Genomic DNA, 72,089 nt, shown 5'->3' on the forward strand with positions numbered 1-72,089 from the left:
CATCTATAAGTGGACAACCACAAGAGCATCCATCACAAGATGCATCTACTAAGGTTGATTTCACAATTACAAAGACTTGAACTACCGAGGAGAAACCTAACAAGAAGATAGGATAGAAAGATACCACTATTCCTATAGCCCAAAGTCAAGGTACACCTCCTCTAATCACAATAATTGATCAAGGTAGAACCAAAGAGGACAAAGAAGAGGAGAAGACCCCTAATGGGAAAGAACAAGAGGCAATAAAAGCATTGGTCAATTTGCCTACTATAGGGACTCCTACTAAGAAGCCAAGCATTGATGTAGTACCATTGCAAATATCAACACTAGGCTCAAGTTCTACTAAGGTAGCGAGGGTACTTCACTATGGAGACCTTGCACTTGATGAGGAGATAGTCATACCAAGCTATGACTATAAAACAATGAACATAGCATAGATCAATGGAGTCTAAGAGGCACTAGAGAAGAAGAAAAAGTAAGAGATACTCAAGAATGAGTATAGGCAAAGGAAAGTACTAATTGAAATCAAAGACATATTTCTTTATGCATTCAACTTACTAGTACCTAATGAGACAAAGCCTATCATGGAGCAACTATCCAACATAGTGGACTAGGTACAAAATGAAGATCTAGATACCAATGTCAAATTACTCGAATGGTCTAAGAAGAAATTTCAAATGAAGGTAAATGAGAAAATATCTAGTGAGATAACACTATCATAGGTGGAACTAGCTAAAAAGGTTGAAAAGGTGAAAGTATTACTTGAGAATATATTTTCATTGTAATCCAAATTGTGTGGTTCCTCATACTTCACACAAGAAACAAGCCAGAGGATATTGAACTTGGAGAGGAACCTCAAAGTATCAAGCACATAGCTACCAAAGAATCCAACTCAAAGTGAGAAGCATTTTGCCACAACACTTCAAACTAAAAAGGAATTAGCTATACTCATAGAAAATGAGGCTAATACTAAGGCCAAATTAATACAGATCTAGTTTGCAATAACCCCACACATGGAAGCTTTGCATAAAGAGATGACCTATGCAAAAAATGTTTTGAAGAAATAAACCAATCTTTCTACATTGGAAGGCCTCATACACCTTTTAGCAAAGACATCCATTTGGCATAAAGCACTAGAAATTGCATTAGACAACTGGGATGCTACTCTGAAGATTATTATGGAGGTAAATAAATCTTTTTTGGCTAAATATTCAATTCATTCATAGAACCCTTTGACATAAGTCTCAAAAAGGAGGAGATATAAAACAAATTGAGGGGGATATTTAATAAATTGAATTGGAGTATTGGAGTTTAATAAATTTGGGAAGAAAATAATCCAAAGGGGGAGATAATAAAATTTTGAGCTAAAGCCAAATAGAATACAAAAACTACAAGGGAAGATGTGTGAAAGTGGGAGTAAAATCAGATTAGACATAGAGCCGACACAAAGTAGAAACATAGTAGATCAAAGAAAGGAATGAAAAGGTAGAGATAAAGAGTATCAACATGAGACAAAACCAACATAAGGGATTTTGGATATAGAAATGGAACATCAGCTCAGGGGGAGTTACAAGTTTTTGAGGTATATAGTCTTCTACAAAATTTTGAATAGGTTTTTGAAGTTTTGTACATATGTTGAACAAGTTGTATATTATACTCATAAGAGATCAGATTCATAATGTTTAGTTAAGTGTGTTTGACACTTATGTGAAAGGGGGAGATTTTTGATCTTAAATTGGTTTTGAAAATTGAGTGTTAATACACTTAAGTAAATTCTAATGTTGATGCCAAGTATAATATAGATGCTGAGCTATAGTATGTGCCGAGCTAGAAATTCAACAAGTGTCAAGTGAACTTCAAGTGCCAAGCAAGTTTCAAGTGTTGAGTGACAAGTAATGTTGAGTCACTATAGGTGTCAAGAAAATTATAGGTGTTGAGTGAGATAGAGATAGGAGGCGAGTAAGACATGAATTCCTATATGTGCCAAGCATCACTAAATAGCAAGTGTCAAGTAACACAGAATCAACATATGAGTTTGTGCCTTCACAGACTCAGATGTAAACCATTTTTGAGCCAAATCAAGAGGAATCTCAAAGGATCTAAAAGATAAGATTGAATCTTTTACATTTCCTATGTAATCAACATGCAGCCAATCAAAAAATGGAAAAAGCATGCAACCAAAAGGAAAAGTGTAAAGATTTGAGTGGGAAAAGATGGATGGATATTGATCGTAGATTCATACCTAACCCTAAGTCTTGAAAGCCTTTAAAAGGAGGCTAATAGCACATAATTCATGCATGTGAGTTGAATGGAAGAGTAAGAGATCATGTGAAATGCATGAGAAAATGCTAGCAAAGTTAGGGGTGAGAAGACTTAGAAGAGGAAGAGTAGCACTATAGAATCAAGTTAATTAGAATAGAGTATTAGCATTACAAACAGAGTTATATCAAATTAGTAAGGATCATATTAGATTGAGTAGAACAAAGATCTAGAATCAGTAATTGAAGATTGTAAGTTATCAGGTCAAGAAATTCTACTATACTATCTAACCATTGTATTAGGAGAATAAAAATCCTAAGATGATAGGTTGGCTTAATAGCTATCTTTTAGATCCTTAAAAAGGTTGTAAATCCTTTAACATGGTAACATTCCAAGTCAATGTTTGTAAATTATTTAGACATGTCATTTTTAATAGGAGGTAAAGCCTTTAATAGGGTAGGCCTTTCATAGGGAAGACAATTAGAAGTGGTCAAACTTTGTAACCTTAACTAGTTACATATTGCTACAGTGATAATTTGAGGGTGTCATCCCCACCCCAGTTTTACCTTCTTATTTTGGAGGGTTTCTAGGTGACCAAAATCTTGTGTTATCTATCTTCATGCATTTCTTTACTTTCATGTTAAGTAGATGTGTTAGATTTATGTGAATGATCTTAATTAAAAGTTTTAGAGGGTAGATATTGTTACTTCTAGTTCACCCCCATAGCTCTTAGAAGTAAATCTTCCCACTTCTAAATTCCAACACTTGGGGTGAGGATTATCTGATCGAAGGTTAGATTTGGTTGATTTTTTGTAAAGGGTTTGCAAAATTCTTGGGATATACCTCCAAGAAAATTGGACCCTAAGTCAATTAAAGATCTTTATGATGTCACAGAAGCAAGGATCTTAGAGATGGCATTGATGAAGAGTGACATGGTTGCTAAGATCATAAGTGTTATATGTGATGTGAATCAACATGTATGTACTAAAGATGGCTATAAATAAGTTGTTGAAGAATTTAAGGTTGTCAAATCAAGTGGTGAGGGAAAAAATGACCATGTGGAGAGACCTATGGGAAATAGGGCTGGTTAGTTTGCTAGGAATGGAACTTAGTTGAAGCTGAAGCATAAGATGGAGTTTTCTAATTTCTTAGATACTTTGAATCCTAAAGACCTAAATGATTCGATTAGTGAATTGCAAGACTACTTTGAGCTAGAGGATATCAAAGATCTACTCAGAGTGAGGTTAGCACAAACTAAGCTAAAGGGGCATGGTTCTCTTTGATGTAAGAAGTTATAGAGAGATAGACAAGAAGAAGATGAAATTAAGATCACTAGATGGAGGTTAATGGTAATTAAATTGAAGGCTAAGTTCATTCTTGTTGATTATTAACTTGAGTTATTTAAGAGATTATAGAATCTAAAGAAGAAGGATATGACTATGAAATATCATACAAAGGAGTTTTACAAGTTGACTATTTAGCTTGGGCATAGAGAATTGTCTAGAGAAAAGGTGGCTAGATATATAAGTGGCTTGATATTTAATATTTAGGATGACGTTGGTATGTTTAATAGTTCTTCAGTTGAGGAGTCTTATTAGTATATTTTTAGAGTAGAACAAACCATGAAGAGGAAGAATCAAGGTAGCTCCTGAGGGAAGGAGAATTGGGACTACATGGAAAAGGCTAAACCGGATGCAAAAGATGAACCTAAACTTGTTGATGAAAAGAGAAGCACAAGTAGAGGTGAGTTTAGGGGTAGTTGCTACAAATGTGGAGAAGCGGGATATAGCTCTTTTGAATTTCCTAGGAGAGTTTCTATTTTGAATGAAGTTGAGAACCATAGCAGTGAACTTGAGAAAAGAGAAAATTTACTAGCTCAATGAGTACTAGTTTTTTAGAGGACACTAGAGTCTTGTTAGAGGAGTAATTTGTTCAAGACTTGCTATAAGTCTAGTGGTAAAGTCTACAATGTGATTGTGGATAGTGGTAGTACTAATAACCTTGTTGTTGAAGGGATGGTTTAGAAACTTGGTTTGAGAAGAGTGAGACATTCATGTCCTTATAGGATTGGTTGGTTACAAGATGAACATGCTTTAGAAGTGAGGGAGTAGTGTCTTGTTAATTTACAGATTTGGAAGTGTAAGGTAGAAGTGCTCTGTGATATTGTGGACATGAGTAGTTGTCACATATTACTTGGTAGACCCTTATAGTATGATTGTGTCAAGAATTTGTTACTATCATGAAAGGTGGCAAGAAGCATTCCCTAATTCCTTTGTAGAATGAACAACTCAATAGGAGGAACCTGAGTATTGGTAGTCAAGTTGAGTTGAAGGATTCCATGAGGATTAGATATTTGCATGAAAAGAAAACTAGTGAAGCACCAATGATGAATGTAAAAAAAGAAGTGGAATAAGGAAAAGAATGTAAAATTTGAGGGCTAGAGAACATGTATGTGAATAACTAGTTTGAGATTTATATGTTGAATCCTAGAATTGTATATGAATAAACAGTTTGGGATTTATGTGTTGAATCTTAGAAGATCTCCTTCTATCTAATGAGAAAATATTTTTGAGCCTAGGGTGTATGATGTAGGAGCATCAGGGCTTGTTTGAAATCTTGTATGTTGGTGTGTTTGGCCTTAGAGTTAGGGAACTTGGCCAAAGAAAGATTTCTTACTTGATAAAAGAAGAAGAGGTTATCGATCATCAAAGGTTCTCAGCATGCACTACAAGCTCAATGATGCTTGGTTGTAGTGTTGATCAAGTAGCTCAGTTGATGAAGGAACTTGGTCACCAAAGGAGGAACTTGACATATGTTGAAGAGCTTGACTCATACTATAGGGTTCAATTGCTATGTTGACTAATTAAATCAATCAATGAAGGGGATCAATTATGCTTGGTGGAGTTGTTGATACTCAATGTGGTTTCTCTAATGCTTTGTTTGGTCTTAGCTCTATGTTAACCAAGTTTTTAGTGGGCAAACTTGAGAATTTAATTTGGGTTGTAGGTATTTATTATGTGTTTTAACCACCTTGTGGCTTGATTGGGTATAAGTAGGGGGTCTTGTTGAGTCTTTTGGGAGAGATCATATAACTTAGAGAAGAGGATGTGGAAGAGGAACACACTTTGAAGAGCTAGTAGTTTTAGATTATGGTAAAAGAAAGTTTTGAAGGGACCCAAAACCCTTTACAAAAAAAAGACTAAAGATAAACCATTAAAACAATACCAAGTTTTACAAGAACCTAAAACATAAAGTTAGAAAACATCCAAACCAAGTTTTACAGGGAACTGAAACCAAGAGTTTAAACTAAACAAAACAACTAGGTTTTACAAGGACCTAGAACCAACAATTTTAAACAAATAGGAAAGAGAAAAGGAAAAAACCAACAAAGCCACCCCAACCAGAAGCTAGCATGCCTGATCCATAGCTCGCACCTACAAAAACTCCTTAATAATGTTTCCACCTCTTTACCTACTTCCATAGTACTATGGATGATGTCAGTGGGCAAAGGAACAAGAGCTCCAAGAGCCCAAGTGACCTTCTTCCTTGTGCTTTACCTTGTTCTCTTACTAGACCCACTAGGACTCCCTACTCCAGCATTTCTAGGTGATATTATTTCATCATTTCTTTTCTTTCTTAGACTAGTTGTCATTGTACAAAGGCTAGAATTAATTTGTTCCATTTTAAGTCCACTCCCCTTAATTAGGTGATGAAGTTGTTGTTCATAATATTTTAGCTTTCCAAGAATGTTGTTGATATGAATTCCCAACTAGGTAATCTTAACTGATTTAACACTTTCAAGAGCTAGTAGATGACGCTTGAGAAATAAGCAAATTTCTTGGTGGGCTTGCGAGTACAATTTTAGATATTCCTTAGAGGTTTTTATTAGAGTGTGGATTTGGACTAGCTAGGGTTTATGTTGGATCTTGAGGGATCTTGTAGAATAATTACTTGCTTTGTACTTGGCAATAACTAGGAAGGCCTTACTACCTGACACATTTTATGTAATAAGTTTTCTTAATTTTATGAATCAAGTATTGTGAATTGGTATCATATCATGCATTATTGTTTTTTTTGTGCTATGTGATTATTTTCTTGGGGCTACGACATCTCCTTTCAGGATTCTCATACCTTGCACTATATCAACTTCATGGGCTTTCCTTTCTTCCTCTAACTCTTAAAAGAGCTAGTCTTACTAGTAGTGTCAAAATCCTCCATATCTATTTCCATCACATCATCATAGCACTAAGCTCTTTGTCAGACTCACCAGGGTTGTTCTGTGAAGCTTGGGTAGACCCTTTTAGTAGTTGGGCTCTAGAATATTTCCCTTCAGAAGTTTTCTTCTTTCTCTTACTAGGTTCAAAGCCCTCATCAGAGTCAAGGCCATCACTATCCTCCCCATCTGACAATTCTTCATAATCATCACAATTGTCTCCTTTTCCCTCAACATGCTTGGTCTCAATGAACTTCCCCATAGAGTTGGCTTTGATGTCCTCATAAATAAGGAGCATGATGCCATTGTGAAGAGGGGGATTGGTGACGCTTTTAGATATTATCCCATTTATGCTATTGTTTAGTGAGGAATATAGATAAAAATGAACATAAATCTTCACATTGTGCCTAAAGTCATTTAATAAGAAAAAATTATATGAATAAACCCTAAAAAATATTCCATCAAGGGTGATCTAGGAGACAATAGCCCTTAGGATAAACCTCTAGAATTTCTTCAAGGAATGGGGATGAAATTAAGCAATACCTTTTTTCTTAACCAATTTCTTCCTATTCTTGGGCATCTTTGGGAAGGTGTCAATTGCGTGTGAGAAATGTGGATCATGTATCTACAAAACCAACACACTTCAATAAGACATTATATAACAGGGTTAGCACTTATAATTAAACAAAATTAAGAATAAAACACTATAAAACTATCGTATTTCTCTCTAAGGAATGAGTATGTGAATGGAATTAATTGCTCTCAGAATTAAGACCAAATCAGTGGCAATAACACCCCTAGAATGAGATATTCAAGCTAGCATGAATGCAAAATTCAAACTTAGAATTGAAATATTAAGCTAGCATGGAGTACAATCAAGATAAGAAACAAATCAATTAAGCTATAATTGAATTAGAAAAGAAGTGAAATGAATTAGAATTTAAAGAAATAATGCTTAATTTAATAGAGTTTCTTTGCTCTAAGATTGCCTCCCTTAGCTCTTATAATGTCTTCCATTTATAGACTTTTTGAAGTGCTTGGGGTAGAGTTTGATCCAACCATGGTGAGGTTGAGGGTTGATTATTTTATTCACGGTTGAGATCCCACTAGAATAAATGATGTAGAGTGGAGATCCCACTCAGAATAAACAATCTAAAGTGGAGATCCCACTGACAATTGTTTAAGAATATCCTTGGACCCCATAAAGAATAAAATATTCATTTATGGATAGGGGATCCCTTATCAATATTAAATTGTTTTCCAAAATAATGAATCATTAATGCTTATTCTAAAAATAATATTCATGTGTCACAATTGAATGGGTTCAAATTGATTTGACTTGTTTGATTTAATTGAACCTATTCCATTCCAATATGTAATTCTGTATTTAAGGATGTGACCAATTTTGGTTGATTACATTTTCCCCTCTTTGAAATTATGTGTGAGTAGCACATTGATTCAAAGAATAGTTTGATTTGAACTATACATTGAGAATTGAGATCGATTCCTATTTTTATTGTATGAAGACCAATTGATAAGATTTTTAGGACTATCTCAAGAAAAAAAGCTTAGTCCTCTGGTGTTAGGGTTAGAATGCCCCAATACCAGTCCATAAAATAGATGACAAGACCTATCATGAGTCATAGGTGTTAGAGTAAATAATTAATAACTATTTATTTATTCTATTTTCTTAAGCTTACTTAGGTAAATACATTTCATTTATTAGTTGTAGTCTAGGAGTTTGTTCTCTCTAAGTCATACTTATCCTCTCACCTTATTTGAGGACTTTCCACCTCATGTGGATGTATGCTTAGTTGTCACACTTATCTCGTAGCATCTTCTAGCTTGTTCTAGGAGATTCCTAGAGCTCTTTATATTCGAGCTCCCTCTTTGTATTTTCATAACATAACTCATTCTTGCATATTGTAAATACATATTTTCTTGTGTTTGCATATCTTGTTCTCTCTTATGTCCATTTAGGGTTTTTCCCTAGCTCCTCGCTCTTCCTTCCTTGGCTTCCCTCTGACAGGTTATTGCATGTAGGTGATCTTGGGCATCTTTAGAGTTGGATTTCATCAACTCCAACATAGTATCAAAGCCTCCCTATTACTGCTTTGTTGAAGGATTTCTGAAGTCATGATTTGAAGTCATAAACCCTAGTTTGTTTGTGTATTTTTCTTCAAATCTGGGGAACAAAATTTTTTTAGAGCACTTTCAGCCCAAATGGACACTACCATTGGATTCAAAAGGTGCTTTTCAGCTAGGATCCATATAAAATTCATCAATTTTGGAGACAGGGCTCTGGGAGGCAAATTTTTTATAGCCCTACAAGCGGTCGTACGAACTGTACAAATTTTTTAAGCTCAAAAAAATTTAGAAAGGTTTGCACAGAGTGCACCACCATGACACCACACAGTGGTCGCTACGGGGCTGCCCACGCACAACTCACACCCTGCCTCAACCGGTTGTGCCTCCTCCTACACTGCTGAATAGCCGCCATCGGTGGGCCAACCATCGGTCACCTCAGCTGGGTGGAGCCCCAACCTTTCTCCACTCCATCGGTGGACTTCTCTGGTTCTACCACCCCTATGGCCACTATGCTAGGTTAGCTTTGCCTATATCATCAGCAGTGTTTTGCAACCCAATCAGCAGCTGTGGGGGTGACACATGGAACGTGTGCCATGTGGCACATTGCCACGTGGCCACTACCACATCATCTTATTTGCCAAGTGGACCTACCACGTGGCATGCCATGTGGCCTCTCTTTTTTTTTGCGATGGTCTCGAAGCCATCAAATTTAATGCAGCTATTTGTTGACATTAGCATGATGTCACTTCATCATAGCCCTTGCACCTCTCCTAGCTCCTTTTTAACCGACCTTCAAATTTTTTGCCATAACTTGAGCATACGGAAGTATTTTTCGATCTAATAGAAGTGCCAAAAAGCTGGTTCCAAGATAGAGACATTTGTACAAGATTTTTTAGGTTTTGATTCATTTTTATACTTTTTTTTGTAGTCAAAGTCCGTAGTTATGTTTTTGACTTCGACAAGCTTATCTTTTGCATCCCATGTTAGTTTTTTGAAAATGTTATATTTATGGAAAGCTAGTTCTAAGTACTTTAAATAAATGTTGTCATTTCCTCCAGATGCTACCCTATGCTCTTTCTATCATTGTTTTGGTGTTTTCAATCCATGGTGGATATCTTGGGTGTTTTAGGTCTGAGGATCATTTTTCTGGCATGGTTTCTTTTGTTTTGGGTTGTACTATGTTTTTTTGAGCTTGTGTTTAGTTTTGATCATTGTAGCTATCATTTTGAAGCACTTTTATGTATCACACTGAGATAAAGTGCCACTATGGCATTTCGGGGGTCATGAATGTTGTTTTGAGTCAATTGTACTTGCACTATTTTTATAAAGCACCATGAGGGGGATAGTTGTTTTATATTTTAGGCCTTCTCCCTTTGTCAAATAAGTGTCCCTTCCATGAAATTAGCCCCATGTAGAGTCAGTTTGACCATGTGTTTATAGGTGTTTGTACATCTTTCTCTCTTGTCATTATTGGTTCATTTGCACGAGATTTTTGGCCCACCTTTTTAGTTGCCTATCATCACACCCCTTCTACATTAAGGATTTTTCTAATGCATCCTTGGTTCAATGGTTGGTTAGTGTGAACTATGTATTTAGTGGTTGATCCTATATACAAGGAAATTGCAATGGCTGGCAACCTATGCATTTCAGTGAGATGGATCATCTACCATATCGACACGCTAAGTTCATGCCTTCTTCTTCCATGGAGGTTCTTCAGATTAGAAATTTCTTTTTTATGATAGATTTTGTAGCTTCTTCATGCTTTAGTGATGCTCTTCATGATCACTCCTTGTTCCTATTTTAGGGGACATTTCCCTAGTTGGAGGCTTTTTCAGTTCTTCACTAGGTTCTTACCTCTTTTTGGGGGAGGGTTTTTCTCATGTGGTTTTCTCTCTTTCCCCATTTTTAGAGGTTGCATTCTTTTACATTGTACATGGGTACCTAAAATGGCCTTGTTGCTAGGACCCATTTTGCATTTCATCTTAGCTTTGTGAGCTTAAGGCATTTCCCTAAGTTACACTTAAGGGGGGGTGTTAGAGTACATAATTAATTATTAATTATTTATTCTATTTACTTAAGCTTACTTAGGTAAATGCATTTCATTTATTAGTTGTAGTCTAGGAGTTTGTTATAAGTTGTTGACAATACGTGAGGTTTTTCTCTCTAAGTCATACTTATCCTTTCACCTTGTTTGAGGACTTTTCACCTCATGTGGATGCATGCTTAGTTGTCACACTTATCTCCTAGCATCTTCTAGCTTGTTCTAGGAGATTCCTAGAGCTCTTTATATTTGAGCTCCCTCTTTGTATTTTCATAACATAACTCATTCTTGCATATTGTAAATACATATTTTCTTGTGTTTGCATATCTTGTTCTCTCTTATGTCCATTTGGGGTCTTTCCCTAGCTCCTCGCTCTTCCTTCTTTGGCTAGAATGAGTATGTAAATGGAATTAATTTCTCTCAGTATTAAGACCAAATGAATGACAATAACACCCCTAGAATGAGAGATCCAAGCTAGCATGAATGCAAAATTCAAACTTAGAATTGAAATATTAAGCTAGCATGGAGTACAATCAAGCTAACAAACAAAGAAATTAAGCTAGAATTGAATTAGAAAAGAAGTGAAATAAATTAGAATTGAAGGAAAGAATGCTTAATTTAACAGAGTTTCTTTGCTTTAAAATTGCCTCCCTTAGCTCTTAGAATGCCTTGTATTTATAGATTTTTCCAAGGGCTTGGGGTAGAGTTTGATCCAACCATGGTGAGGTTTGGGGGTTGATTATTTTATTCATGGTGGAGATCCCACTAGATTAAATAATGCCAAGTGGAGATCCCACTAGAATAAATAATGGTAAGTGGAGATCCCACTTAGAATTGTTTAAGAATATCCTTAGAACCCATAAGGAATAAAATATTTATTTATGGATAAGGGGGTCCCTTATCAATATTAAATTGATTTCCAAAATAATGACTCATTAATGTTTATTTTAAATTAATATTCATGTGTCAAAATTGAATGGGTTCAAATTGATTTGACTTGTTTGATTTATTTGAACCTATTCCTTTCCAAGATGTAATTTTGTATTTAAGGATGTGACCAATTTTGGGTGATTACATTTGCCCTCTTTGAATTGATGTGTACACAACACATTGATTCAAAGAATAGTTTGATTTGAAGTGTAGAATGAGAATTGAGATCAGTTCCAATTTTGATGAAAACCAATTGATAAGATTTTTAGGACTATCTCAAGAACAAAGCTTAGTCTGCCAGAGTCAAGGTTAGAATTCCCAAATACTGGTCCATAAAATAGATGATAAGACCTATTATGAGTCATAGGAATATCCCTAGAATGAGGCTTAATCCTCAAGAGTTAAGGTTAGAATGCCCTGATAGTTGTCCATCAAGCTATTATTTGAGTTGTCATAAGTTTAATTGAGATAGCTAACAAAACATCAATTGGTAGATTAATTGATAGCATAGATAGAAGATGGTGTGAGATACAAAGAGTAGAGATTCCCTTGAGGACTTTGAGTTTAGATTAGGTTGATGGATTGAAGTAAGATTTGAAAAAAAAAATTGAAGTAGAAAATGTTGAAGAAAGATTTTGAAGCAAGATTTGAAGTAGAATTTTGAAATAGAATTTAGAAAAAATATTTGAAGTAGAATTTTTGAGGAAAGATTTAAAGTAAACTTTTTTGAAGAAATATTTGAAGTATAATTTTTGATGAAAGGGTTGAAGTAAGATTCAATGACGTAATCATCCTAGCCCCTCGGGAGCAAAATCAAATGATGATACTTTAAAAAAAAGTGATGTAGAGTAATAGATGTGAAGATGTAGATATGCTGAGTGATTCAAAAGAATGTAGATCATACTAGAGTAGATTGTAGAAAGTGTAGAGTCTATTCAAAGTGATGTGAGCATCTGTATGACTAGGTTTGACCAAGTTTGACAATGGCTATCTCAAAGTTAAAGAATATGAAATTTTGATTTTGACCCAAAAAATGGACTCATGCTTATCAAATTAAGGAGGGGATGATGAAATGCAATCTATGTTGAATATTCTACCCCTTGTGTTGTCAAAGGCTAGTCAAAGAGCTGTGGGAGACATTATGTAGTGCAAAGTTGAGCTGAAATGCAAACCTAAAATGAATGCCCCTAGGACTTGGTCACTAAATCAATATTGTTTAATTTTCATCATTGAACTAGAAAAAATAAATGACAAAGTACAATCACCACTAGTTCAACCATGGCAATATGAATACTTTATCATTCTAAGCTAATATGTACATGAAAAGAAAATTATTATCAATAATTACCAATATGTATAATAACTATAAAATTGTTGCAGTAAAACACAAAAATTAGAAAACAAAGAAAAAGTTCACATTTTTCATCCTGGCTTCTCTAGTCTTAGACATCATCAACTTGCTAGAAAAATCATGACTGAAAAATAAAATCACATAATCTTCCTATGAATGTTTGTTTGAAGAACAATTATAAACAATAGTATGAAATTTTTCACCATGTAGAAAATAAAGCCAATGATGGAACTGTGTGCATTTATCGGCAAGTGTAAATAACAAACTTGTTGTAGCAAATGGTTGAAGGTTTGTCTATTGTGATAATATTTTTGGATGTTCATAGGATTTGACCAAGTAAAGATTGGATAAATCATTTTTTGTAAAGAATCTTATAATTTGCATTGCATCTGATGTGTTTGTCGAAGTGTGTCAGTTTTGGCTTGTTTGGAGGTCAAGCATGAATGCACATGGGAAGCATCTTTTGGAAGAAACAAGAGTGCAATGTAACTATCAAAAGGCATTATGTTTGATGTCTAGCAAGATGGGATTCGTTGTTGTGTAATTGTTATGTGTCATGAGATGTGTGAAAATCAATCAGAGTGGCATTATTGCATAATGTTTTGAAAAATATGGTGGACAACTCTTCTACTCCTAAGAAGTTGGTAGAGTTTTTTTTCCATTAATAGGTGAACGAATCTTAATAAGTTGATCCATAGTGTGTTGAAAGCATCAAAAAACTCCAAAACTCCATAAGAAGATAGTTGTATCTATTTGTGTGTAAAAATAGCCATGGTAGGATCACAAGAAAAATCATAGCAAGAGTATCAAATGGGAGAAGCAAAGCTTGGAGGATGGGTGGATGATGATAGTGATAGTGTGGTAGATAGAACATAGTGGAGAAGACATAGAAGAAGAAAGTGTAGCCGATCAGAAGCAATCGGAGAATCCTCTCATTGAAATGTGTGTCAGTGTGAACATGAAGCTATAGAGGCAAGTCAAGGTCAACTACCCTAGGATCTAACAAAAGAAAATGAGGAGGATCCTACGTTACTACAGATGTTAGTTGAAAGTGCAACATAGATCACAAGGAAAAATGAGAAAGTGGAGGAGACTAAATCTCCTGGTGATGGGATGCCTAGAAGATAGCAACATGTGTGTTTGCATTACTAATAGCCAAACAGAAGATCAAATGCCTATAAAAAAGGTTAACCCAGTCATTGAGCTAGGAATTATGGTGAAGCTAGTAGTATCACCATTTTGGCATGGAAAGAACATCTTGGGGGAATGATCAACTTATCTATAGAGAAGGGAAGTAGATCTGTTATGTCTTCATTTTTCCCTTTTTGAGAAGCACAAACTGTATTTTCTTGTAACCAGTTTGTGATATAGTCATGGTGATGGAAGTAGAGCTAAAGAAAGTGTTGGTAGTAGAGAAAAATTAGGTCAATAACACAAAGAAAGATGCAAAGTTCTTTCAAGGTTTGATTGAGATAGCCAGAGAAGATGGAACAGGAAAGGAAGCAAAATAGTTAGAAGCAATGTTGGTAGTAGAACGAGTGTGAGCAGAGACTATAGAAGCATCTCTAGCAGTAGAGTGGGCATTAATGGAACAAATTCACAATGAGATGGTGTTTTTATGAGCTTAGGTGGAAGCATTTAGGGAAACTATAGCAAAGACTAATGCCATAGCATATCAATCACAAGATCAATTAAATGCTACCAATGCAAGGATCACCCACTTCATGAATCAGATGCCTAAAGTCAAGCATGAGAGGGAGCACTAGTACATTTGACCCCATTTTTAGACCAAAAATTTTGACCATCTATTCAAATGTTTTAGATTGGTCAGAATATGGAAGGGAAAATATGTTTTTTTTTAAAAATCCATGCCCATGTTAGTCAAAATTTTGACCAACATGACCTTAAGTGTTGGTCAAAATTTTGACCAACATGATCTTAAAATGTTAAAATTAAAAAAAGGCTTTGGCCTAATGTGCACATGAGAGTTGTAATTGTTGTCGAGAGAATCAAGGGTTTTCCTAGCGGTTGATTGAAATAAGAGAAGAGCACTAGGGTGGGAGAGAAACATGGAAGGTTGGATGGTACAAACACCTAAAACAAGATGGGAAATGAAATAAGGATCAATGTCTTTGGTGATGTAGTAGTCAATCCAGTGTCCATAGGATTTGATTTTGAAATAAAAATTCAAAATGGATTGCTTTTAGTGTTTGATCTTTTATGAGTGGGGGGTAATATGTTTAATGACTTCTTTGGGGCCAAATTTAGATTTGAGCTTCCCTTGATACCCTGAAAATAATTATTTCTTCATCTATAGGTTTCTTGTGTTTGTTTGGTTTTAAGTTTTTAATGGTCATGCTTTGATATATATTAAGTTAGAGCATATTCAGTGGCATCTTTATTGCAGACAATGTACATTAATATATCATATAATATGAATTAGTTACTAAAAGTTTATAACAAAGGAGGGTATTGTGATCATGCAAAAATACTAGAGAAAACATGACTAAACAAGAAAAAAGGAAATGAAAAGCATGTGTAAACATAATAAAAGATGGGTAAGTGGTTTCAGTCACTTCAGGATAAAATTCTTACTTCTAGAAAAAAAAAGGTTTAAAAGATAAAACTAAAAGTTAAAATAAAATGTCAAATCTCTATTTGTATCACATTCATTTCCTTGCTTAATGAATAATGTTGAAATTGGAACTTTGTTTTCTAGATTTCAGTTGAGAAATTAGTTGGAGTAGGGTTCACAAGAAACATGCATCTCTTCAATTAGTTGTGATTGCATGTATACCCTTTATCTTCTTGTTTTTTGATGGGCTTGGTTAAATGGTATTTTTTCATCCTTTGCAGCTTGCACTAGCTATCTTTTACCCATAGGAATTCATAGACATGGGTCATTCCTATCCTTGGAGAAATTTTAAGTTTACTAGCACTTATTTCCAACATTGAACCATTTTGCTACATTCAGTTAAAAAGCTAGGAAGCATCACATATCCATTTGGACATGGCTCCTAATTATTAACTATGGTGCTAAGTAGTACCTCAGTCAAGTTCCATGGAGTGATTGAACACAAAGGCATAATGTGGCTAAATGACAAAGCTAGGAAGTGTCTATCTACTGCCATATTATTTTATTACAAGATGTGTATAGCATTTAGACCAAGATTTGTCAATCCATTTCAAGAAACGTTTATGCAATTGAATAAAAAATTAAAAAACAGTCCAATTCAAAACCAAAATTTTCAATCAATTCATTTTTTTGCACTTGAGTTGATTTATTTGTTATCTAGCTTACTTGGGTTATATTCTTGTGTAATGTATAGGCTCAATAGTGATGGAATGTATGAAGCTACCTGCAACTACAGTATATTTTGACATTCCACTAGAAAGAAATTATTGTGCATTCCATAGGGGAATGAGGATCATTTTCTTTGTTCCTATTAGTTAATACTTTTTTTTGTGCACATCTCCCCTGTCAGCTATTAATGTAGTATCTATGTTCTATAAGTTTGTAGAAATGGCCTCTAATGGAGTATACTTATGGGATTGAATTTGGTTCTATTGCAAGTGAACGAAATATGTAATATATATGTTGAGAATGACAAATTTGGTTTTGAAGTAATCCACTCATCTCCCAATGTCTAAGTATCTTTTACTCACAAGTTTTGTATGTTATTTAAAGGCAACATTTTTGCTAAGTTGTAAGATGAAATCTAAGTAACGATTTTGTTTTTTTGTTTTTTTTGTACTATATATAGATGATGTCCATAATGATATCAAGCTCATTAAGTTAAGAGACTAGATTAGCTGATATATCTCACAAAAAAATCCAAAATATGTTAGTACATATTACATCATGATCGATACATAAATAACATCTCCAACTTTCTGTAACATCAAATCAACAAAATAAAATATCACTAACTATCTGAAACTATCCATCAAAGCTTAGTTTCTACTTTCATTGTAATCTTCCCAACTCTAATGTCCATGAGGATGGGAAACAATTGACAACTTATCATATCAGAATAACTTTTTCTGTTGAAGAAGATCTTGTTTCCATGTTTCTTCTTATATCCTTCTTACATTTTTCCTCTGTTTCCTTTTCCTTTTCATTGGATTGGTTCTGGCATTCCATTGTTTGATTATGGAAGGTGGGATTCATTTGTTTGTTGTATGATCATGTATGGCCATATCTCATCTCCTGCTTGTGTGACCCTTACAATCCCATCTCCAAGTAGCTTCAGGAACTTAACATGATTTCCATTGTCATAGCTACCTATGAAGCAAGATTAAAGTACATGAGTGTTTTGTATGACTCAGTAAGAATTCTCCTCACCTATTAAAAATCTCATCATTTGTAGCCTTCCATATTTGCTGCAAAATTTCAGTAGAAAGAGAGCCAAAATATTTTGTAAATCTTCTTCATGATTATAATATTACCAAATAATATTTCTAACTAGCTATTTTCATTATTAGTGTTCCAACTATTAAAGCCATTGCAAAGCATGTATAACTTTTCCTTAATAGATAAACAAGCAAAAAAAATACACCTGATAGAATTTGTCTTCCTGCAAAGTGAGCATAGATCAAAATGTGCATTATGTTCTTAATAACTAAACCTTCAATGAAAATCTAAAATGTGCCTTCTTAGGCTCCAAAGTGTTAGACAAAACATATTGTAAGTGCTTGTGCAAAAAAAAAAATTTGTCTACCTCAATATTCCTACATTGACTAACATGCTAAAAAAATAGAGAATTGTAATAAGGAGATTTATAAATGTCAATCTCTTCTACACAGATGACTAGGGTATTAAGAACCAGGTAGGCTTCTTTGGTGATCGTGTAAATCCAATTAATATGAGGGATTTGCTAATACAATCTTAGAGAGGTCCAATCAATAAGTTGGTCTACTACCTAAAGCAGAAAATAGCAATCTTGACCCACCTCTTAGTAGAACAACCGTGTAGTAGGGAAAGTTGTTTCCCCTATACTTGAGGTTTCACTTGATTGATCCTTGTCCCATAAACTTTATCCCTATCTTGGAGGAAATTGTAATGACCTTATCTTTGATAAGCTCTTAAACTTTTCATAAACTTTGAAGACCTTGGACCCAATAGGGTAATGACCTACCTATAGGTAAGGAGATCACTAAAAGACAAGTCTTTTTAATTTTATTGTGTTTTGCACCCTTAGAAATAGCAAGAGCAATGTTATTTCTCATTAGCACTTTGATAATCCATTTAACAGAAAAAGAAATTACTTGCTTTCTTAGGTCTTTAAGACCTAGGCACCCCAATCTTCTAACCATGCAACATTAATCCCACTTCACAGATTGCCTTTTCCATCAGACCAAAGGAAATTTATGATTTTTTTCTGAATATCATTTACCTGACTACTGCCAAAGAGCCAAATAGATGCATAATACAAATAGTAGGATGATAAAATATTTTGATGAACTTGAATAAGAGAGAGACACTACCTGTTCCAACCTTCCAATTTTTTTCTCCACATTATTCTTAATCCATAGCCACATATCCTTTTAGTTTTGGTTAACTGAAAAATAAATTTCAAAGCATCTCATCTATTTATGAGGCCTACCCATTAGAAATCACACTTTTTACACTAGCTTGGGGGGACCTTCTCATCAACCTAACATATTAGATTATGTCTTAGATATTCTAGCACTAGAGGCAAGAAAAAAGAGGTCCAATTTATTAATTAATTTATTAACATTCTCTTCATCTAGTTGCACAAGCAAGGTTGTATTGTTGGAAAACTAGATATTTGGGAGGTCTTCATATTTTGGTAGCATAATACTTTTGATTCTAGGAGATCTCACATCATCCCTAAGGAGATGATGTACATCATCAGTTATAGTAAAAAAAAGAGCAAGAGCTAGGGGTTAGCCTATCTAATAGATCTTTCCAAGGGGAAAGCCTCCGATAAGACCTCATTAGCATCCACTTGAGTAGAAGCACCTTTAGTAAGATACTAACCATCCTACAACTTTTCTTAGTGTTGGAACTCAAAATTGTAGCCCAAATTTTGTGCACCATTGAGAAAGTCAAGCCCTATAAATGCTTTTTGATGCCTATGTACTTGATTGTACTTGAGAATCCCATGAGGTGTTTAATGTTTCTAACACCATCCATTCAACATATCCACATGTTCCATGAAGTTAAACTGACATAGTGACATGAGGCTATGTTTGCAATCAAATAACTTGTACCCAAAATTTTTTCACAAATTGCCACTTTGGGAGTATCTAGTGTTCATACGTAAGAGCTTAGCTTTCAAATTTTGAGTCATTTTGAGTCCATTTGACTAGGTTTTGAATCCCTCAAAGTTGGTAGTTTACTGTTTTCATGTTAATGCACATTGCACATAATTCTAGGAAGCCCTGTTTGATGTGCTATAACTTTTGACTAGTTGACCAAAATGCTAAATTTCCTTTTGTGTTGTATTGTAGACATCAAAGACTTGTTATGTTTCAAGTTTCAGCTTATGAAAAATCTATTTGATCATTTTTCAAACATGATTCCAAACACAATTTATAAAGTTTTACTGGTGTTAGCATTTGCAAATTGATTAATACCCTTGTTTGTGGTGTTATAACTTGAGATCTATGATTGGTAAGATTGAATGTATTGTACCACTATGTAGCACTCTAAAAATACTTTAAGTGTGCCTAGTTGCAAGTCTTGATGAATCCATATGCGCACTTTTCAAGGCCAATTCCATTTGCCAAAAATTGATTTCTTGTCATTCTCTCCAGTCTGCAAATCCAAGTAGCTCACTTTGACCGCTTGCCAAACATGTCTAGTTATTTATCATGAGCCAAAATCACAGATCCATAATCTCCTCATGATATATAATGAACACCCCAGTTTTTGTCTTCCTAAGTGTCCATTTGCCTAGTTTTCAAGGTCAATTTTGAACCCAATTTAGTGTTTTCTGACTTGTTTTCTTGTAAGTAGTTCTGAGAGGTTAACTTTGATGGTCAATATCTTTTGACCTTAAATTTTTCATGAGATGAGATTCGATGGGCTGCAAAAGAAAGAATCAATATGCCAGATTTTAGAGCCCAATTAGAGGTTTGGGTCAATTTTTAAGGCCAGACAATGGACCTCCTGGCGCAAAAGTGACAGGTTGCAAAAATGGATAAAATGAGTTTCAGATGTTGATTCATCAATCGAGTTTGATTTTGATCAGTATCAAGTGATGAATGGATCACTTACAATTGTCAATTGTCCAAAAATGAATTTTTTTTTAGCCGGACCCACTTTGGTGCCTGACTAATCTACATTAGATTGTGAAGTAATACTTGTGGAATAAAGTTGATAAAACATAATGCTAATGATGGAAAAGAGGCTGGAGAAGAAGTGAAAGGTTAAATAATTATGGAGAACCCATGGTAGTCAATCTCTATTGCATAACTATTGAACAACTTATATCTATACATCAAACCAGATCAACATAATATCTCATCTGTCATCGCTCTTAATATTTCCTATATAGTCTGGCTTAGGGGACTCAGTAAATATTACAACTTAAATGCATAGATAAGACTTATCAGTACAATGTGGTGCATTGGGATAAAGTGGGACTCAGTAATAAAGTCTGCCAATTTGTGTCTAAGGATTCAAAGCCATCTTAATAGAGCAAGAAAATATGTTCACAAGGAGTGAAAAGGAAAGCTAATAGTAAATGAGAGGACATCAAGAGGATGTAGGTATATCTTTTGTTTCTTCATCCCTCATGATCCATATGATTTGGTAATGTTCCCTCTTAATGAATGCTGATCCACGTGATATGGCCATGACCCATCTTTGTGAATATATGATATGGCAATGACTCGCCTGGATTGCATATAGTCATTTGCTAGCAACATGTCAAGCAAAGTCAAAATCAAAAGAAACCTACACACATAAGAAAGGACCTTACACATAGGACAAAGCAAGATGCCCAAGATCAAGAGAGCAAAGGCAACCCATTTAAACAAAGAAGTTGCCCATCCAATTAAAGCCACTAGCAACTATAAAAGAATCTCATGCCAAAATGCAAAGAACCTACAGTCAAAAACAATGGGGAGCCATTTTAAAGAGACTCGCACATGTAAAGATAAACCATAGACCAATAAGATAAATAGAGCTACCAGGAAGGAGAGGAAGGGAGTGCTCGCTTGGTGGATGTCCAGAACTATAAAGGAGTAGGTGCCATCCAAAACATTCAAATGTTTTAATCCCACATTGGGGATACTGCACCCATTTTAGTAGTTTAAATATAACTCTACACTATAACATGTTGTCCAAAAGATGCTACCTTTTAAAAGGTAGAGAGGCTCACATGTGTGGTGGAGCCTGTGCCTGGCCAGCTAGTGATAGATGACACATTTTGACGTGAAACAAAAAAACAAAGTTGTCAGAAAAGCTCACCAGAAAGGTAGGACATCACCAAAAAAGTTAAAGTTTCTGATAGTTGCCATGTCACCATTGGAAAATGGGAGGGACTTGTTGTTAGCAACATGGTGACCCCCCAAGAAAAGTAGTTTCTGGCTAGCAACCTACCAAAAATTTTAAAAATCTGGCAAAGAAGGTTGTGGGTGATTTAGATGATGTGGCAGTGTCAAAAAACAACATGATGACAAGTGGCAGCTAGGTGATGTGTCATTGATACATCATGGTGAGGTGGATGAGTTTGATAGTGACGAGTGCCAGAGGTCCATGATGTGGCATACTTCTCAAGGTGCTAACATAGCAGAGGCCGATACATCTCACAAGGTCACTATGTTTTTGATGACATGGTAGTTGCTGACTCACATAGTGACATAGTGACCATGATGTGGCATGCTAATGTGGTGGTGAGTAGGATGAATTAAGTGATGCCATGTGGCACCCACTATACAGGCCTGAGCAAATTAGAAGATGACAAGTGGTGAGGTTGGTCAACCAAGTTTTGCCCAAATTCAGAAGGCAGGAAAATTTAAAGGTTTCAAATATAAATTTTATTTTTATATTCCTATTTCATGTGAAAGTAGATCTATAAATAAAGTTTGAACTTTAATATTGTCCAAACTTTATAAAAGGTTTAAATATTTGTGCAATATTGCCATGGAGCCATGAACAGAGGTATAATCTTTAGAGGGCCATAATAGGGACATTTTTTATATCAAAAATGGTCACTTCAATATACCACTAGAATTGAGAAAATCTGAATTTTCCAAATATGAAGTTAGATTGTACACATGTGTTCACTGGTTTGTGTTATAGGCTAGTTTGTGTTTCCCAGGGCTTTCTCAATGGAATGAGTAGATTTGATCATGGAGCATTAGAATTGGTTAGAGGGTAGTTCTAAAGGCTTGTTCGGATTTGAATGTGAAGAAAATCAACTTCAAATAGTTTTCTTGCATTTTGGAAGTTACATTGAACTGATTTTCACTTTTTACCGTGAATCCTTTTTAACACCAAAATTAGTTATGTTCTTTCATCATTACGTTTTGAGATATTTTATACTTATGAGGCCAAATGATCAGATTTTGATATTCAGATGAAGAGAGAAGGTAGTGAGAGTATTTTGATGGAAAAGAGAGGGAATTTCAAGTGGATAGATGTCATATGTAGAGCAGATCCGAGAATTCCTTCTTCCTATATCAATCTCTTTCTTCCTCATTGTATAGGTTCCAATTTTTTGGAGAAAACCCACTCACTGCTATGATATCAAGTCTTGGTTCTAGTTTTTGATGTGTTCCCATGACTATGACACCATTTCTTTCAGCATAATTCTCTTATATGAATAGCATTATGAAGGATAGATCTGTTAGGTGTTTTCATGTTTTCATTTCAAGCATATGGTTGTATTGTTTCAAAGAAATTAATACAAAGAAAAGTAGGTTGAGTTTCATCTTGAATCATGTCTCCTATCTCAGCGAGCTTCGATGTTTTATGATCTTTGAACAAAGAGCCTAGATCATAGTTGCAATCCCTTAAGGTTGTATGGTGTCTTATTGTTGCTTGTAACTCAAGGGGTTATGTAAATGATTCAGTGAATCAACAGGGTTGCAGGTTTACTGAAAAGGATATCATGTAAGAATGAGGTTTGGATTGAGCACAGATGTTTGTTTATAAGGTAAATAGATAGATTGTACATTTAAATATATACATAAGTATTAGATATCCATATGTATGCATTTGATTCATGGGTTTTCCCAATGGATTAGGCACTAGTAAGCTACAAGATCATTAAAGTATTACTGTTGTATATCTAAGGTTTTGTTGAATTCAACATAATTAATCAAATGTGTTTTACCCTTTTATGTTGAAGGGCTATCAAATTTTAACCCTCACTCAGCTTGTGCATTTCATAGAGTTGTAATTAGCTACTACACTTCGTTGTTACTGCATAAGTCATTAGGAGATTTAGGGGTTTTCATCTACTTAATAGATTCAAGGATATATTTTTGCACTGGTACGGTATCAATTGAATCTGAGGTTAACCCACCTAGGTCTTGTAGAGCCTAAAGTGAAGAAGGAGTTATGCGTTAAAGTTGGCCCAAGACTACAGTCAGATGTATTTGTCATAGGAAATTGCTAGCCTTAGATGCATTTGTCTGGTTTCTTGGCCATTTTCAAAACTATTATATCAAGAGCCAACACTTAGGAAATCCAAATGCCTCTAAACCATCATCAAGAAAGTGCATTCCACCCTATCCTATGTTTTTTCAAAATCTAATAGAATAACATATGTTTATAAATGTTTTAGGGCTTACACTATAATATTGGCATCTAAGGTTGGGGCCTAGAAGTATATCACTTTTACATGGATAGCATATTATGATTTAGTAGGTAGCTTTATATTAGAATTATAGTTTATAAAATATCTTAATACCATATGTTTGTACTCCAAAGTTGAGTCCCAAACATCTTTGTTGGCATTTGTGATTTTGAAGTTTTCTTTTATGTTCATTTTGTGCTATATTAGTTTGTTTTCTAAATAAAAATTGGTTCCCATATTTAACTTTGTTCTCACCTAAGAACTCACTAGTGTTATTCCAAGGAGTTTTAGGTAGGAATTGCAGAAAAGCAAGCATGTACTGAATCAATTTTATTAGTTTCTATGGAGTTTTATACTGATCTGAATTACAACATTCATTAGAATCCAAAATGTTTGTAGTTTTTTTAATTGAATTTTTGTAAAATGTGCTCTAGAAAAGTACTTTCGAGGATGAAAGTGATGATGATATAGATCTAGATGAATAGTTTGGTACTTCAAGCACTGCACCAAAAGTTCCAGAAGAAAATGTCAGTGATGATGAGATTGTTGAATCAAACATTGAAGTTGACAATGAAGGAGTTGTTGAACTAGACAATGACCCCCCATAGAAAATAATGCTTGGATTTATAATTTTTTATATTGAAATCTAAAATATGTATGTCATAGTACATTATGAGTCTGAGTTAGTATTGCTTTTGGATCTTCTACATGATTAATGTTGTTAACATTAACTCCTTAATTAACATATGTAGTTACTAATAGATGGGAGATCCCTCTATTGAAGTAACTGAAGAGCAACAAGATTCTACCCAAGTAGCCAAGGACAAAGCAATGGAGGCAATGTCTAGTGGTATAAACTCTTTGCTAATAGAATCTCTAGAGTGGTTGTCATATATTATTTTTGGAAGGGTATCACATATATTTCCTTTTGCATTTGTTCTAATCTTAGAGTTTCTTAGGTGATTTGGAAGAGGCTATAAACCATCTTACAGAAGCCATTATGTGTAATCCCACATTTGTAATCCTTTATGCTAACTGAGGTGAAGGCATAGCTACTAATTTAATAATTCTTTAGTCTACTATATTGGCCTAATTCTTAGACTACATGAGAGATTGTACAAGAACAAGTTACTGATATGAGACAACATAATGATTTTGCAGTTGGTGTATATGTTAAGATGAGGAAGCCCAATGTAGCCATTCGGGATGCTAATTTTTCTATTAATGTTTGTAAAACTTTTTAATAAGGCTTATGAAATTTATTTTTCATCCTATCACTTTGTTAAGGCATTAATGCTCTTCACCATTCCTTGGTTTTGCCTCCAAACCATATTAAAGTCTGGGGGAATGTGCTTTATGACTTCAAACAATCTAATCCAATGTTTATAATCATAGAGTTCTATTTATTAGAATATGATAAATTTTCTATTTTGGTATGTATAGGTTACATACTCCATATTTTAATATATGGTTTAGTTTCTTTTTGTACTAATCTAGTTTTAATTGCTTTAAAAAAATTTAAATGACTATTGTTTGGAATTATCAAGTATAGATTAACCCAAACTCTACCAAAGGAAATAAATCATTAGGAATGGTAAGAGAAATTCTTGGTAGTTGGGAAGAAGTTTCCAAGTATCTACATCTAGCATCAAGTCTTGATTATGATGAGGAAATTGCAATTTTTTTTAAAAAGGTAACAAGGCATTGCAATTGTTTTAGTTAAGGTAATGAACAAACTATATGCATAGTAAAAAACACTTGGAGATGGTGAGTGATAATCATTTGAAATGTACACATAGGTTGAACCGAATGCACATAAAATTGAAGAGCATCACAGGAAATATGAGCGACTATGCAAGGAAAGGGATGATAGAAAGAAAGAATGTGATAGGCAACATCACCAAGCTGAATCTCAGGTAATATAAAGTCTACACTATTATCCTTTTCTATAACATTCATAATTCATATAGCTAATAATGGCCCTAATTAATTCTAATGCTACCTATGAACAAGAAAAGAAACAAGAACAATCTTCAATAGGTAGGAAATCTTCAACAGGTAGGAAATCAGGTGGAATGCCTGGGGGCTTCCCAGGTTGAATGCTTGGTAGCTTCTCTAGTGGAATGCCAAGTGGAATGCCTGATATGAACAAGATCTTGAATGTTTTTTTGATCAACTTATATGGACGGTTGATTTAACATCTATTTTCTAGATTTTAGTTGAGAAATTAGTTGGAGTGGGGTTCACAAGAAATGTGCTTTGTTGATCAACTTATATGGATGGTTGATTTAACATCTGTGTTCACCTTGCTTCTTGTTGATTAGGATTAGTTAGTTCTTTTGGTCTACATGTCGTGAATTAAATTTGGTTCTTAGCAATTTTCTTATTGTTTTTGGTCCATATATCTTTTCTTGAAAGGTTAGTTTGAGCTTCTAAAATAATTGAAGTTTTTTTCCTTTTTATTTGCAATCAGAGTAGAGAATTTTGGAAGAGTTCATAATGTCTAATTTAATTTTTTCAATTTTCCTTTCGACTTGATTCAATTGTAGTTTTATAACCCATAGCACATGCCCCCAGAGGAGTTCTTGAAACCTATCTTGTTTGTTTCATCATAATCAAAAACTAGAAATTTTTGATTTATCTATCATAATTTTATATTTTTTCATAAGTTAGCTATATGTTGCACCTCCTTTTGTTTGCAAAACCTATGACATAAAACTTCATTGCTTCTAGTAGCTTGGTATTGCAAGATGAAGGAGATGATGGTCATGAGATTCTAGACATTTTCAAGAATTTGTTGGAAATGTTTTCTAAACATAAATCTCAAGGATGGTTGTCTTTGTATTGTGAGAACATGGGTGAATTCTTTGTTCATCCATCTCTATGTGGCATACTTGATAAGATCCTCTAGCCCATGAACACTCATACGATTCCTAGTGCATGAATATGGTATGATTTTCAATCCATTCTGTGCCTCAGCCCACCTTGGAGACTAACTGTCCTCCTTAATTAATCCTTGGAACACTTATTTGCCTCACAGCCCATGAGCATGAAAAGATTTTTGTTCAATCCATGTTGGGTTAGTGTACATGAGATCTCATGAACTTGGAAGGCTAGCAATCCTTATTTACAATCCACTTCTAGTAAATTCAAAACTAATTTCATATAGAAATTTTTTGTATGATTTTGCTATTAAATACCCTTCAAAGGAAATGCAATTAAATTCATTGAACATTGCCGCATTGGTTCTAAAGCTAGCCTTTAAGCTCATAATTTTATCCACATTCTTTGTTTCACATTTTATTGATTTAACAATCTATACATGACTCAGGAGCACCTTCACAGAAAGAAAAAAAATGATGCATAGTAATTAACAAACATTGTTTAATGCAATTGTAATAATGTGACAATACTATTATCATTTTAGTCTACTAAAATGAATTTTTATTAGTATGCTTAAATTTTAAGTAATCACACAAGAGAAATGGATCTACTAGTTTTCATAATTTATGTTCATTTCTATTAATTTAAGTATATTTTGTAGTGGAATAAGAGTCCACTTAAAGATGCTAGGCATGGACATAGGTTTTGGGTCTAAAGATTAGAATTGGCCATGTAAACCAATTATGGATCATTTTTTGCTCCATATTTTTCACTTCTATGCTCATTATAATAGTAATTGTATCATAGCTAAGCTAGCTTATTTTAGGTCCACAATTCAACAAATAAGAGGATTGGTATGTCAAGTAGCAATTTTTTTTAAAAAAATTAGTTTAATCTGCCAAAGTTTCAGAATACAAACATTTTATTGATTAGTATTACACACTATATTGTGTAGAAACTAACCAACTTTCCAATGGGTATATTACTATTTTTTGTTAGTGAATAGGTAAATATTTTGCTAATTATTGGTTCTTGTCAAATAGTGTGGCCAATATGTGGGTTGGCTTGTGGTTGTATGAGTGTGCCTCTTTTATAAGTACATGTATTGCTATTCTCTTTTGAACAAATCAATATTTGCTAAATAGTGTGTTATTTTCTTTCTTTTAGTAACATGTCTCTATTGATACTTGTTCATGGATGGAAGACATCGAATTCATATGTCATACTCTAATAAATAGTTTGGGATAGCTAAGCTTATTGTGTATGCATTAATCTCTATGTGTATGTGAATATTTATTAATGCAAACCATACAAAGAGAGTCTTTTTAGGCTGTCTTTGTGTGCAACTATGCAACTTTACACATTTGGAATTTGTGACGTGAATGAAAATCTTCATCCATATAATGCTATTTTAAAATTTAGGACTTTGTCTTGTTATGCGTTGTGATATATAATTAATATTTGTTGAAATTGTAGGAAGAAGCTTGCATGGAGACTTTTGTTTGATAAAAGTGCAAATGATGATCATTAAAGAAGCATATTGAAAAAGCCAAAGCAACAATGTGGTGGTCAATTTACTTTAAAATGGAGGAAGTGGTATGCTACATCCTACATAAATAAAATACTCACTTTGATTCTTATCAATGAAGTTAATGTAATTGTAAATTGTGTAAAAATCTGTATGCTTGTATGTAGGTCACAGATTTAACATCAACAAAGGAGAACCAAGGGCATTTTGATGATTATCTTAATGAAAATTCTCAAGCACATCCTAGCATAGACTTGACTATGACAGTTTTGACAACTGGGTTTTGGCCGAGTTACAAATCATTTGATCTTAACTTGCCAGCCGAAATGGTATACCCATTTTATATATAGTATACCTTTTAAATTGCCAATTTTTGAAGCAGTTTAACATATTAACCTTTTCTACTTAATGCAAGTAAGATGCATAGAGGTGTTCAAGTAGTTCTATCAGAAAAAGACAAAGCATAGAAAGCTTACATGGATATATTCTTTGGGTACTTGTAATATTAATGAGAAGTCTTACCCTAAGCCTATGGAACTTGTTGTTACTACTTACCAGGTAATTTGCTTTTTGGTTAATTACTGACTGATAGTTAGATTCTTTGATTCATATAAAATGGCATTATAGGTCATTTTCTACTAATCATTATTGTGAATTTCTTCTTCTAGTTTTTGGTTAAGAATTAGTTGGGTAGGATAAGTTAAAGCAATGGTTAATATCATTAATTGTTAATGACCATACATTAATAATTTGATTCATTTGCTACTTATTCTATCTGTTTAAAGGAAAACTAAAATTGATGTGTTATAGTGTTAGAATTAAATGCAATGGCTATTTGTCCCTAGAGCCAAATGCCCACCTACCACCTAACAGACTCCAAAATAGATAGAAACAATAACTATTGTGGTTGAGTTTTGAAATCTAAAAATAAGGGGAAATGTTTTTGGAAGCGTGATAAAAAGGAATGTTCTATTCCATTCGACCTGTAGAAGAAATTAGAACAAGAGTATATCAAAGAGTTGTAGAGTAGAGAAAGAAGAAAGGAAGTTGATTAGCATATTAGTCATTACAGAGACAGAAGGAATTGTTGTCATGCCTGCAGTTACATGTGTTTCTTCTTATCATTCTGTAAGTTTGTAGTTTATTGGTTTCAACCTGAGAAGTAGTGATTGCTCCAGGTGTTATTGTATGCAGCCATTAGAGCTGCAAGTTTGCAAGTTTAAAGTTTGAAGTTGTTTAAAGTTTTAGGGTTATTTTAGGGTTTTCTGGTTGAAGCCGAATGCTCCCAAATTTTGTAATTTTTTTAATCTTAGTTGAATAGAAAGAAAGCATGTATACTTGAATCCATTAATTCTTCTTCTATTCATTGCATTTGACAAGTTTGTTTGAAAACTTCATACTTTGCCTCCCTGGTTAAAATGGAAAAAAATATTAAGTATATGAAATAGAACACTTGGCATCCTCTTCTATCATGTATCACTTTCTAGTGATTGTCAAGTATTGCATTTGAGTGTTGAGCTTACTTGGCTTCCTATTGTGTTGAGCTAACTCAACACCTACTACTTGTCACTCGACACCTTCAAGTGCCAAGCAAACTGGCACTCAAAACCTTCATGTGCTGAGCAAGTTTTTTTAGGTTTTAGAGTTGTGAGTTTTAATTGAATTTTATATTTCTCACATGGTATTAGAGCTTTGAGGCCCCACATCCATAGTGATTTAGGGCAAATTTTTTTGGGATATTTATCATTGTAGGAGATGCAAGAAATATATGGCAGCAACCACCACCCTTCAATGGGAAAAATTATGATACATGGGCAAAGAAGATGAAGACCATAATGGTTGCAAATGATTTATAGGAGTTTGTGGTTAATGGGTTCAATGATGTGACAAAACCAACTCAATATGTTGCCCTCACAAATGCACAAAAGACTCATTTGAAAGAGTCAAGGAGGAAAGATGCAAAGGCATTATGTTTGATTGAAACAACAATGACAGAGACAGTTTTTGCAAAGATTGCAGCAGCAAATTATGCAAAAGAAGCCTAGGATATCTTTGAGATAAACTTCAAGGGGACTGATAAAGTCTATATAGTAAAGCTACATAATATAAGGAGGGAGTTTGAGAACCTTTAGAAGAAAAAAAATGAATCAATTGCAGATTTTAGTTCAAGAACCTCCAATGTGATTAACCAACTAATGTAAAATGGAGAAGACTATCAAGAGTAGAGGATAGTGGAAAAGATATTGAGGAGTTTACCTCATAAATATGACAATTTGGTCATGACCATAGAAGAGGCAAAATACCTCACTATTTTGACAATGGATGAGTTGATGGGTACTCTTCAAACCCATGAGCATAGGATCAACATATTTGCATCTTCTTCTTCCCAAGAGCAAGCATTCAAGGCTTAGTCAAATCCAAGAGGAAGGGGGAGAAGAAGAAATGGCTCAAGCAAAAACTCCAAAGGTAGAGGCCAAGGAAATGGAGAACAAAGAAATGTTGCAGCAAAAAGCTCAGGAAGAGCAGATGGAGCAAGTAGCTCACAAAATACTTCAAGAGGAGGTAAGAAAAACTACAACTCAAATAAGAGTAATGTAGAATGCTACTACTGTCATAAATATGGGCATTATGCAAGTGAATTCTGGAAGAAGCAAAATGATTAGTCAGGACAAGCAAATGTGGCCGATGTGAACATGGAAAGTGGAAACAATGCCACTGCCTTCATCATGTGTAATGTTGCTGAAGAAGGAAGCCCTAAGGTTTGGTGCCTTGACAGTGGATGTAGCAACCACATGAGTAGTAATGAAACCTTATTTTTATTCATTGACAAGAGTTTCAAATTTAAGATTAAAATGGGTAACAATGGAACCCTACCAGTTGTGGGCAAAGGATCTATTTGGTCTACACCAAGCAAGGTGAGAAGAAGGAAATGCAAAATGTATATTTTGCTCCTGGTATGAAGCACAATTTGATGAGCATTGGTCAGCTCATTCAAAATGGATACAAAGTGCTGATGGAGAATGACATATGTGTCATTCATGAAAAGGATGGGAGCAAGAACTTACTTGCGGCGGTTCAAATGACAAAGAAGAGAATGTTTCCCTTGAGGATAGAGACATGTTTCTCATCTCAAGTTGGTGTTGCACCTCACACACAATCAACTCTAAGGAGTGTGATTGAAGACCCTTCATAGCTATGGCACCTCAGGTATGGTCATCTTGGCTATGCTAGTTTAAATTTGTTGTCAAATAAAAGAATGGTAGAAGGTTTGTCACGAATAGGAAATTCATGTGACAAGTGTGAGGCTTGTATTTTGGGTAAGCAACATAGGCTTCCCTTTAATTCTAGAAATTCTAAGAGGGCTAGATATCCGTTAGAGTTAGTGCATACTGACCTATCAATCCTATGTAAGTTACTTCCATTGCGGGAAGTATTTATTTCATGACATTTATTGATGATTTTAGTCATAGGACATGGGTTTATTTTTTGAAATCTAAATCTGAAGCATTCGATAAGTTTCTTGAGTTCAAAGCCTAGGTTGAAAGAGAATGTAGACACTAGATCAAAGTCTTAAGATTAGATAGAGGAGGGGAGTATACCTCCAATTCTTTTGTAAATTTTTGTAGGAAACATGGTATAAATAAAGAGCTTACAACCAGCTATACACCACAACAGAATGGAGTGGCTAAAAGAAAGAATAGGACCATTGTTGAAATGGCAAGGAGCATGATGAAAGAGAAAAACCTCCCAACTAAATTTTGGGGAGAGGCTATGGCAACAATAGTTTATCTAATTAATAGGTGTCTTACAAATGTTGTTCGTGATAGAATTCCAATGGAAGCATGGTCATGAGGAAGATGGATAGTTGAACACCTAGGGGTGTTTGGATGTGTTGCATATGCACACGTGCCTAAAGAGCAAAGGCAAAAATTGGATGACAAACATGTGAAGTGCATCTTCACAAGGTACGACTTAGAATCAAAGACATACAAACTGTATGACCCATTGAACAACAAGATGATTCTCTCAAGAGATGTGGAATTTCTTGAAAATCAGTCATGGTATGGACCGACTAATGAATCATCAAGCACCTCAAGTAAAGTGCCCATTATGAGTGAAGAGGATGTTGATGAATAGCAAGAAGAAGTAGATAGAAGAAAAGGCAAGCAGCCTCAGTCATTACTGAGCTCCTCTAGGCATGACCGAGTGTTAGTGATAAGTAATAGTGATGACTGAGTTGGTCGGCAAAGTAGCAATAGCGAAGATTTTGATCCCGCACTCTCCTCCCTATTACCAAGAAAGACCAGGAGTCTTAGGGAGATATACCAAGATGAAAGGTATGAAGATTATGATGAGAGTGTTAATTTTTCATTATTTTCTCACAGTGATCCAATATATTTGGAAGAAGCTATTAAGGAGAAGAAATGGTGTAAGGCCATGGATGAGGAGATAGATGCTATAGAAAGGAATGAGACATGGGGGCTAACTAAATTGCCTCCCAACAAGCAAGTGATTGGAGTGAAATGGGTCTACAAGACCAAATGCAATGTTGAAGGCAAGATTGATAGGCATAAGGCAAGGCTGGTAGTCAAGGGCTACAAAATAGCAGTATGGTAGAGATTATGATGAGACTTATGCCCTAGTTTCAAGAATGAAATTCATGCATGCTGTCATACCAATTGCAGCTCAACACAAATGGAAGGTATTTCAAATGGATGTGAAGTCTGCCTTCCTAAATGGTGTATTGAAGGAAGAAGTATATGTGGAGCAGCCACCTAGTTATGAAGTTGTAGGTGAAGAACACAAAGTATATAGATTGAAGAGAGCTCTTTATGGGCTCAAGTAAGATCCAAGGGCATGGTACAATAGGATTAACTCATATTTGATGAGCAATGGCTTTAGCAAAAGCAATGGTGAGCCTACACCCTACATCAAGGTAGCAAAGGGAATGTGTTTATTGTTGTCTTGCATGTAGATGATTTGATTTTTATTGGTAATGACAAGGCTCTAATTGGTGAGTTCAAAGAGGCCATGAAAAATGAATTTGAAATGATAGACCTAGGTCTCTTGATGTACTTTCTAGGCATAGAAGTAAAACAAATGCATAATGGCATCTTCATCTCTCAAGAAAAATATGTAGGGTAGATCTTGGAGAGATTCAAAATGCAGAACAGTAAGGCAACCCCCACACCAATAGTAGTAGGTCTGAAGTTGAACAAGGAAGACTCTAGAAAGAGAGTGGATCCAACACTATACAAGAGTATGGTTGGAAGGTTAATGTATTTGACTGCAAGTTGGCTAGACTTGATGCATGCAGTAAGTCTAATTTCCAGATTTATAGAAACACCAAAGGATTCCCATTGGCAAGTGGGAAAAAGGTTCCTAAGGTATGTGAAAGGTATTAAGGGATTTGGGATTTTGTATACTGTAGCAAATGAATTCAAGTTGGTAGGATATACTGATAGTGATTGGGCTAGAAGTATAGATGATAGGAAGAGCACTTCTGGATACATGTTTCATATGGGATCGAGTGCAATTTCATGGGCATCCAAGAAGAAACCTATTGTTGCTCAATCTATAGTAGAGGCTGAATAAATAGTAGAAAATGTAGCAGCATGTCAAGCAATTTGGCTAGGGAGGATCTTGATAGATTTGAATGAAAAGAAAGAGGATGGAACCATAATTTATTGCGACAACAGTTCATCAATTGCATTATCCAAGAATCCAGTCTTCCATGGGAGAAGCAAACATATTGGGATTAGATATCACTTCATCAGAGAGTTGGTGGAGAATGGCGATATCAAGATGGAATTTTGTAAGTTTAAGCAGTAGCTAGCAAATATTTTCACAAAGCCATTAGGCATTGGAAGTTTTGTACACCTAAGAGAGTGTCTTGGTGTAGTTGATGTGGATCAGCAATGATCATTGTCTATTTGGCTTGGGACAAAGGGGGAGTGTTGGAATTCAATGCAATGGTCATTTGTCCCTAGAGCCAAATACCCACCTACCACCTGATGGACTCTAGAAAAGATAGAAACAATAACTATGGTGGTTGAATTTTGAAATTTGAAAATAGGGTGAAATGTTTTTGGGAGCATGACAAAAAGGAATGTTCCATTCCATTTGACCTATAGAAGAAGTTAGAAGAAGAGCAGATTAGAGAGTTGCAGAGCAGAGAAAGAAGAAAGGAAGTTGATCAGTAGATCAGTCATTACAGAGATAAAAAGAACCATTTTCATGCCTACAGTTGCACATGTTTCTTCCTGTCATTCTGTAAGTTTGTAGTTTACTGGTTTCAACCTGAGAAGTAGTGATTGCTCCAAGTGTTATTGTATGCAGCCATTAGAGATGCAAGTTTGCAAGTTTAAAGTTTGAAGTTGTTTAAAGTTTTAGGGTTATTTTAGGGTTTTCTAGTTGAAGCTGAATGCTCCCAAATTTTGTAATGTTTTTAATCTTAGTTGAATAGAAGGCAAGTAGGCATACTTGAATCCATTGATTCTTCTTCTATTCATTACATTTGACAAGTTTTTTTGAAAACTTCATACTTTGCCTCTCTGGTTAAAATGGAAAAAATATTAAGTATATGAAACAGAACACTTGGCATCCTCTTCTATCATGTATCACTTTATAGTGATTTCCAAGTATTTTCTTTGAGTGTAGAGCTTACTCAGCTTGCTCTTGTGCTGAGCTAACTTGACACCTACTTCCTATCACTCGGCACCTTCAAGTGCTGAGAAAACTGGCACTCAACACCTTCATGTGCTGAGAAAGTTATTTTAGGTGTTAGAGTTGTGAGTTTTAATTAAATTTTATATTTCTCACATATAGAAACCATAAATATGCAAAGTGAACACATCATGTTTATTAGTGCTAGTTTCCTTGATATATCTAGAATTCACTTATTTTTCCTTGTGTAACTTACTTTGTGGTTATGATACACAGGCATCAGCACTATTTCTATTCAATGCATCTAAAAGGCTAAGTTACTCAGAAGTTAAGACTCAATTGAATTTGACCAATGAAGATATTGTCAGATTGCTATATTCTCTTTCATGTGTGAAACATAAAATTCTCAATAAAGAGCCAAATACAAAAACTATGGCACAAATAGATGCCTTCGAAGTCAATTCAAAGTTTACTGATAAGATGAGGAGAATTAAGGTATGAAATCTAATATAACAAATTGTATACTATTTTTCCTATCTATTTTTAACAAAAAGTAATGCATGTGGAGATCACATGGGAATTGGTTTCTACCTGATTGTAGATTCCATTCCCACTAGTCGATGAGAAAAAAAAGGTGATTGAGGATGTGGATAAAGATAGACATTATGCAATTGATGTGTCAATTGTAAGAATTATGAAGAGTAGAAAAGTTTTAGCACACCAACAACTTGTTATGGAGTGCATTGAGCAACGTGGATGGATGTTCAAGGTGAATTGCCTAATTGGATACTTGAAACAAAAATGAATTAGTTAATTTATGAAATAAGGCTGTTAGTTTACTAAAATTAATAATTTTTGTTCATTTAGCCTAATTTCAAGGCAATCAAAAAGTGAATTAAAGACCTAATCACCGAAAAATACCTAGAAAGGGACAAAGATAATCCTAACACTTTTAGATATCTTTTCTAGAACTACCCAAATGGGTTCTTAAGGATCTTTGTTATAGAAGTCTTTTTATTGACTTTTGCAAGTGGAGGGTTGTGATTATCAAGTCATGATAAAAAAGCTTTCCAAACTACATCATTGTTAATGTAAGCAGTGAAGGCTATCAAGGCCCCTTGGTAACAAGGTTAGTTTCTTGAGAATTCATAATTGGAGGATAACTCTAAATGTCTCTAATTTCCAAACAGTCGAATCATTATTTTTGTCAGTGTGATATAACATAGTTTTTAAATGCTTAAATGTCTCATAACTAGGATTTGTATCTATTGAGTGGGACAATGGATGCTTTGATGCCATCAATGTTATAGTTTATTTTTCTCCAACATGAATTGTTGGATATGGACCCAAAGTTATTATGATTACTTTTGATAATTTTTGAATTTGATCTATAATATTTTGGATTCTATTTCAAATGGTGAAATTGTTTATATTTGTAGTCTATTTAATGTGGCTAATTTTCCAATTTTGTGTGTTAAATGGTAAACATTTTAGTATAGCATTAATGAATTTTGGTGGTATTACATTTTTTATTGGGCCTTCTAGGCAAATGATTTCAATAATATTTTCTAGTATTTCAAGAAGTAAAGCTAGCGATGGGACATGACTGATGTTACATACAAATACTTTGTCTATTATGTTGCTATTAATATTTTACCAGCTTGCTAATTCTATTGGAATCATTTGGTTTATATGATCTAATCACCTATGTGAATTAGTAGCATATTTTGACCTCATTAAAAGGTTCTAATGGCCAGGTTGATAAGATAACAAGTTTTGTGGTTGTTGTGGCTACAATCCTAAATCTGTAGTCTCATCTACATAGGATTATGAAATATCATCTCAGTGTATAATAATAATTGTAATAGTGCACACACACACACACACACACACACACACACACACACACACACACACACACACACACACACACACACACACACACACACACACACACACACACACACACACACACACACACACACACACACACACACACACACACACACACACCTTTTCATTGGATCAATGATCATTTTCTATAAATGAATCATAAATAGTAGCAATTCTAAAGAAGCACAATCTAATGAAGGGGCAGGGGTTACTTAAGATGAGACACCTAAGTGATGTGGCTTTTTTTCCTCTCCTGAGGAAATCTCTTATGAATCCTCAATTTATCTATTAAATTAAATTGCCAATCTTTCAAGAAATATTAGTCTCCTATAAGCAATAATATCTAGATTAGCTAGGAAATAAGGTAGGAAGGTGCATCAGTGCCAATTTTCTCCAATTGAGTAGCCTGGCCCAACCTACTCAATTCATGTTCCATGAGGCAAAATGACTTGGTTAGTTAGTCAGTGCTCACAACTTGGATTTAGTTGTGAAGAACCAATATCTAGGCTTCCTTCAATTAAATAGCCAACATCTAGTTGGTTAGCTTATGGGCCAAGGGGTCAATTGACTTGGTTGGTTCTTCTGTTCTATTGGGATTAATTGTGAGAAACAATCTCTAGGCATCCTATAGGTCATTCCCATTAAATTCTTAATATGGTTAGTTGCTTGGAAATATGTGAAGAATTGAATTTAGTGAAATTAGGATATTATTATTTTCAATAGGAATTATCTATATATGATCTACATCCTTGATTTTAATGTTCGGTATTAATTGATTACCATTATCTCTAAATTGAATTGCAATTATGTACTAGAATACTAATCGAGATCAAGTACATCGCTAAAGGGGACATTATAAAAATTTGCACATATATATATAATTGTGTTCATTTCCTTGGAATTTGTGTACTATTCAACACTCTACTGCTTGTGAACTTGTGATCAAAGCAGCATTCTAGGCATCCCAGAGTGAATACTTGGGCTGGATTTGCTCAACAATTGAAGTGTGCCATGGACTTTGAAGCCGAGCTTGTTAAGTGTAAGGATTCTTTACTTTCTTTTTTAGATAAACAAAGTGATGTTTAACCTCACACCAAAGATAATTCACCAGGTAATAAAGTTTCTGCTCTCTTATCAATTTTTTGCAGTTAAAAAATTTATCAATATGGCTACGTTTGTTTTTGTAGTAAATGTTAATTTCTAGTGTTTTGTTATGAAATTGATTTTCATGATTTCAGAAATGTGAACATCCCAAACTAGGATATTACTTGAAATCTGATTTGGGTTCTCATTTTGTGTCATATCTTGCTTCATTTCATTTCTCTTTTTTATGATTATTGACATGTATATCTCATAAGAAAACTTTTATAAATATGATGATTACTCATGGAGGGCATGTGGAGATGATAAAAAACATGTAGGTCAAATCCCAGAACAATTAAAATTCTATATCCTATTTTTCAATGTCATAAATTTTTGACTATAGTGGATTCTAACAAGAGGGGTATGTCTTTTGGCTAAACATAGCACTAACCCTTGATACTTTTTGAGAGAAGATCTTTTCTATTTTTCTTATTTTATTAGGCACTTAGAATATCTCACACTCATGGTTGTCTAATTTAAGCAATCGATAAACTACAAATAATAAATTATGCAACAGAATGGGAAAGAACAATATGTTCTATTGATGTACCTAGGAACTTGAATTATGTCATGGGGCTCAGCCAACAATATATTTGTACCAAGTATAGTGCACTGTAATGCTATTGTTCATACAATGTTGATATTTACTCAAAAGGACTATTTTTATTTAGTTTTATTCACCAAGTTTCCTTTTCAGTTTGATTTTGAGTTGGTGACACTTGAGACTCAAATGCCTACAAATGCTTCATGTAGTGTCCAATCTCAAGCCTTGATCACTAGGAAAGCACCTAGCTCTTATTATAGTTTTCTTATTGCAATGTCACATCTAGTTGCATATGATTCTACTAATCTAAAGGATCCTTAACGACAAACAACAGTAGTTTCCTCTATCCACATTACATTCAAGCATCCTGTCAAATAGTTTGCATGACTTATCTATGCTTCCATTTTGCAAGTGTGTCTCCAAAGGCAAATGCTACTACTTCATCTACACCATCTAAAAAAATCCTTTATGCTTTGATGGCTACCTATATCTTATCTCAAAGCTCTCATTCAATAGTTATGAGATGATCAATTAAGAGGAAATAGTTGAGATCTTAGAGTGACACAATTTTTAGATGATCATATGAAATGAAATGGGCATGCGAGTAGAAAGAAATTAGGAAGACATTGTGTATAGATGAAGGCATGAAATGGATGGTTTTGGAGCACTTAGCATTCAATACATATAATCATTTGAGATCAAATGGGTGTGTGGGATTATAAGCATAGTGAATAATTAAGGAGAGAATTGAAACCTTCCTGAGGCTCATAGTTGTTGAGGTCCACTCTAGCAATGGCCCTTCCTATGAAATTTTTGCCTAAAACCTTTCTAATCAGATAATGTGTTATGAGCTCTTCAAAATAGGGATGGAATGTGAATCTAGTAGGCAGTTGTGCATCACCCATATCTTATCTTTAGTTACAGTCATGATCTCTACTATCTGAATGGGGGAACCAGTCGGCTTCAAAAGGGGAGAGCTTATAGATGGACCAGGGCTATGATGAGGAGATGGAGTAGCAACCACATGAGGAGGTGAAACTAGAGTAGTAACACCATATTTCTACTCTTTAGTCCTCTTTAGTCCCATTTATAGCAAAGGAAATGAATATGGGTCATAGGGAAGAGAATTCAATAATAGAGGCTCTTACCTTTAATTACAATCATGATATGGGCAATGCACAACTGCCTCCTAGATTCACATTCCATCCCACTAATGAAGAGCTCATAACACATTTATCTAATTAGAAAGGTTTTAGACAAAAATTTCATAAGAAGGGCCATTTCTGAAGTGGACCTCAAGAATTGTGAGCCTCAAAAAAAATTTGACCAACAATTGGTCAAAATTTCAACGAATGGTTGGCAATTTTCTACCAAGCATTGGTCAAAATTTCAACCAATGCCTGGAATTTTTCTACCAAGCATTGGTAAAAATTTTGACCAATGCTTGTGTTGGTAAATAGATTTGTCCTTTCTTGTTTCTTGTGAAGATATGACTCTTAATGCCTGAATGATGAACAATATCTATTTACAATAGTTGAAAAGCCATTCTCTGATTATTGGCTTCTCTCTAAATTGGTAAGTACAGCTCCCTATGTGAATCATGTTCAAGGAATTATATTTTATTCCTAAAATTAATGTGGGGTATGCTCTTAACCTGGGAGTAGAAGAGGCAAAACAAATTAAGCCTAACTAGAACTTAATTCAGGCAAGAAAGACTTCTCAATACTGAAATAGATTCACATATCCATACATCTTATGAATCCATAAATCTATTCGCATAAGACTAGAATAAGTTGAAATTCAAATCTAAACTATAACTGATAAACCAGGAACATTAACAAAATCTTTAGCCGAATGAATCATAACAATACTTATCACATTCATTCATGACCTTGGAAATAGGGGAAAGAAGCTCTGTTCCTCCTTAATTCTCTGTAAAATGAAAAGGAAACATAGACTGAACACAATACCTACTGGAAAAAAATGATTGACATAAAATACCATTTAATTGACTCTGCAACAAAAAGTACTTCACACCAAAAATTTTTTGACCTTTCATTAATCATTCAACTTCATACATATAGAGTTGAGAGATGACCGTTACAATAGGAATTTTAATCAGTTCATCTTCTAAGGATGACAAATGGCAAGATGCATGTTTGTCATATTACAAAATTTATATTAGAGAATGAAAAGGGAGTGTCAAATGAATTACTTAGACTTCTTTCCCTTTTCAATTTGCACCCTATATGTTTTGGTAGCTACTATAATTGGGATCATTTCTTCATGACTAGGCACATGTACATTAGTGAATCTCAAGAGGCACTTTGAATACTCTTGAGCCAACTCCTTTACTACATTTAGCTGACTTGTCAATTCTCTAGCTGCCACATATACATATCCACCAAGCATTTGCAACTCTACCACTCTATTTTGATTGCTTGAAGTCATTCCAGATAGATTATCAAATATGTAGAGAAGTTATTTTTCATTACTTCTACCCCAATGAGAGTTTTTCCTTGCCCACTATTTTGTGGTTCAATGTGTAATCCTTGCATGAGTTCAAATTCTCTATCTTGGATCTTCTTCACCTTTTCCCTTGTTTCTTTGAGTCCTTCTTCAACCTTTTGAATCATCTCTTGCTTGAATTGCATGTTTTGAAGCTATTTGAACAGAGGCTCAGTCCCCTTCTTCAAAAGATTCACTTCAATTGCCTCTTTTGCCTTCATTTGGATGACCATATTTAGGAGAGAAATACATTTGTCACACCTTGCCTCTTCTACAGCCAAAGTGTTGTGATTAGAAATGATATTGTACTTCTAAATCTCCAATCGAAGGATAACATTTCCAATTTGATGAATCAGAATAGTTCCATCTACATTGAGTTTCTCAATCCATACTTTTCCGATCTAGCCAAAATGTTTAACTTTTTGAAGCTATGAAATGAAGGCTTGCACTTCTTCTGTGATAGGGTTCTTAGTAGCAGGCACACTAGTAATGGTTGCCAATGGAACAACTAATTGCCTAATAAATTTTTTCAATTCTTCAATCTTAGCCTTCATTCTAATTTTTAACAATTTGAGGTTCTCCTATTGTTCTTCTATCACCTTGTTACTTGATCTCCATAGGCCCACCTTTGTATCATGCCTAACCTCTCCAAGATCAATTGAATGCAAAGTGAAATCATTAGGTGTCATGTCCTCAATTATCCCTACTTTATTTGGCCTTGCTACCTCCATTGTTAAGTGTCATGTTTCTAGATCTTGCCCAAGTATTGATAAAGTCTTCTACTTCTTAGCTTTCTCTACTATAGATCCAGAGTGCATTGCTTGAGAAATAGTATCTTTTACAGGGATACTCTCCTCTTTCCACTTTCTCTTCCTTTCTACAGCTTCTTCTAGCCAGGATTATGTGTTGATTACTTTAGAAGAAACCCCAAGTGATTCTATACTGAACATCTTCTTCCTCACCGGAGTCACTCGTGCTGAAGTAGCAAAAAAAAATTCTTAGGATCCTGAAATAGAAGCCTAGAAGAACTCAAGACTTTCTCTTGCTCTTGATTTTTCCTTGTGGCTTCATTAGATTCAATAAATTCACTGCTACTACTCTATTCATCCCTGATCTCTACTATCTGAATGGGGGAACCAGTCGGCTTCAAAAGGGGAGAGCTTATAGATGGACCAGGGCTATGATGAGGAGATGGAGTAGAAACCACATGAGGAGGTGAAACTAGAGTAGTAACACCATATTTCTACTCTTTAGTCCTCTTTTCTTTGGTGCTAGCTTGGGCTCCAATAACTGGTAGAGGACCACCTTGGAAAGTTGGAGCTATTGAAATTTTCTTCTCTGCGGGTTGGTCACCTCCTCCTGTAGATTGAGTAGGTCCTTGAGTAGTTGAAGTTGTAGCACTAGGTGTAGCACTTTGAGAAGAAGTGGGAGCAGCAACAGCTAGTGTAGCTTGAGTAGTCTTGCTCCTACTCTGACCCTTTTTTGCTATCCACTTGACCCTTTTCCTGATTCTTTTGATAATGTAGGCCATCATAACATCAAGGTCTTCCTCCACATCGACATATGGCTCAGAACTAATTGGAGTATTTCTCAGTTTGGTCAAATATGTATTACTATACATATTTTTCCCATCATCCTCTAGCCCTTCCACCTCTAAGTTAATGCCATATGTCTTTATTTGTTCTATTATGAGTCTAGCAAAGGCATGGTCTTGGCTCTCTAGCTTATCTTTGCAGTCAACCCAGTAATCTCCTATAGTAGTTACATGTTTGATGACACTTCCAATTTGAAGCACATCTCTACAATACCCATTTGGATCAAACATGGGCCTTATCACTTCATACTCCTCTAGTCTATATTTGTTCTTCGCATCTGATCGAGACTCACAACTGTATGCTCCAACTTTTATGGGAAATTCATATCCCTTTTTCTTCTAACTAGTGCTCAACACATTCACCTGGATTGCTTGTCTCATGATCTTAATGAGCATGATCATGTCATCCAGATATCTAGGCAACTTCAAGGGAAATCCATTGAAAGTTGCAAGGCGCAAAAATGAAAAAGATGAGAATTGGATGAAATAACTACCCAACTAACTAATGGCCGCCATCGCTTCTGAGCTAAATCTCCTCTTTGGGCACCCTTGGAGTTCCCTAAAAAGCCTCATTTTAAATGCATCATTAAATCTAATATACTATGTATAACTATTATATAACTGCAAGCATGGGTAAAACTCATAACTCTTTAAATCATTTGGAAAATTCTCTATTTTGGGAAGGCCCGGCCATAATTGTAGGGAAGTGAACATATATATCAAGAAAGAAGACATATAAAAGGAATTGTAGAACTTGGCTGCACTTAGAGCTCTAAATAGATGCTCACTTACCTCGTATGCCTAGTCAACATATTGTGTATCCAAGTAGATAATTTGCACTAAAAAGAAGTATTGTTCTACAAAGTTAAGGGCTTCGACCTCACCTTTCAATCAATGCAAAAGAACTAGAATGTCCACAATCTCAGGCTTGAGATCAGTGCCAAAAAGGGTTTTAGGAACTTTTCTTTTGGCTCCTCTTGGCTTTTGGAACCAAGAACTCTCAATTTCCTTTCACCACACCATCTTCTTCAAAGAGAATTTAGACATAGCTTCTCCAATTGTTAATTGAGAGAACTCCTCTCTTTCTAGAATTTGTAGGCAATTGACTATTGCTTGCCTATCAATTTAGATTAACACTGTTTGATCAGGTAGCAAGATTTTCTTCGTATCTAGGTTATAGTGATTGATACATTCAATAATTAGCTCCGGGGTTTGCACTGCTACGGGAAATCCTGCTGCTTCTACTAGCCCACTTCTTTGAAGTTTCTTCATTATGGGATGAACTGGCTCTTCCCTCAACCTTCTTTGGAAATCTTGCATGTCAAAGAAATGGAGTGAAGTATCTATGATATTCTGCCATGTGGACTTGATTCTACCCAATCCATCAAATCGAGAAAATCTTGTTGCCATTTCGATTGAGGTAAAGATAATTGGAAATCTTAAAACTCAAAATAAGATAGAGAGTAGAACTTTGTAACTATGGGGATTTCAATAATCAATTTAACACCATAACAGTCCAAATGAGTAAGTAGTAGTTTGAAAATCCATTATGTTCATCTCTATATAGAAACTCCAATCTAGTCATTAATCTTTAAAATCTGCCTCACACAAATGACTTAAATGATAAATCCATTAGATTAGTAAATGTGGAGGTTACAATAGAATCTTTCTTGTCTTTTCACTATTTTTGTTGGCCCAATGGTTATTTTCCTTTATTATGGCTTACTTTCCCATTTTACATCAAGCTACGGAGAATTAAGAACAGAGTACTCCATGGGTAAAATTTTGCTTGGCCAGAATTTGAACAGAATACCTCCTTGAAAGTGATAAACATGCTTCCCTTACCTTTTTTAAGCTTGCTATAATTGATTCATCAAATAACCATGCTTGCAAGATTGATCTTTCACTGGATGTGGAAAACTGCCTTCAAGGGTAGAAATCCCGTAGAGGAGAAGTTGTTTCTGAGTTTACCGCCAATGCCCTTTGTTTTACCTTCTCTTTCCTAGTCACTTTAATTTAAGCATTTGAAAAATATAAAACTGACTTCCCAAGTGAAAGGTGGGATCCACTAGCTCACTTTATTCTTTTACAAACACCTTTTCAAAAAACTAACTTCTTGGTTCGAAACCCGTCGAGGAGAAGCTGTTTCTGAGTTTTCCACCGATGGCCTTTTTAATCATCTTAGTGAGTTTTAAAAGGTTCCCACAGAAAAAACATGGCAATACTTGAATGATCTATCCATAACATGATTTTCTTCTCTTCATTTAAGCTTGAGAATCACATTTGGGAATCTTGGCGGAGTTTCACCTTCGGGGTGCAAAACCCGCCAAGGAGAAGATGAAACTGGATTTTTTGCTAGTTCAACTTTCTATAAGTTCAGAACAAAATGACTTGTGAGTAAGTTCATTTGAAGTAAAATAGTTTTAGAATCTCCATTGAGCAAGGTCCTAAACTACCCCAAAGACTCATGATGATAAACAAAACCCACCTACCCATACAATGCCAAAGAAGGGAAAGATGAAAACTCAATGGAGATACTTATTACTTGACAAAGGAAAAGGGGCAACCGACTCGACTAAACTAAAAACAATACAAGTTAATCTCCACTTTGCAAAATTGGTACATGGTGAAAAGTGAGCCAACAACTGGCTTTAATTGGGGACTTGGGTAGAGTATACCCAAGCAAGGGACTTAGGATCTCTGGTTTCACAAAGGAAATAAGTCGGCAACAAAACAAAAGTAAGGTAGAACAAACAAGGAGACTAAAGAGAAGGAAAACCTAACTAGGAAAACACTCACAAAAACTAAACGTAACTATAATACAATATAGGGGTTGCCTATTTTCAGTTTGCAATTTGATAGAGCTTGAGATCTTGACCATTATAAGTCAAAGGTAATACTTCACCATCTTCATATGCCAACTTGAAATAATTGTTTTCGAATGTTTGGTGAATTCTGAATGGAACTTTCCATAGAGCATCAAACTTTTTATGCATTCCTTTCAAGGCCTTTCTTTTATCCAAAAGCAACACCATATCTCCTACCATAAACTTCTTGGGTCTTTTTCTTTTATCAAAAAGATCTTTCACTCGCATATGATGCTATGTAATGTGGTCTACAATCTCTCTCCTTTCTTCTTCGAGTTTGCTCAAATATAAGATCCTCTTCTCGAGACCATCTTTATAGACATCATCCTCAATTAATTCTCTGAGTTTGTTCATGGCCAACTCCAAAGTTAGGGAAAGGTTGGCTTCAGTAACATAAATGAGTGCAAAAGGGGATATACCAATTACCCTCTTGGGTGTCACTCTATCTACCCAGAGTGCCCCATGAATCTTTTTGTGCCAAGTTTTTTGATTATCTAAGACTAGCTTCTTAACAATATTAATTAAATTCTTATTGCTAGACTCTGCCTACCCATTCCCTTGAGGGAAATAATCAGATGAATGACCAACAATGATCCCATATTCAAAATAGAAATCAATAATCTTGATTGAAGAAAAATAAGATGCATTATCCATCACTAACTTAATAAGAACACCAAACCTGACAAAAATGTTTTCTTTTATGAATTCACACACCACCTCAGAAGTAGTCTTCTTTGTAGCCCTAGCTTCTACCCATTTAGTGAAGTAATCAGGTGCAGTTATTATATATTGACGACCAGCACTAGACATGGGATTAATAGGACCAATAAAATCAAGGCCCCATTGTTGAAAAGGCCCTTCTATGATAATAGGTCTCAATGGTAGGCAGCTAGTTGGGGACATCTAGAGAACATTTTACACTTTTCACACTTTGCTACCCAAGCATATGCATCTTTAAACATCCCAAGCTAGTAATAGCATTGCCTTAGTATTTTAAATGTTGTGACTGAAGAAGAGAAATATCCACCACAAGCTTCATCATGAAATGTCTTCAACAACTTTTCTTGCTGTTGCTTATCTACACACCTAAGGAAAGTACCATCAATAGCTCTTTTGAAAAGCTTACCATCCCAGATCACATATTTATCTTCTTTCATTTTAAGGTCTCTTCTTTGCTTTGCATTTAGGCCTTTTGGGCATTCACCATATGTTAAAAAGTAAATGATGTTTTCAAACCATGGATCATGGAGACTTATAGCTAACATCAATTGTTTCTCACCTAGTTCTTCTGACTCTCTAGTGATTTTGTTCTCTACAACTACCTTACATAAACCATTCCCTCTTATCAACTTTGTAGGTTTAATCTCAATATCATATTCCTGTATCTTTGCTACCCATGCTCCTCTGATCTTGCAACCTACTTCCTATGTCTGGGACAAAGATGACAGAGTATGAATGTAAGATATATAACTAGAAATTCTTAAGTGCTTTGACTACTGCATAAGCATGCTTTTCAGTTTGTGAATATTTCAGTTCATGATTTTTCAAAGGTATGCTTATAAAAGCTATAGGAACTTGTACCCCTTCATCATCATCTTGCATTAATATTGCAGATAAAGTATGCTCAGAAGCATAACAATAAATAAAGAAATCCCATTTATAATTTGGATGACTCAAAACTAGGGTATGGGAAATAGTAGTTTTTATATCTTGAAAAGCTTGCTTTCTCATCTTATTCCATTTAAAATTTGAATTTCCTTTCATCATGTCTACTATATGTTTAGTAGTTTTTGCAAAATCAGGCACAAATCTTCTAAGGAAATTTACTTGCCCAAAAAAAGACTTAACCCCTATTTTGTTTGAGGATAGACTCAATCTCTGAATAGCCTCTAATCTTTTAGGGTTGATTCTAATGCCTTCTTAGGACACTATATGACCCAAAAGCTTTCCTTATGTCACACAAAAATTTGACTTCTTTGGTTCAAGAGATATTCCATGCTCTCTGCACCTCTGTAGTACGTTCCTTAAATCTTCTATATGATCTTTTCTTTTGCTTGAGAACACAGTGAGATCATCTAGATATATGACTATGATTTAGTCTTTCAAATTAGTGAATGTCTTACTCATGTACCTTTGGAATGTAGCACAAACATTAATAAGCCCAAAAGGTATTCTGTGATATGCAAATGTACCCCAAGAGGTAATGAATGTTATCTTATGTTGATCCTTCTCCTCTACTTCAATCTAATTATAACCTAAGAAGCCATCCAGCATAGACATCATTTTAGATCCTGCCACTATTTGCAATAAATAGTTCATATTAGGAAAAGAAAAGTTGTCTTTCAAAGATGCTTGGTTCAAATTGCAGAAATCAACATAGATCCTTATCTCTCCATTCTTCTTTCTGATGGGTACTATATTGGCTACCTAGGTGGAGTGGTGAATGGGATAAATTATCCTCACCTTTAGCATCTTATCTACCTCCTGAAAAATGGCATATGTAACCTTAGGATTATAATTCCTCTATTTTTTCCAAAAAGGGATTGCATTAGGTTTAAGAAGAATTTGATGTTTTACCTTCCCATCACTATAGCATTTCAAATCTTCAAAACTCCAAGAAAAAACATCTCTATACTCCATAAATAGATGCTTTGTTGCCTCTTTTTCTTCAGGTGAACAACACTTCCCAATGTTAATCAGTTTGGGGTTATGAATGTCTCCAATGTTAACTCCTTCATATTCACCTATGGTAGGTCCCTTTTCTACTCTCTTTTGCTTTATGTAAGCATCATGTATATTAAACAATTTTTCTAAAGCCACAAAATATGGAGGAATGGTATTACCTTTTAGTGAAACTTCTCCATTTTGACCCTGTTTCTCAATTACATCAGAGCTTTCATGATCATCTTCACTGTACTCATGTTCAAAACTAGATTTGTCATTCTCTAAAAAAATCTACAAACTCTTGTCATCGAATCTAGGATGATAGATCGATATACAATTTTGATTTGGTACTTCTTGTCTTTGAAATTTGGATGAGGGAGCAATAAAAAGGCAGAAACTATTAAGGAGTCAGCTTTAGTATTCATCTTTCTTGGAACTACTTCAATAGAAAAAGCATCCAGACCTTCGATCTCATCCCAGACTCTATTCCTATAATTTTTAAGCTTATGGTTTTTAACAGAATACTACCCTTTTATTTGCTTTACAATAAGCTCAGCATCACCTTGAGCTTTTAAAATCTTTATCCCTCTTTCCTTTGCTAACATTATTCCCAGTAATAAGGCCTCATATTCTGCAATATTATTAGTATTCCCAAATTCCAATTTGAAAGCTAGAATTTCAGGTTCTCCTTCTGGGGATATCAATACTACACCTACTCTAGATCCTGAAGAGGCACAACTTCCATCAAATTCAAGCATCCATATACCTGGTACATCTTGTTTTTCATTGGGAATTTTATCACCTGGATTTTCATCTATTTGTTCATTCATATCTTCTTCAGTAAACAACATATAGTTACCGAATTCTAGTTCTTGATATAGAATTTGAGCTTTAGGATCATCTGACTTCAAAATTGTGAACTTTTCTTTTTCTTAAAGTTCTAGTTTCACTTTCTTATTCCCAGTAGGTATCACTACTTGAGACCAATCCAGCTTTATTTCTCCTCCCAAGTCTTGACAAAAAGTTCTACTTAATAGAAGTCCATGGCTTGCTGGAATATCAGCTACTAGGATAGTCAATAGGAGTTTCTTTTCTAGATGTGAAGCTAAGGCTACTTAAGCATCTTTGATCTATCCAATTAGAGGGACTTGTTTGGCATCCATAGAATAACATCTCCCATGCACTTTAGTAAGATTTAGTCCCAAGGCTTTAGCTATAGAATATGGCATAACATTATCTGATGCACCAAAATCTATTATGCAATTACTAAGTTTACATCCATTGATGTACAATGAAATATAAAAAGGTTCAAGTTTTTGTCTAGGGAAGGTTGCTAAAATAGTAGAATCTTCTTGATTAAACAAGCTAGATGTTAAGGTTTCATCTTCAATTTCAATAGTCACATTATGATTCAAGTCTGAGGTACCTCCTTTACATCTATCCACTAATCTCTTTAACTCAGAAGGATGTGACTTTAAATAATCAATAGTGGAAATTTGAACTTTTGACTCTTCACAAAATTGAATGAAATCAAAAGATGTATTGTCCTTACCCATCTGTGAAGTGGATGTTTCTTGATCGGTATGTACCTTACTCATAGAAGGACTAGAGTCATCTCTATGAGTATGACTAGAGGCTTGATTATTCATCCTTTGTCCATGGGTAAGTATTGTGTATGAAGTTTTATCAATGTTTGCGTAACAAGTACCTTTTGATTTAGAATCCAATTCATATTCCAAAAATAAATTTCTAGAGTTGCCATTTGAACAAGAATCAAGTTCTATAACATGGAGCTACAATATTTAATTCATTAGTAGATAACAATTGCATCATACGAATAGTCTCTATACAATTCTCACTGTCATGATCTATGGTCAAATGAAAGATGCACATATTTCCTTTATTTGGTGATGCTTTAATTTGCAACCTTGGTTGTGGACCTGTAAGCTATGAAAATCTACTTTCATTACTTCTTCCTAGTGAGTTTTAGTAATTCCTCTTATAAGAGCTATTGAATTCAGGTAATTTCTTTTTCATCACTACTAGTTCATTAGACAACTTTAGAATCATCTCTTCTGATGATGTGGTATTACTAGAACTCCCTTTAGTTTGAAGTTCTTGTTTCCATTTTCTCACAAAAATTAAGTCATTCTCACATCTAATAGCTTTCTTCTGTTCGTCAGCCAGATTAGTGGGGCATGCTCTTCTCAGATAATAATTGATATTTGGAGGCATAGCACTAATAAAGAAAGTTTTTAGATTTCCAGGTGTGGGTCTATTAGTAGTAGGAATTCTTCTATTAATCTTATTGAAATTGGCAACGAAATCCCTCATGCTCATAGTTGGTTGCTTCTTAATTGAAGTCAACTGTGTTAGCAAGGTGTGTTCATCTTTTATAGTTTTGAATCTGGCTTCAAATTCAGTTCTCATCATGTCCCAATTAGTTATTGAACCATCAGCTAAATGATAAAACTAGTCTGCTGCACTATCTATAAGGGTCTCTACAAACAATCTTATAGCAGCATCTTCATGTCCCACCCCTAATATATGGGTAGCCGCAAAGAAGGCTTTAATGTGTTAATCTATAGTGACTTTCCCATCACTTGAGAATTTAGGGAAATTCTTCCTTGAACTAGTTGGGAGTGGATGATAAGCATTTACTACTAACAGCCCTATTGTTGTGGCCCATGGAGCAGCCATGATTGTTCTAGTAGTATATGGAAAAAAGTTAACAACTGGAGGTGTAGTAACTCTGTGAAGTGCTAACACTTGACAAGTGAAATGCGAAGTGCTAGCATCTTGATTTTTAATAGGGGAAGGGGGTCTACTTTGAATTTTACCTTCACCTTTCTACTTTGGAACTTCTAAAATAGGAAAATCAAGCTCTGTTAGTTTATCAAAGGTGGAATCTTGCCCACCCTATTCCTTGGTACTTCTGAGTAACCTAAATTGTTCCAGGATGCTAGGTGTAGTTTAACTCTAAGCTTACTATCTTACTTGTCTTTCTACTCTCTAGATATCTCTCCTTTGAATAGCTCATTCAAAGGCTTCAGCTCTTCTTTCTTCTTCCTCTAATACTTGGCTAGCATTTTGATAATGTTCAGTGTTTTGTCTGCGCCTCCAAACAAATGTGTTAAGAGATGAAATTATGTCCTCTTGGTCATCTTGAAAACTAGGGTTGCGTTGGAGCATTGGGATCACATTTTCATGAGGTAGTACCATTTTCCCTCATGACATAGGCTTTCTGGTCAAGTGACTATTCGTCTCCCCAGCAGAGTCAACAAAAATCTATTGGTAAATAGATTTGTCCTTCCTTGTTTCTTGTGAAGATATGACTCTTAATGCCTAAATGATGAACAATATCTATTTACAACAATTGAAAAGCCATTCTTTGATTAATAGCTTCTCTCTGAATTGGTAGGTACAACTCCCTGTGTAAATGATGTTCAAGGAATTATGTTTTATTCCTAAAACTAATGTGGGGTATGCTCTTAACCCAAGAGCAAAAGAGGAAAACCAAATTAAGCCTAACTAGAACTTAATTTAGGCAAGAAAAACTTCTCAATACTGAAACATATTCATGTATCCACACATCTTATGAATCCATAAATCTATTCACATAAGACTATAATAAGTTGAAATTCAAATCTAAACTATAACTGATAAACTAGTAATGTTAACAAAATCTTTAGCCAAAGGAATTAGAATAATACTTATCACATTCATTCATGACCTTGAAAATAGGGGAAAGAAGCTCTGTTCCTCCTTGATTCTCTGTAAAATGAAAAGGAAACATAGACTAAACACAATACCTATTGGAACATAAAATGATTGACATAAAATACCATTTAATTGACTCTGCAACAAAAAGTACTTCACACCAAAAATTTGTCGAGCTTTCATTAATAATTCAACTTCATACATATAGAGTTGAGAGATGACTGTTACAATAGGAAGTTTAATCGATTAATCTTCTGAGGATGACAAACGGCAAGATGCCAGTTTGTCGTATTACAAAATTTACATTAGAGAATGAAAAGGGAGTGTCAAATGAATTACTTAGACTTCTTTCCCTTTTTAATTTTCACCCTATATGTTTTGGTAGCTGCTATAATTGGGATCATTTCTTCATGACTAGGCACATGTACATTAATGAATCTTAAGAGCCACTTTGAATGCTCCTGAGCCAACTCTTTTATTGCATTTAGCTGACTTGTCAATTCTCCAACCGCCACATGTACATATCCACCAAGTGTCTACAACTCTACCACTCTATTTTGACTACTTGAAGTCATTCCAGATAGATTACTCAAATATGTGGAGAAGTTATTTTTCATTACTTCTACGCCAATGAGAGCTTTTCCTTGCCCATTGTTTTGTGGGTTAGTGTGTAATCCTCGCATGAATTCAAATGTTCTATCTTGGATCTTCTTCACCTTTTCTCTTATTTCTTTGAGTCCTTCTTTAACCTCTTGAATCATCTCTTTCTTGAATTGCATGTTTTGAAGCCATTTGAACAGAGGTTCAATCCCCTTCTTCAAAATATTTCCTTCAACTACCTCTTTTGCCTTCATTTGGATGACCATATTCAAGAGAGAAATAAATTCATCACACCTTGCCTTTTTTGTGGCCAAAGCGTTGTGATTAGAAATTATATTATCCTTCTCAATCTCCAATCGAAGGATAACATTTCTAATTTGATCAATCAGAACAGCTCCATTTGCATTGAGTTTCTCAATCCATTCTTTTCTAATCTAGCCAAAATGCCTATCATTTTGAAGCTATGAGATGAAGGCTTGCACTTCTTTTGTGGTAGGGTTCTTAGTAGCAAGCACACCAGTAATGATTGCTAATGGAACAACTAATTTCCTAGTAAAATTTTACAACTCTTCATTCTTGGCCTTTATTCTGATTTTTGACAATTTGAGGTTCTCCAATTGTTATTCTATCACCTCGTTACTTGATCTCCATAGGCCCACCATTGTATCATACCTAGCCTCTCCAAGATCAATTGAAAACAAAGTGAAATCATTAGGTGTCATGTCCTCAATCCTCCCTGCTACCTCCATTGTTAAGTGTCGTGTTTTTGGATCTTGCCCAAGTATTGATAAAGTCTTCTGCTTCTTAGCTTTCACTACTATAGATCTAGAGCGTACTGGTTGAGACACTGTATCTTTTGCAGGGTTACTCTCCTCTTTCCTCTTTTTCTTCCTTTCTAGAGTTTCTTCTAGCCAGGATTCTGTGCTGATTACTTTAGAAGCAGCCCTAAGTGATTCTATACCGAACATCTTCTTCCTCATCGGAGTCACTCGCACTGAAGTGGCTGAAAAAGGATTCTTAGGATCCTAAAATAGAAGCCTAGAAAAACTTGAGACTTTCTCTTGCTCTTGGGTTTTCCTTGCAACTTCATTAGATTCAGTGGATTCATTGCTACTATTCTATCGATCCTCGATCTCTACTATCTAAATGGGGGAACTGGTTGGCTTCAAAAGGGGAGTACTTGTAGATGGACCAAGGCTATGATGAGGAGATGGAGTAGCAGTCGCATGAGGAGGTGAAACTCGACCAGCCACATGAGGAGGTGAAACTAGAGCATCCACATGTGGAGGTGAAACTGGAGCAATAACACCACCTTTCAGCTCTTTAGTCCTCTTTTCTTTGGTGTTGGCTTGGGCTCCAATAACTAGTAGAGGACCACCTTGGCAAGTTGAAGCTATCAAAATTTTATTTTTTGGGGGTTGGTCACCTCCTCTTGCAAATTGAGTAGGTCCTTGAGTAGTTGAAGTTGTAGCACTAGGTGTGGTACATTGAGAAGAAGTGGGACTAGTAGCAGCTAGTGAAGTTTGAGTAGTCTTGCTCCTACTCTAGCCCTTTTTTTCTATCCAATCGACCTATTTCTCAATTCTTTTGATAATCTAGGCCATCATAACATCAAGGTCTTCCTCCACATCGACATATGGCTCAGAACTGATTGGAGTATTTCTCAAATTGGTCAAATATGTATTACTATACATATTTTTCCCATCATCCTCTAGCCCTTCCCCCTCTAGGTTAATGCCATATGTCTTTATTTTTTCTTTTGTGAGTCTAGCAAAGGCATGATCTCAACTCTCTAGCTCATCTCTATAATCAGCCCAGTAATCTTCTATAGTAGTTACATGTTTGATGACGCTTCCAATTTGAAGCACATCTCTAGCATACCCATTTGGATCAAACATGAACCTTATCACTTCATACTCCTCTAGTCTATATTTGTTCTTGAATGCTTTGAGTATGTTCTTTGCATATGATCGAGACTCACAACTGTATGCTCCAACTTTTATAGGAAATTCATATCCCTTTTTCTTCAAATTGGCACTCAGCACATTCACCTGGATTGCTTGTCTCATGATCTCAATGAGCATGATGATGTCATCCAAATATCTAGGCAGCTTCAGGGGAAATCCATCAAAAGTTGCAAGACACAAATATGAAAAACATGAGAATTGGATGAAATAACTACCCAACTAATTGATGGCCGCCATCGCTTCTGGGCTGAATCTCCTCTCCGGGCACCCTTGGAGTTCCTTGCAAAGCCTCATTGTAAATGCATCATTAACTCTAATATACTCTGCATAACTATTCTGTAACTACAAGCATGGGTAGAACTCATAACTCTTTACATCATCTGGAAAATTCTCTATTTTGGGAAGGCCCGGCCATAATTGTAGGGAAGCCAACATATATATCAAGAAAGAAGACATATAAAATGAATTGTAGAACTTGGTTGCACTTAGAGCTCTAGATAGATGCTCACTTACCTCATACACCCAGTCAACATATTGTGTATCCAAGCTGATAATTTGCACTAAAAAGAAATATTGTTCTACAAAGTTAAGGGCTTCAACCTAACCTTTCAAATGATGCAAAAGAACTAGAATGTCCATGATCTCAGGCTTGAGATCAGTGCCAAAAAGGGTTTTAGGAACTTTACTTTTGGCTCATCTTGGCTTTTGGAACCAAGAATTCATGATATCCTTTCACCACACCATCTTCTTGAGAGAGAATTCAGACATAGCTCCTCCAATTGTTAATTTAGAGAACTCCTCTCTTTCTAGAATTTTTAGGCAATTGACTACTTCTTGCCTATCAATTGAGATTAACACCATTTGATTAGGCAGCAAGATTTTCTTTGTATCTGGGTTATAGTGATTGATACATTCAATAATCAGCTCTGGGGCTTGCACTGCTATGGGAAATTCTGCTACTTCTACTAGCCCACTTCTTCAAAATTTCTCCATTATGGGATGAACTGGTTCTACCCTCAACCTTCTTTGGAAATCTTGCATGTCAAAGAAATAGAGTGAAGTATCTATGATATTCTGCCATGTGGATTTGATTCTACACAATCTATCAAATCCAACAAATCTTGTTGCCATTTCAATTGAGGTAGAGATAATTGGAAATCTTTAAACTAAAAATAAGATAGAGAGTAGAACTTTGTAACTATGGGGATTTCAATAATCAATTTACCAGCATAATAGTACAAATGAGTAATCAGTAGTTTAAAAATCTGTTATGTTCATCTCTATATAGAAACTCCAATCCACCCGTTAATCTTTAAAATCCACATCCCACAAATGACTTAAATGATAAACCCATTAGATTAGTAAATGTGGAGGTTACAACGGACTCTTTCTTGTCTTTTCACTATTTTTATTGGCCCAATGGTTATTTTGCTTTATTACGGCTTACTTTCCCATTTTCCATCAAGCTGCGAAGAATTAAGAATAGAGTACTCCATGGGTAAAATTCTGCTCGGCCAGAATTTGAACAGAATACCTCCCTCAAAGTGATCAACATGCTTCCATTACCTTTTTTAAGCTTCCTTTAATTGATTCATCAAATAAACATTCTTGCAAGAGTGATCTTCTACTGGATGTGAAAAACTGCCTTCAAGGGTAGAAACCCCACAGAGACGAAGCTATTTCTGAGTTTTTTGTTGATGCCCTTTGTTTTACCTTCTCTACCATAGTCACTTTACTTTAAGCATTTGAAAAATATAAAACTAACTTTGTAAGTGAAAGGTGGGACCCACTGGCTCACTTTATTCTTTTACAAACACCTTTTCAGAAAATTGACTTCTTGGTTTGAAACTCGCCGAGGAGAAGTTGTTTCTAAGTTTTTCACTGATGGCCTTTTTAATCATCTTAGTGAGTTTTGAAAGGTTCTTGTAGAAAAAACATGGAAACACTTGAATGATCTATCCATAACATGATTTTCTTCTCTTCATTTAAGCTTGAGAATCACATTTCAAAATCTCAACAGAGTTTCACCTTCGGGGTGCGAAACTCGCCAAAGAGAAGATGAAACTGGATTTTTTGCCAGTCCAACTTTCTATAAGTTTAGAAAAAAATGACTTGTGAGTAAGTTCATCTGAAGTAAAATAATTTAAGAATCTCCATCGAGAAAGGTCCTAAACTACCCCAAAGACTCATGATGATAAACAAAACCCACCAGGCCATACAATCTGAGAGAAGGGAAAGATGAAAACTTGATGGAGATACTTATTACTTGAGGAAGGAAAAGGGGCAACCGAATCGACTAAACTAAAAACAATACAAGCTAATCTCCACTTTGCAAAATTGGTACATGGTGAAAAGTGAGGCAATATCTTGGCAGAAAATATGTTTGAAATTTCAAAAGTTTTTAGCCAACTTGTTGGTCAAAATTTTGACGAGAAATTTTTTGACCAAGGGGTTGGTCGAATTTGGTTGAAAATGGCCTCAATAGTGCTAGTGGAGTCCTAGAAAATGACTTTGAATATCTATAACATAGAACATTACATTGCTCAACAAGCAACAATGCTACCTAGGGCAGCGAGATTGCAGTCAAATATGAATGAAGTCTAAGAGTGCTTAGAGAATCTTGCACAAGAGGCAACATACTACATGGAATTGTATCATCAAGTAGTCCCTCCAGAGCATAGGAGAGGAATATCCTTCTCAAATAGAACGTTTATGACTCAAATGAGCACTATGTTGAGACATGGCCATATCTTGATTCCTATGGATACAATTTGGGAAGGTGCAAGGCTGATACCAGGAGCTTCATCATCTAGAACTATGCAAAAAAAAGTTGGAATGCCACCTATTGGGAATCCAAATATCTAGCCTCCATGAGGAGGAGCTCAATAAGAATTTTTTTTATGTTTTGGCTTTGTGTGTTTGTAACCAATGCTTCAGATGCTCGTTAATAAAGTGCATATTGTTTTTGTTTCTAAACATTGTCTCAAATGTGTATCACCTAACGAGATGATCTTAATTCAATATGAATGTTTAGAATTTTTAAAATATTGTGAATGTTTTTATGATTTTTGAAAATATTTAATTTTTTTTTTGACATTTGTTGATATATAGATATTTTTGGTAGTTTTCAAAAGTAAAGCTCAACATAGCTCAAACAGTTTTAGTTTTTAGTTTTCAAGTTTGGTATAAGTGGATTGATGTCATGCTTGAAAGTCATAGTGTGAGTGTGAGAAATCTTTGTAGTAAAGTGACAGTAGAAAAATGCAATTATAACAACTAGTGATTAAAGTGAGAGAGAGTTTCTAAGAACACTATAGGAATCTCATTGTAGTGACAATAGATAGACTCATTTAGAACAACTGGTGACTGATGCAAGAGGGACTTTCAAAAAGTATAGGACATTTCCCCCTGGAACAGGTAGGTTGCCCCCTAGACTTATAATTGATTTCAATCCATGTAGGTAGTAGCAATGTTTTGAAGTTAGTTGAGAGCTTATGCACAAGTTAAGATAGAAAAGCTAAAGCATAAAACTTGCAAAGAGAAAATTGCTCAAAGCAGGAAAGAAAATAAAATAGTTGTAGAGGAATGTTGAACATTTTTTTTGTATTTTTTGGATTTTTACATTTTTTTAATTTGTATTATCAAGATGTCCGTTGCTAGGTTTTCACCAAGATAGTTATTTTGTCAGGACTTTTTGCAATTTTTAGCATTCATTTTTTAGAGATATCTAGCTCTCAAGCATGATCACATTGGTTTGTCCCCAATGTCTAGCAAGGTGTAGGAAAAGATGTAGTAGCAAGTTGGTGGATAAGTAGAGATGGATAGGCAAGTAATATGAAGCAAGTGAAAGTGATCCCTAAGGACTGACTCCTCAAGAGTACCCAATCTAGGTAAAAGGATATAGTAATATGGTGTAATGGAAGGTAACATGTAGGATATTGACATGATGTCATGGAATGTAAGTTATCCAAGAGAATGGACATGTCAAGAGGTTTCTAAGAATAAATTTTCTTTTTCTTTTTCTTTTGATCAACACCAAAGGGTCAAGTGAGTAGGATAGAAAAGTTTGGTATGGAGGCTATGAGATGTGGGATATGCAAGATCATGATAAGGAAACCAATAGATAAGATAGTAAATGCTCATATGTAGATCAATTTTATCAAGATCAAAGTTGAAAGACCAGATAGATGGGTGATGGAATAACTACACATGATGATTGTTTACCAAGTTTTCATCATGGTACATGTCCAAAGTGTCACATGAAGTCGTTTTCACCATAGGAAATATTTATTTTTATTTTATTATTTTTGCTACCAAGGTGCAACAAGAAGTGGTTTTCACCAAGGCACATTTTTTTTGAATTTTTTGTATTTTTTTTATAGAAAGAGTCCAAGCCTTTTTCAAGTTTAATAGTGCTCCTATTACAAGGATAGGTCATTATAGGCTAAGACCATAGAAATGCATCTCAAATATGATAATAGGGTAATGGAAGGGAGATTGTGTTAGAGTAAATAATTAATTAATTATTAATTATTTATTCTATTTACTTAAGCTTACTTAAGTTAATACATTTATTTAATATTTAGTATTTAATGCATGTAGTGATGAGTTCTTGACAACATGGGAGTTTGTTCCCTTCTAGCATGTTCTACCTTTTTGTGGAAGTGTGCTTAGTTGTCAACCTTATCTTCTACCACCTTCCAGCTTGTTCTACAAGCTTCCATGAGGCCTTTATATTTTCTCTCTGATGTCTATTTAGGGTTTTTCCAAGCTCCACCTCTTCCTTCTGTGTTTCCCTTCAATAGGTTATTTTGCATGTAGGTGATCTTGGTGAATATAGAGTTAAATTTCATCAACTCCTACATGGTATTAGAGCCTCCCTACTACTGCTTCATTGAAGAATTTTTGAAGCCATGATTCAGAGACACAAACCCTAGTTTGTTTGTGTATTTTTCTTCAATCTAGGGAAAGAGCATTTTTTTAGAGCACTTTGGGCCCAAACAAACGTTTCCATTGGATCTAGAAGGCCGTTTGTAGTCAAAATTCATATAAAACTTTTCAATTTTGGAGACAGAGCTCCGAGAGGCAAAATTTGTTTAGTTGCAAGCCTCCTATTGCTGCTGTACAAACTATACAAAATTTTGGAGCAAATTTTTTTTTTTAAATAAAATTTTTTGCCATGCCACCCAGTGGCCACTAGGCACCCACCACCATGCTACCATGGCCCCTCTAGCACGTAGCCTACAACAGCCACGTCATCGCAGCACCACTGCCCCGGATGAGCCACCTGCCAGCCACCACAGCTAGGCAGTGCCCCCAACTCCCACCACCTCCACTGTTTAGCATCACTCTGATAGACAGTTTCCTCCACTCCATCATTGGTCTACCACTCCAATGCCAGTTCTGCTCCGTCAGCCATTAGCCACACAACATGTGACATGTGGTAGGTCTTCCATGTGGCACTTTGCCACATGGCCCCTACCATGTCATTTGCTTTGCCATGTGGCTGGCATGTGGACTGCCACTAGCATGCCACCTGGCTAACTTTATTGCACCAACAACTTATGGGCCAATGTCAATATGATGTCATCCTTGCATCATCCTCTTGCACCTCTCCAAGGTCATTTTGACCTATCTTTAGGTTTTTGGCCATAACTTGAGCATATAGAGGTATTTTTTCGATCCAAAAGAAGCATCAAAAAGTTGGTTCTGAGATGGAGACATTGATGTAGGTATTTCTAGGTTTTGATGTATTTTTTTGCCCTTTTTTAGTTGAAGTCTAAAGTTCTATTTTTGACTATGGCATGCATATCTTTTGCATCCCATGTCAATTTTTTGAAAGCATTATATTTTTGGAAAGATGGTTTTTTCATCTTTTCAGAAATGTAGTCTTTTTCTTTAGATTTTGGCCCATGCTCTTTCTATCATGCTTTTAGCATTTTTGCTCTATGGTGGATATCTTGGGTGTTTTATGTCTGAGGATTGTCTTCCTAGCATGGTTTCTTTTGTTTTTGGTTGTACTTTGTTTTGTGTTAGCTTTTTTCTTGTTCTAATCATTGTAGACATCACTTATAAGCTCTTTTATATATACCTTGAGATAAAGTGCCACTTTTTCTTTTCAGGTTCATGAACGTTGTTTTTGAGTTAGTTGTACATGCACTATTTTTATAAAGCACCATGGGGGGGATAGTTGTTTGCTATTTTAGGCATTCTCCCTTTTTCAAGTGAGTGTCCCTTCCATGAAATTAGCCCCATGTAGTTTCATTATGACCATGTCTTTATAGGTGTTTGTACCTCTTCCTCTCTCATCATTCTTAGTTCATCTGTAGGAGATTTTTGGCCCACCTTCTCAATTGCCTGTCATCTCACCCTGTTTGCATTAAGGGGGGGTTATACTATTGTTATAATGCATCCTTGGTTTGATCATTTGATAGTGTGGACTATGTATTCAGTGGTTGATCCTATATATGAGGTGATTGCAATGGCTGGCTATATATACATTTCAGTGAGATGGATCATCTACCATATAGACACACTCAGTTCGTGCCTTCTTCCATGGAGGTTTTTCAGATCAGCAATTTTCTTTCTGATGCCAAATTTTGCATCTTCTTCATTCTTCATTGATGCACTTCATGATCACTCCTTGTTCCTATTTTAGGGGACATTCCCCTAGTTGGAGGCTTCTTCAGTTCTTCACTAGGTTCTTACCTCTTTTTGGGGGGAGGGTTTTTCCCATGTGGTTTTCTCTCTTTCCCTATTTTTAGAGGTTGCATCTCTTTGCATTGTACATGGGTACCTAACATGGCCTTGTTGTTGGATCCATTCTGCATTTTCATCTTAGTTTTGTGAGCTTAAGGCATTCCCCTAAGTTGCACTTAAGGGGGGGTGTTAGAGTAAATAATTAATTATTTATTTTATTTACTTAAGCTTACTTAGGTTAATGCATGTAGTGATGAGTTTTTGACAACATGGGAGTTTGTTCCCTTCTAGCATGTTCCACCTTTTTGTGGACGTGTGCTTAGTTTTAAACCTTATCTTCTACCACCTTCTAACTTTTTCTACAAGCTTCCATGAGGCCTTTATATTCAGGCTCTCTCATTGTATCTAAAAACTTGTATTGCATTCCATTGTAAATACAATTTCATTATTTTGTACATTTTCTCTCTCATGTCTGTTTAGGGTTTTTCCAAGCTCCACCTCTTCCTTCTTGGTTTCCCTTCAACAGGTTATTTTGCATGTAGGTGATCTTGGTGATAGAAGAATTGGATTTCATCAACTCCTACAGATTGTAGGAAAAAGAGAGGTAGATGGATGATAAGGTTGTAGGTTTTGAATGGATAGATGGAAGATGGATAATAGGGAATTGTAGGCTTCAAAAGATTGTAGAAGGGTAGGTGTCAAAGTGGAAAAGATTAACAAAGACACACACCTTGAAGGGTAGTGGAATGATTAAGGAATCATGGATAAGATAGCTTGAGGTTTGATGGAGGAGATGGTAGAATAACAATTTTGTAGGAAGGTGGAGTGGAAGGTTTTGAAACCTTTTAGGAAGATGGTTGAAAGAAGATGGAGTGGAAGGCTTTGAAACCTTTTAAGGAATATGTTTGGAAGAAGATAGAGTGGAAGACTTTGGATGCTTGAATGTCAACTTTGATTTGTTTTAAATATTCAAGTCCTTCAAAAGAGACTTGGGAATGCATACAACTTTAGGTTTTTCTTCACTTTTGAATGCTTTAGAATGTATTTCTTTCATAATGGATTTAGGAACCAATATTTTCTTTGATTTTGCAACAACAAATCATTGTGGTCTCTTCTATGTATTTTCTTTCTTAGAATTCACATATTGATTAGAGGAGACATAGTGATTATTTTAAAATGGATTCTTGTGTTTGTTCTTAAGTTGATCATCCAAATTGCTTCCAAAAGACTTGGGACTTGTGGATGAAGAAGGTTGATATGGCTGGTTTAGATGGAAAGCTTTATGTGAAGGACTCAAACATTTGTATCTTTGTTGATCTTGAGGTAGGGTAGGAGAAGTAGGTAATGAGTTAAGAATGGAATTAGGAGATGGAGGAATATAAGGTCCCAAAATAGATAGAAGGTTTGAAGGCTTTAGCTTAGATGGATAAGGACTAAAGATAGGTGTAGAAGATACAAATGGATAGTGGATAGGGATATCAGCATCCTTAGAGTGAACAACATGACCTAGGCCATTGATAGAATCACATGTAACTTTAATAGGAGCAACATATTTTATAGGAGCACTTATAGCTCAAGTGTAGATTTGAAGTGGATGTAGAGATGCAAAACAAGAGAGTGAGGGAATACTTTTATCTTCACAAGGAAGTTTAGGTAGCATAGGAAAAGTATCCTTCTCTTGATCTTCACTAATCTAATTAGGGATGGTGGAAGGAATATCATGATCTTTCCTAGTAGAGAGGCATGATATGGGAGATGGAGCACTATGTGACTCTTGAGATGGAGGGATGGCATCTTGAGGGAGATGAGAGGGTTCTTGATCTTGATCTTTAAGATTTCTAGAATCCTATTGACATGGATCCACTTTTAAGCACAAGGTAGAACGTGGAGTTTGCATGGTAGGCTCTTGAAATGATAGTGAAGGACTAGCTAGAGTGAGAGTAATAGGAGTAGTCAGGCATGAAAGTTTTGGATATTTAGTTTGAGTAGTATGGGAGAGATTTGCAGCTAGGTCAAGATTAGCTTGGTTTTCTTTTAGAGGCAGCCCTTGATGGTACACATAGTCAATAGAGAATGTAGTGAGTTCTTTATTCGGTGAAGGTATGTTGGAAAGCTTAGATTCTTTAGAAGGTGATGGCATGTTGGTTGAAGTAGAAGTCGCATTTGAACCATTACTAGAAATGGTTTCATGATGTTGGTCAAGCTTGAGAGTAGTATCTTTAAAAGATAATTTCTTAGGTTTTGGAATTATGCCTTCATCAAATAATTCTTGGATTTTATTTTTCAACTCCATGAAATGTGAAGTTTTATGTAGATTATTTCTATGATAGGCACAATAGTTACTCATAAAGAAAACTCCAAAAAAACTGAATTTAGGTAAAACAATGAGTTTGTTTTCAAGAAGTTCCTCCAAAGTTGATTCATAAGTTTTTCCCAAAGGGGTGAAATCATGCTTTGGTTTAGATCCCCAAGGTTTTCCTTCAAAGATACTTCTAGATTCCTTGGGTGTCTATGCATTGTTCTTAGATGGCTTGGATTCAACATCAAAAGAACTTGATGGTTTGATATCATTGGAGGAAGGAGAATAATCTTGCTAAGAGAACTTTTTTGATGATGTGTCATCTTCTTCCTCTAGTCTTTGAAGTTGAGTGCTCATTGATTAGATTTGTTTCTTCATGTCTCCAATAAGTATGGCTTCTTCCTCAATAGGAATGTTGGATTTAGTGCATTTTTTTTTAGCCATTGTGATGTCTAGCTTTATGTGAATCAAGAAAACTCTCATCCACCCTTAGTTGCAATAGTAATAGGTAGAAAAAATTTGACAAGTTTAGACTAAGATCCCAAAGGGGTCAAAGTACAATAACCCAAGGTGTAAAAAAGCTTCTAACAATGGGGTAAGTTGCCTAATCTAAATCGGATCAACTTAAGAAGACTAAAAATAATAGGATAGCAAAGTAGTTGATCATAAAGTCTCAATTTAAGAATACATATTTTATTCATTTTAAATATTCAACTAGGTGTGATAAATTTTGAATCATAAACCAAGCTCACAAGACAACAATGAGGGATTTCAGGAAAATATTTTCAAACAATGAGCAAAGAACAAAGCAACCTTATACATAAACAAGAATAGTGTTGTATTACTAGTCTAATCCCTAGAACCACCACTATGTATGTTCTCAAAATGTTTTCCAATTACACACATTGTCATAGAAAATAAAATTTGGTAGCACTATGGTTCTTAGTAATGTTCAATTCTATAGTTGTTGCAATCTAGATTGGGTGAAATCCAATCTCAGCCCACCATGGTTTTGACATATTATGAGAATTTAATCAATCAGAGATACTGAGGATATCTGACAACCTGAAAAAAGACTATGCCCATGAGGATTTCTCCCACAAGGAGATTTATATAGCGGTTTCTACTAATGCATAAAAAATTGCCATTACTACTTGAGGTTCTATCCACATAGCTGCCCAATAAAGGGAATGTCCACTGTAGTTAACCCTCTTTAATAAAGGAAGACTCACAAAGTTTTACCACATGGGAACTTGGTTTGGATTCAAGGGTTCTAAATTTTTGATGTACCCAAAAGGGAATAGAGCATAATTCTCTAGCCTCTTTTGCTTACACAAACATAGAAAACTAGTTTGAATCTTGCATTTGATTCAAAGAATGTTGAGTGGGTGCCAAAAATGTGTATGTGAAATGCAGGCCTCAGATCCTCACACACACTTCAACATGGTCATTATCTAAAAGATCATCCTAGAATGAATATGAGATTATTCATCCAAGTATTCCAATAGTTTGACCTATTGTCTTCTAACTAGAAAGATTTTTCCTTTGCTCTTAGAATGAGAAGTAGGCAACCAGACCTCTAGAATAAAGGATTTTAAACTATATGAGATATGCAAGATTAATCTAAGAAATAATGTTAAACTAAGAATGCAAGAGAAAATGAAGGAGATATGATATCTAAAAGCTCTAGGCATAACCTCGCATGAAAACAACGCATATGAAAGAGATATCTGAGAGAGCCCAAAGAGACATGATAAAGCAAAATAAAAACAAATAAAGAAAAGCTCACAAAATTTTGAGTTCATTTTCTGTGTTGTAGGATTGATGTCAAGTGTCAATGTTCAGAACATGTTTGAAAGAAATCTCTTCAGTAGGGTGAAAATAGTAGATAGACACAATTAGAACAACTGGTGGCTGAAGTTAAAGAGGAATAAGAATTGAGTGATGGTAGACATACACATTTAGAACAACAAGTGACTAACATGAGAGAGATCTTCTATGAGAGGAATCTCAAAAGTGACACAAGCAACAGTAGGCAGACATAGTTAGAACAAGTAGTGACTGACACAAAAGATATTCTATGAGAGGAATTTCAAAGGTGACACAAGCGATAGTAGGTAGACATAGTTAGAACAACTGGCGACTAATGCTAGAGAGATGTTCCATGAGAGGAATTTCAAAAATGACACAAGCAACAATAGGTAGACATAGTTAAAAAAATTGGTGCCTATCACAAGAGATTCCTATGACACTATAGGGTGTTTCCCCCAAGTTATGACAAGATTCAATCCATGGATACATAAGCAAAAGCAAAAAACTAAAGTAGGAAAGCAACTTTACATGAGCCAGAAGATGCATTGTAAGATATAGCATTAGGAACAAGAGGCACCTATTTACTAGGTTTACTTGGTAGAAATTCTATTTTTGCTACCATGATGCCTATTTCCAAGTTTCCATCAGTGGAACTTTTTTTTTTTTTTTTGCAATATTTTTTGTACTTTTCTGTTTTTTGATTTTTTTGTATTTTTCAATTTTTCAATTATTTTTGGTATTACCAAGGTGCCTATTGCTAGGCTTTCACCAAGATAATGATTTCTTTAGGAATTTTTGCAATTTTTAGCATTTTTTTAGGATATTTAAGTATATACAGAAAGCTTTTGAGATCAAATTAGCTATAGAACTGCTTCAGGTAGAGAGTGTGATGGGCTCCTTGAGTGCATCTCCCTTGACTATAGAAAGTTGGTAAGGACTAGATCCAAACACTATAGTGACTATGTACGGACAAAGCCAATTGGGTTTGAACTTCCCCTTTTTTACTCATTATTGCTAATTCTTAGAGTTTTCTCTCAGAATGAGATCACCCAGTTGGAAGTCATGTGGCTAAACTTTCTTATTATAACTTCTAGACATATGCTATTGATAAGCTTAGAGATGATCACATGCCACTTGCCGACATTTTTCTAATAATAATAACTCTTGAGTCACCATCAGTAATGAGGCCCTTCATGGAGATCCTTAGAGTAGGCATCTCAACCTCAATTGGAAGCACAACATGCACTCCATAGACCAAAGCAAAGGGTGTTGTATATATTGGAGTTATGATACTTGATCTATAAGCCCATAAAGCTAGATTAATCTAGAGGTGCCAGTCCCTTCTAGATTTGCTGTGTGATGAAGGATCTTAAGGATTGCCTTGTTGGATGCCTCTTCTTGACCATTACCCTAGAGGTAATAGATAGAAGACCAATTTTGCATGATTCTAAACATTTTTCATAACTCCTTAAGATCTTTATTTTTGAATTGTCCTCCATTGTCATTAATAATGAAGGAAGGTACACTATACCTGCATATGATGTAATTCATGATGAAGAGTGCTATACTTTTTCCATTTTCTATTGAGAGAGGGACTACCTCTACCCACTTAGTGAAGTAGTCTATAGCTATAATAATGAAATTATGTCCATTTGGAGAAGATGGGCGAATTTGACCCACAAGATCGAAGGCCCATTGTTGGAATGGCCAAAGTGTGATAGATTGAATTAGCTCCCTAGCTGGAGCATCAATCAAATTCCCATGGAGTTGGCACTATTTATAGGATTTGGCATATTTATTGGCTTCCTCTCCATATTTGGCCAATAGTAACCAATTCTAATAAGTTTATGAGCAATTGTCAAGTCATTTGAGTGAGATCTACAAATGCCCTCGTTGATACCAATTAAAGTGCAATTGGACTCATCTAGTTCTAGACACCTAAGGAGTGTTCCATCAAGACCTCTCCTAAAAGTTTCATGAGCAATACTGACATACCATAAAGCATTATGGATAAGGTGACATTTTTCATTCTGGGTTAGATCATTTGGGATGGTTTGGTCATGCAAATAGGAGTATATGTGGTGGTAATAGGATGAATCATGTTTGACAATAGAATAGATCATTTGAGATTCAAGAATATCATAGGCAAGGTAGAAAAACATTTCCACTAGGAACTCATGTCAAAGATCATTCTCTAGCATCAATAACAAGGAAGCAAGGGTAGCCATGGCATTAGCTACTTTGTTGTTTACTCGAGGAACCTATTGGAAAGTGATATGAGGAAAGTATTTCTTTAGATCATCCACCATGCATTTATAAGGAATTAAGTTCTCATCTTTCATATAATATACATCATTGACTTGGTTGATTATGAGCTGTGAATCACCAAAGATGTTCAACCGATTGACTCTCCATTCAACTGAAATCTTCATGCCATTGGTGAGAGCTTCATATTCTACAATATTATTCTTTCAAGGGAACAAAATCTTGTGCCTCTTAGGAAGTGAATACCTTTTTGGTGTTATGAATTGTAGTCCAGCACTAGATCCCTATTGTGTGAGGGACCCATCAAAGAACATCACCCATGTTTGGTGTTTGATTGTCAGAATTGATTGATCAAGAAGATCAATGTTTAGTGGGATAAGACTTTGCATCGGTGCTTCTACTAGCTCATCAGCAATTTCTTGTCCTTTGATAGCCTTTCATTCAACATACTAAATGTCAAACTCACTTAGTATCATGACCCACTTAGTCAACCATCCTGGTAGAGCTGCCTTGTTGAGTAAGTACTTTAGTGGATCAATTTTAGCAACTAGTCATGTAGTATGGGCAAGCATGTAGTGTCTTAAATTTTGGGAAGCAAAGACAATTGCCAAGAAAGCCTTCTCAATGATAGTATAATTCTTTTGATAGGAGATCATTGTGTTACTCAGATAGTAAATGGCTCTTTCCTTATTATTATTATCTTCTTGAGCTAGCAAGATACCCAAAGATGTCTCTATTGCTAAGATGTACAAAATTAGAGGCTTCCCATAGATAGGAGGAATCAAGATTGGTGGATTAGCAAGATATTGTTTTATTTGTGTCAAGCTTTTTTCATAATCTTAACTCTAGTTATATTTCATGCCTTTATGTAGAGTCCTAGTAAAAGGTTGTGATCTATCTGCCAGCTATGAGATGAATCTACAAATAGATTGAAGTCTTCCTTGTAAGCTTCTTATTTGACTGATATTATGAGGTGATGACATATCCATAATTTCTTGAACTTTCTCTGGATCCACCTCATTCCCTTTGCAGATGCAATGTATCTTAGTAGTTTCCTTGATGTGACACCAAATGTACATTTCTCAGGATTAAGCCTTAGACTAAATTTTCCCATGTGATCTAGGATAGGTCCCAAATCTTGAAGATGAGATTGCATTTTTTGCTCTTGACCAAGGTATCATCCACATAGTCATCCATGGTCTTATGCATCATATCATGGAAAATTGTAGTGACTACTCTCTGATATGTAGAACTAACATTTTTCAAACCAAATGGCATCATGTTCCAATAGAAGGTTCCCCATGCATAGGTAAAAGTAATCTTTTCCTGATCTTCTAGTGCAATTTTGATTTGATTATAACCAAAAAATCCATCCATGAGTGAGTACATCTCATATCATGTTGTCATGTCCGCTATCATATCAATGTTGGGAAGTGGAAAATCATCCTTAGGATATGCTAAGTTAAGATCACAAAAATTAGTACAAACTTTGATAGATTTTTCATGCTTGGATAATAAAAAAATGTTTTATATCCATTTAGCATAATCAATAGCATAGATGAAACCAACTTTTAGAAGTTTCTCCAATGTAGCTTTGATGAGCAATGCAACATGAGGATGAATTTTCCTAAGTTTATGTCTGACTGGTCTAACACCTGGTGCGGTTGACAAGTGATGCATAATGAGGTTAGGATCTAATCCTGGCATGTCTGAATATGTCCATGTGAAGTTTATCTTTTTTTCTTGGAAGAAAGCAATGAACTCCTCTTTTTCCTCTAGGGACAATGACTATGCAAGATGTATCATGTGTGGATGTTCTTCCATTCCCAATTTGATTGGTTGTGTTAACTCTATTAACACTGATGATCTTTCCTTAAAATGACTAGGAAGCAGATCAAATATCTCATCTACAAGCTCCTCAAAGAGGTTTCACCCTTGGATACATCCTTTATTTTTACTTTTCTAGGTTCTGACACTACCACAATGTGGTTTTCACCATCAAACCTTCTATTTTTTTCTTTTTGATTATATGACTAAGATATTTGATGTTAGCTTCAGTCATATTGATGCTTTATTCATTGGTGGAAGACATTATTGGTTTGACATCATTTAAGTAGCAGGCAAGAGCTTAATCATTCTGGAATGTAGGGACTTCACTAGATAAATTGGAATTTCAATCTATAAGCTCAGGATATGTGAGTGAAAGAGTAGTGGCACATTTGATTGTGTTCATCGTATAATCATTAAATACTTGGTCAAGCAATTTGAGACCTAGAGTAGCTTCATCTACAAGTGTGTTTGAATTCCTTTGAGTACTAACATCATTAATCAAAGACTTGAGGATACTAGTTGGATTGGACCCATCTAACCTAACCCTAGACAATTCACCTACTTTGGGGAGATTTTCATAAACATGAACTTGATCTATGTCATTATTTATATTTGCTTCTAAGAGAGAGAGTTGAATTCATATTCTCTAGAATCTATACTGCATGGAAATAGGCTATATAATTCCCTAATAGTGAGAGGAAAAAATTCTCCTTCATCATCTGGATTTTTACAAAGGTACTCAATGCATAAAGCATGTCTAGACTCTCCCTATTCTTGATGAACCTGATGTGAATTAGTATTGTCCTTAGAAGAATCACTAGTGCCATCCATAGTGCTGACATGTGGCACAAAGTCATCAAGTTCTACAAATAATTTAGTTAGGTCATTAGGAATTGGATAAGGATAGGGATCCTCATCATCAACATTATCTTCATGGTCATCAAACTTAGCTTTTGACTCATGTTTAGATGAACTCTTAGGTTCTAGTATGAATTTTTTACTCCCTAGATGGAAGGGAATCTTCTTGAAACCTGGACTAGATGTGTCTCGATTTCTTCTAGCTATTTCTTTAACAAGATCAATTAGACCATTTTTGTTGCATCCAATAGGACTAGTTCCCTTGTAACCAAAGTGTTTCATGAGTCTAAGACTAGGAGCTTACTTCTTAGGATTATTTTCATGAGATTTTTTTGTGAGGTCAATTGGAGTTTCCTCTTTGTAGATCCATGTAGCAATAACTCTATTTCCAGCTTCCTCCTCAAGAGGAATGGTAACTTTGACAAAAGTGCCATTGTTCTTAGTTTAACGTACCAACACAAAAGGTTTCTTTGCTTCAGATGGTCTCCCATAATGACGTGGAGACTTAGGAAGAGATGTTAGAGACAAAACTAGTTCTATGTGATATTCACTCATTTTGATTTCTTTTAGCTTGAGTGACTACTCAAATTGCTTCAACTTGTTATCATGATTGTTTGTAGATTCCTTATTAGTAGGCACAAATTTTTCAATAGCTTTCAGCATGTTACAGGTGTGGCTAGTACTTGCAGGTATGGTGACTTCAAAACCATGAAATGGGAATTTTATGCATTGATGGTAAATGGATGGAACTATGTGCATCTCATGTATCCATGCTCTTCCTAACAAAATATTGTAAGCCAAGGGAATATCAAGGACCTGATAAGTGACATCCCTTTGTATAGGACCAACATGGAGAGGCAACACCACTAGAACTAAATATTTTCATTCAACTTCATCATACACTTTGATAGTTATCATATGACAGGAATCAATGGACTCTTCAAAATAGTCCAACTATCTGAGTAGAGTAGCAAAGACAATGTTTAAACTAGCTCCATCATTGATGAGCACACAATAGACATGTTTCTGGTGTATCATGATCTCAATGTATAGAGGTTGATTATGTAGATGAGTTAGTGAATTGTCATCCTCCTCAGAGAAAGTCATGTAGTAAGGTGAGGTCAAATGACCTACCATAGATTGGAACCTCTCAGGATCAAGATCCTAAAGTATGTTTTCCTTAGCAAAGCTTTATTGAGAATCTACCTATGAGTAGGCAAGATTTTGAGCAGCTCAAAGATTGTGATTTGAGCATTAGTTCCCTATAACTAATTGAGGATACTATAGCTAGTAGCCATAGATGTTGTTACAAGTTTGTCACCTTTGCTAGACAAACTAGCAAGGGGTTTATCTTTGTGTTGTTCCAACTCAAGAGTAGAAGGTGCAGAGCCTTTGGGAATCAACGTAGCATGAGAGCACATAACAATGGTAGCACAACATTGTGATGAATCGATGTCAGATGTGTTAGAAGTAGGACCTCTTAAGAAAAATGGTACCTTAGGTTTAGTTTTGTCTTGTTTACCCTTGATGGTGATAACATCACAATACTCAACATCAACTAGTTCAACCATGTAGACTATCTCATCATCCTTATTAGAGTATGTATAGTTGGTCTTGTTGTTAGGTTTTGGTATTGACTTTTCTCCTTTTTCATGGTGAGGGAATGTCTCCTTGAAAGCCTTATGATTCAACTTCTTGTTATGTCCATCCACAAAAATGTCACCATCGTTTATTAGGTCTTGAATTTTGTGACACAAATTGATAAAGTTACTAGTTTTGTGACCTTTATTTTGGTGGTATTCACAAGATGAAGTTTTATTCCACCATGGTGGTCATGGTTGCAGATCATAAGAACGAGAATTGTCCAATGGAGAAATGAGTTTTTTTTGTAACAAGGTCTTGTAAACCATGTCCAAAGGTTCACCAAGGGGTGTAAAATCTCATTTAGGGCATGTAGCCCATGATTTCCTTGGTTTTCTTTTAGATGTCTTATTGTTAAGAGGAGGTTTGTCAACATTCTTGGATGCTTTAAGATTGTCTATAAGATTGAAGGCTACCTTAGCAGGTTTAGGAGTAATGTTGCAAACAA

General features: G+C 35.1%; 2 pseudogenes; both read left to right on the forward strand.

Moving 5' to 3' along the window:
- The first annotated feature begins 3,932 nt into the window (after positions 1-3,932).
- Positions 3,933-25,759, forward strand: LOC149545142 (FAM10 family protein At4g22670-like; annotated as a pseudogene).
- Positions 25,760-25,783: 24 nt separating this feature from the next.
- LOC149545143 (cullin-1-like) lies at positions 25,784-35,706 on the forward strand (annotated as a pseudogene).
- Positions 35,707-72,089: the final 36,383 nt, after the last annotated feature.

Source organism: Cupressus sempervirens, chromosome 7 (assembly GCF_028749045.1).
Source record: "Cupressus sempervirens isolate cs-2001-9-10 chromosome 7, ASM2874904v1, whole genome shotgun sequence".
Lineage (NCBI taxonomy): Eukaryota > Viridiplantae > Streptophyta > Pinopsida > Cupressales > Cupressaceae > Cupressus > Cupressus sempervirens.